The sequence below is a fragment of the Lepeophtheirus salmonis genome, chromosome 1, assembly GCF_016086655.4.
Source record: "Lepeophtheirus salmonis chromosome 1, UVic_Lsal_1.4, whole genome shotgun sequence".
Lineage (NCBI taxonomy): Eukaryota > Metazoa > Arthropoda > Copepoda > Siphonostomatoida > Caligidae > Lepeophtheirus > Lepeophtheirus salmonis.
In genome coordinates, this window is record NC_052131.2 from 27,358,737 (window position 1) to 27,430,825 (window position 72,089).

Here is a 72,089-nt window from a genome sequence, read left to right on the forward strand (position 1 = left end):
AGAAAAAAAAGTGGTTGTTCCAACGATTCTGTTCGGTAATATGGATGTCGTAGATAACGTACGATCTGGTAGGTCAATTACCCAATTGTGATTGTTCATATTCTATATATGTCATATAAGTAAATTAATTAGTATTATTTTCCAGAAAATATTTTTTTATTAATTCATTATTGATCATTATGTATATGAACACAACACAGTAGCATGTAGTTCGACTCTTTTACCGTTCTAGTACTTTAAATAATAAACAAACACGAGTGATTCAATCGAATGGACGAAGTGCTAATAAGTAATATCCGTTATCAATTATCGTTCGACATGAGGGATTTACCTTTGGATTAAAGAGAAATACGATCTTTTATTTTTATCATGTGTGGGTTTTAGTTTAAAATTTGTCTCTCCTTTTACTCAATGTTTTCGTGTGTAACGTTTAATATGTTAATATTGGTAAGCTAGATAGATTTCACAGAACAATTTCATAAATGCATGGGCAAGGAAAACTAGCATTTAAAGTATAATACCGATGAGAGAAATATAAGCCACGTGAAATCATCAAAAGCATCAATAATGAATATACCTAATTAATAAAAAAATATTTTCTGGAAAATAACCCTTAATAATTTACTTATATGACATATATAGAATATGAACAATAACAATTTGGCTATTTATCATACAATCTTAATTAATTGAATTATAATATGCTATCCCATATATCATTATAGTATTTATTAAATATTATGTTTCGGCAAAATCTCCCAAATAATCCGTGGAGGAGAACAAAAAAAAAGAAGGACATTACCAATAATTATTTGGATGGCAATCCCAAATTCTACTCTGGGTCCAACAAGTACTTACAATTATAACTCTGCAACGAATCCTCAAAATTATTCTCCTTCTTTTATGAGTACAAACGAATGTTCAATAAGGTTTTGAATATAATTGAATTTATTTAGGAAAGGAAGATCCCTACTTAGGAAATAAATAATAATGACAAATTCTAAGGAAAAGAAAATTCATTCTTCAGATTACCAATTCAAAAAAAAAAACTGGGTCACCTAAAAATTACAGAGGTTTTACATCACTGTCCATATCAGATCGTCCTACAAATTAGATATTATATAACGTTTATTCCAAGAATATATGTTAATAATCCGTAGTCAACAATCCTAAATATATAAGATAATGCAATCAAACTACTGTCAACATAAATAGTAATTCATACTTTCAAACAATAAAAACAGAAATTTACCGTTGATTTCACAAAATCAATCTTCTCCATATAATTTTCTCTTCGTGATTCAACAATTCCTTCTAGTTGTTCTTAAGTGATTTTTACATTGAGGAATATTTAGTTTTACTATCCAATTCATTTAATTCTAGACCATTACTTGCTGCAATTGCAATCAGTGTTCTGATTTTTTTCAAATTATTCTACCAAACTAAAAGTTTCGTCATAACCTAGTCTAAGCTGCTGAGTAAAACCTTGAACCACTTATGCTCCCTTGTCTCTCATTAGTTGAATGATCTTCTTAATTTTGAAAAACCATATTTTTTATAATACTTTTTTATTGAGTGTTCTCAACCAGATTCTAAACTATGTTATCATTCAAGGCGTTCATCTCTTCAATCAGAGTGTTCCTCTAGTTTTACCAATCTATATTTTACCTGGCCTTCTTAAGGGTTTGAGATTATCTTCTACTGTCATTTGCAACTGTAGCAATATTTCCATAGTGATCAGGAAACAGTATTGTACGTATATCAATAAAAAAGTTTTTCACTTAAGTACAGCTATGTTAATTCACTAAATTATTTTTGCTAGTATGAGCATCACAGATTGTTAAGACGATGAAGAATTCACTTATGGTTAATATTTTTTTGCAATAACTAGAATCATTTTATTATTTTAGAGGCAGATATCTTCAATTGATATATGCACTATGAAAACTATTTCTTGGTAACTAAAAGCCATTGTTGTTATCGTAAATCATACAACCATTTTAGAAGTTTGACTTTTCCTTCCGTATAATTTTCTGTTGGGGTATTATCAATGATTGTGATATACATTAGCAAATATAAAATACTATTCCTTGCTGCTGTTGAAAATCCTAGAAAAAGGTTCTATAATAGTTTGAAATGACCTACAATTTGCATTTCATATTGATCTACTTTTACAAATAAGAATTTATGTATCATTTTTTCGTCTTTGTATAGATGTACTTGAACGAGGTGTCAAATAATAAAACAATTTAGGTTTAAGTAGAAGCCTTTGGACACTTGTTAAATACAAAGTTTTTCATTCCTCTACAACGTAGTGAGACTTAATTCTTATTGTTAGTATAGGCAGCACAGATTGGTAGGACAAGAAGAATTCACTTTTAGTTTATTCGTTTTTGCACTAGCTAGGCAGATATCTTAAATTGATTTATGTACCGTGCAAACTATTTATTGGTAACTACAGGCCATTCTTGTTATCGCAAATCATACAACCATTTCAGAAGTTTCATTTTGTGAACTAATATTGTGTCATATCAAAGGAACGGGAAGGAGCACAAAATAATATATTTTACTTTTAAGATGTTAGAAGAGACGAGACATTTTCTCTATTATGAATGAGAAGTTGGAAGATTGAACCTGGTCAATTACTCCTGAGTTAAAGAAATTATGAAGTTGTTCACAAATGTGAAATGTTTCTTTTCTGTCCTTGCATCCCAGAAAAGCTGCAATGCCGATAGCTTCTGTGACAAGAGTTAATTTTAGTGTCTGAATTTATGCAGTGTGATAGGAAGCTTTTATTTAGTTCGATGTTGTTAAAGAAGAGCCTGAAGGATATGTCTTCTTCCACCTCCAGGCAAGCTGCAATGTCTAGCCCTTTCAAATTTGAATGTATAATTTTGACACATGCATCTTTTGGAGTTTTTAGCGACAAGAACCCCGAGGGTAATGATTCCGAAGAGAGTTTGTCATAGAGATCTTGTGCTGACAGAATAGTCTCTTCCATAAACATTGCATACCCTAGAGCTTCTTGTCTCTCATTCTCCAAATGCTCCAAACTCCGTTTGTCTTGGAGGTGGTGACGGTGATGAAATGTATGGGAGATTTGACCATTTTGATGGGATGGCATTTCAACCGCCTGTGAATGTATATCATTTATAAGTATTATTGATTACTAAAATTACAAGAGAAGAAATTGCAATATTAAAGTGCATAATTTAAAATTTGAAGGGGATGCTTCTGAACTATGCTACAATTTCATTGTCCAGATATTGGACATGCATTAAACAATGCTCCTAAAAATCTTCTAAAGAAAATTAAGCAAAAAAACAACGATATTTATATTATTGGGGAGTATTGCTTAACTAAAAATTTAGCGACAAAATCAGTTACTTAAAATACAGACTGCATAGCCTTGAATCCGTTGCTGGTGTCTAGTCAATCGTATCTCTTGGCATGGCCCTAAGCCATTTAGTTAGGTTTTGGAGTCTTTCATGGGGAATTTATAAAAGCTCACATCCTGATCCTTAGTAATTTCAATGGCAAAACTGCTTTAGCTTTGGTCATAACACAATCAACTGTGGGAACTTAAAATTTAAAGCTCAAGAGTATGATAAGTCTTTGAAAGCTATTTGGGCTTCCAATATCAGATAATATTAGATTAAAGAACACTTCTAATCTGATCGATAAGTCATACCAAAATTCTTCAGATAGAACACTAGAATCGATCATTTCTGGATTTTTCAATATAGAGAGTAGCTTGGCTGAATGAGGTGGTAAAGAAGTTGAAGAGAGTGAGAATGATAATATATCAGTCAATGTACGAGAGAACTTGTTGAAAAAAAATGAAAATGTAAAGACAAAAGAGCCTATAACGGAAATTAATGACGCCAATGATATTGAAAAATCTAACATAGCTTGTTCTAGTGAAGATTTATGTGATACTGCTCTTGATAGAGAAGATTACTCAAACAAAGGTCAGAATGGTGATGAGGATGGAAGAAAAAATGAAAATAACTAGGTAAATAGCGAAGAAGGATATATGTTTATTCATATAAACTCTTTGGATACAGAAGTGGAAAAAGAAGGGGAGGAACATGTTAAAAGAAAGCCTGATAGGGTTTCTAAATCACATTTAGATACCAAGCAAATTATGAAATATCGTACTAGTTCGGCTTCACTAGGAAAGAATAATAAATTGGACAATGATTACTCCTCTGGAAGGAAGGAAAGGTAGTTCGAAAGAGTTTAATTCAATGATTATAAATGCTGATGATCCCAGAAAACAGATCCTACATCTATGATACTTATTGGTGATTTAAATATAGATTTGAATAAAGAACACAATTTTCCTTTAAACAAGCCTATGTTAAAAAGACTTATTTTTCGACTAAAATTTGCTAAAGGTTTATCTTTTGAATGAAGGCATTGTAAATAATGAAAATTTGGGCAACTTTAATCAAGTATTAATGTAGTTCTTGTTTCGTTGTCGGTATTATCCAGAATAAAGAAGGCTGGCTTTTTTGTCATCCAGTACCATAATCTGACGATAAGAAAATTGAGCTTCAATAACATCCCCAAGATCATCCAATAAATTTCAATTACCAAAATGAGTTCTTGGAAACAACGTTTATATTAATCCTATATTAATTTATGAAAAAGAGCAAATTCAATTTTAGACCTACTTTTCTAGTTCTATCTTGGTAGTATTTTTGTGAGAAAAAAAAAAAAAAATTGGCCGCCAAACAAATAAACCTATTTTTATTAAATAAAAAGATGTCCAGATAGGGGGAAACCTTCATACTTAATTATAATTCTAAGTCATACGTAATAATTCCATGGTTTATAGTTCAAATTCATATTAATTGATAAATTTTAACTTTAATTGAACTAAACGTATAGTAATTATAACATACATAATCTTAATTTTAAATAATACACACAATAATTTTGACCCATAAATAAATTTGTTTCAAATAGTTTATTCTAATATTTTTGTTCCAATAAAAGTAGTCTACAAATATTTTATGTATTTATGGTTTGTATTTAGCAGAAATTTTTTACAAATACCTCATGTTCATTTCTAAATATTTTTTTTAAATATAACATACTTAGTTCATTTTAATAAAGCAAATATAAAAAAAAATCTATTTAAAACATGGTTCAAGATTTGACCCCTGGTTTCTTGCCAAAAGCGTGATAAAATAAATATTGAGAATTCTTTAAAAAGCCTTTTCTAGGCTAAAAATGTCAGTAAATTATTATTTTTTAAGTTTCAATTATGTATTTTTTGTTGTTTAACCAAGAAATTTTGAATTTGTGACCAATGTGTCAAATCTCAGCCATGTCTAAGAAACAAAATTTATTAAAAGCTTTAGAAAAAAATAACCTAAAAGTAGTAGATATAAGTAAAAATAAAGTAATTTATAAAAAAAATTTATTATTTTAGATGAATAAATTAGATTTAAAAAGTTTTTTTAAATCTTTTCCCAAAAATGGTTATTTTTTATATACAAAAATGAGGAACAAATTATTGTTGTACCACTTATAGCGTGCACTTTTTTGTCATTCGCGTTTAAAATAAGTAGAATTGGCATTTTTTAAAGGAAAAAGCAAATATGTCAACTATAAACACGAGATATAAGCTTCTTTTTTTTTTAAAGAGAAAAAGTACATATAATTACACAATGTAACACTATTCAGGTTTTGGAACATTAAAATCGATCTATGCGATCTTTATCAATATTAGTTTTCTGCTCTTCCCATTTATTCCGAGAGACTTCCACGGAAATTTCACCCGATGAAGTACAGAAGGTTTGACCCCTTAAATTACTTATGTCTTCTAGAACATTATTTTTTTTTTGTTGTCAACCTGGCCCCCCTGCTGGGCCTGGCCTGTGGATGCCCTTGTTTCTACTTTGATAAATTTGAGGGTTCTCAAGTTTTCAAATAAGTTCAACTTGATATTTTTAATCTTACTATGTGACCTTATTTATGTTATGTTATCCATGAAGTAAATAATTTAACAGCACATATGGCTTGTTTTGAGGTATCTATGATGGGGATATGTGTCTTCGATTTGAAGCATTGTGGTTATACTAAGATATTTAAAAGTGTTTTGATTCATGATGTGTGAAGAAATGTAATGTGTGGCGTGAGATTGAGTAGAAATTACAATGTATTAAATATAATAATTATACGTGTTTCTATCATGATAAATTTTATTTTAATCAATTTAATTACAGAAAATATAAATATTTAAATATGCTTGTAGGAATATAATTCACTAAATAAATTTTACAATATATTCGAAATAAATAATTATAAAAAATGTGTCAATTTTATCATGGAAATCTCGTACAAATGTAGTATTTCTAAAAAGCAGTTTTCCAATTAATACTTCAATTTAATTTTTTTTCCTTACATAATTTTTATAAGCATTTATTAAAATATTTGAACTTTGGTAGGTATGTAAAAAAAATCTTCTAATATGAATGTCAGTTTAAAAGTTATGCTCTTTTAACAAAACCCACAATATTTGAATGATTAATAAACATACAAGGATTTAAATAAACTACCTTTTTATATTTATACTAAGATAGATAATTATCCATTATATTAAATAATTTCCGATACAGAAGACGACCTTTATGTAATCAAATTATAAGATTCAAAATAAAAAATATCTGCAACGTAGCTGTCATAAATAATGACAACGGAACTTTTTTAATAAACACGCAACCTTGCGTTGCCAGATTGCTTCAATATCAAATGCATTTCAAATCCCCAAGAACAATTTTTTTGAATAAGTTGAATTTTTAATAATTAGAATGCTGGCATTAAATTTTAATTTCATTTTTTAGTATAAAATGTTGTATCTTCATTTTGATTTTATTCTTCTCCTAACATGTGAAAGCGGTTGGTGGCCCTGCATGTTTGTTTTATTTTTCTTTCTTGTCAACAGATAGTTATTATTTATTCTGTTATATTTTTATTTATTTCATTTCAATTTGTTGAATACCTTGTAATGTCCAATGAATTTGTCATTCCGGAGTTGAATTTTGACTCCCATAATAATGAAGGAGAGTTTGTCGTCCCGGAACTAGATTTTGGTGCTCAAGGTAAAGAATTTGAAATCCCGGAGTTAAACTTTGGATCTATAAGTAACAGTCGAAATAATCAAAAGTCACAACTTGTAAAAACGGAAGAGTTTGTTATCCCTGAAGACATCGATCTTTCCAAAATAAATCATGCGCATTTTAAGAAAACCCCTACTTTTCTTCCATCCAAGAACTCAAATGATGATCGAATTCCAATTCAGCTCAATGGTAACATTTGTTATAAGTTATTATTTTTTTTCTTCCTCTAATCGAGTTCTGCACATTGTTTGATATATTTTTAGCCTTCTCTATGATTTGTTCTATATATTCACACCATCTCCATAGCTGTATCGTTCCTACAGTTTATCACATTTGGTCATTTCATTTATGTATATTTATCAAATACGTTGTACAAAGTAATATATGATAGAAAAGAAGTAGTGTATTCTTGACGTTTTGGTTTTTGAACACAGAGTATATTAATTTAGATACAAAGATAAACATTTGGATACATAAAATATCATTTTCATTACACAAAAATCACAAGGTGTATTGGAGACTATAAGTGCCATAACTTATTTGGGCATCCTTTGCTCCAATAAGATTTGAATGCTATAAACATTATCTACCTATTTTCTGATAATGAATTCCGTATCATTTCTTTTTTCATCATTAGAAATTGCACCATGATGCTGTCAAATCTAACTTATCTTTCCACTTAAGAAACTATTTAGTTGGCCTTCAGAAAAATATTATTATTTTAAGATATTGGCGATTCAAGTTAATCAAGTCAATATATTTATTACGATGTTACTTTTTTGCAACGGATATTTTTGACAAGATCATAATATACTTATCAAATATGGAGAATTATACTAGTATATAGATGATAACCGAAAATATTATGTTTGACAAAAATGTGAATTGTTAAGCTACTTACGAAATTATTTATATAAAATATTATGGTTATTACAAATAATATAATTTTTCTATTTTATGGTAAAGAATGGATAATTTTGAACCATTTTGTTCCAATATTCTAAATCATAAAAGGACCACTTTTATATAGATATTTACTATGAAATATCTGGGGATGAAAACGTCTGACAGGTCATTTGAAATGTTGTTAAATTAACAAAAAGGTCTAAACTAAATATTATAGAATTATGTAACGTTGGGATGGACTCATTTTTTAGATGAAATAAGGATCCTGGAGTAAGTCGATCTCTTATAAATTATTTTTTGCTGTATATGATATTGATGGTCGAATAAAAATATATAGAAAGATATGTGTTAAAATATAATTTATGAATCAATATTTTATGTCCTCATAATTGGTAATAAATATTATTAAATTAAATTTCAGATATATTCATTAGTAAAAATCCAAATTGTGTCCCTAAAATCGACCTCAGCTCGGTATTTATCAATGAACGTTCCGCTGAAATTGAGAAAAAAATACGTCATAAGGAAGACATAGGCACTCGAAACCCATTTACAACTGTTCTTCTTGTCAAACCTATCGAGTTATCGTCAGATCGAAGAAAAACAAAACCCTCAGCTTTTGGATCAGTCTTACGAAGAAAGTTTTTTGATCTAAAAAAAGTGAAAACATTGAAGGCTGTTGTTCCAAATGTGTCTGATTCTATTTTAATATTTAATTTTGATTCTCCTTCTCCTGATGATGATGTCCTTAAGGCTCAACGTAAATTCAAAGAGATAGTTTAAGGACGTTTTGACGATTTAGTCGTTTTTTTTTTTTTTGAAAAATATTTATTATACCATAGACAACTTTATTTCATACTATTTCAAAGTTCTGTACTTATAATTATTCAGACTATTTTCAATGATAGAATAACAATAATTTTGTTTTCTTAATATACAATTATATGCGTTATTTTTATAAATATTTTTATTTGTCTCATCGATAAAATTTAATAATGGAAAATAATTTTCCTATAATTTTATGACGTTTTGTCATCATACATTACGAAATAATGACTGTTGTGAAGTATTTCATAATGTTGATGTATTTTATCAGTAATTAATCTGATCTATACCTACAAAAAAAAAAGGAGTTTCAACTAAATAAAAAATTTGTTCAAGCAATTGTCTTAAATACATTTAGGAAATTTCCTAACAATATGAAGACATCGATTTAACTATAACTATTTGCATTTTATTTCCTAATTTTTTTCGCTCTTATACATATAATTTTTAATATTTAATTCTTAGGAAGTTGAGCTTTTAACATATTTTCGTTTGACTATCTCATATTAACTAAAGCATCGACATTTTTGTTAGAAAATTAAATATTGTGGCTATATTGAACCATAATGCCAAATCCATTTCCAAGTTGATGTTTTTCTTCTGAATAAAAATGTATATTTATGTTTGATAGAAAAATTATTGTTGGATTAGGATTCGAACGATAAATTAAAAAAGTTATATTTTTCGATTAAGAGTTTTTTTAAAGAGGATTTTTAGACAGCATGGTACTGATATAAAAAATGTTTTTTTAAAAAAACTAAGGACCTGTATTAACCAGGGATGGATACTTGAGTTATAAATTAAAAATTGGAAGTAGTCCATGTCCTCTCAAGTTGAACTAACAGTTCCCGTATGATATATATTTGAGTTACAAACTTCAGAGTAGTGATTTTTTTTTTTACTCGAGTTCCTATCCCTGATATTAATGTCATTCTATAAAGCCTTTAGACTCACAATAGATCAATCAAGAAGTATCTTTTCCGTTCATAATTAAAATTTAATATATAATCACTCAATCATTTTTTATATGAGTAATTATCCACAATGTTATATGCCCTTCATGAACTTAATTTTGAGCACATCGATACAAAAGATCATTTGTTTTTTGTCATACCCTGAAAAATTCAAGTACATATATGTAGTCAAGTCTATTAATCAGTTCTTATACATCTAATGATAAATAATATTTGAAAATAATTGCATTTTATATAGAAACTTTTGTAATGCTCTGATTAAATCTTTACAATGGAAAATAAATTCTTTCTTTGAAATGATGTATTGTTGGAGAAAATATATAGAGATATTGTTTATATAGGACTACAAAGTCGATGATTATAGTATATACATCTACATTAGTTAAATTTTTTACTAAAGTAATATCAACTCCATATTATATTTTTTCAATGCTTCAAAAACTTTAAGGGATCATTGACAACTATGCTTAAATAAATAAACATTTCTTTGTTTGTACTGCACATAATATATTGTTGTCTCTGTTCTTTCATTTCTTGAATGTCTGACAAAAATCTTTTTCAAAAATTAATATCTACCTGTAAAGACAGAAAGCGAGTTTAAGGATAAGGAAAGCCGATTATTCGAGACAAACGTTTGTGTTGTAAAAAACATCTTTATGAATGACATAATATGACATTAGGCCAGGGGTCGGCAACCTTATGTAGAGTAGATGTCAAACAGCTATCGCCGCAGTCATAGTGGAAAACCATGTTATTATAATTGATTTTCGGGGTGTTTAGAGAAAACAAGGATTTGATATAATTTTATTTTAACAATACCCTTATTTTTTACTACAGGAATTATAAATGAAATATAAACACAATTTAAAAGAAATATCTATATTTTACTTTTTTTTTTAAAGGAAAGTAATAAAAGTACTAATTATTTAATGAGACACTTGTTTCTGCTTATTTTGTGTTCTATATCAGGTGAAATATTTGTCAATGACAGGAGCAAAACTTTTAAAATGGTTATGTCGAGTTTCTTATTGCCATCTAATGGAAGTAACTTTCATTTTAGCTTATTATGCCCATATTTAGATGATTGTCCATGATAAGATGGCGGAACGGTCAAAACTCATTTGTGGGCTAATATGGGCCGCGGGACAGGGGTTGCCGACCTCAGCATTAGGCAGTTAACACTTTAGAATGTAACAAATAAGTTTCTTTAAAGAGTAGGTATAAGCATCTTATTTTTTTATGCAACATATTTTGCTATCTGGGTTATACGAAGGTCGTTTGAAAGGTCCGTGCAAAGTCCGAGAGATGGCACTACTGGTGCGTATCGAGGTTATGTCTAGTAGTATCTCTTGTAAAAACAAACATCAACTTTTAGTTAGGTCGGTCTATTTCTTTATGTTTGGCATTCGTTTGAAGTCAAGTGATTTTCCAAAAATGGAGGAAAAAGAATTTCATGTCTTAATTAAGCATTACTTTATGAAAGGCAAAATGCCTCAGGAGAATAAAAATAAGCTTGATAAACATTATGGGGACTCTGCACCATTGACTAGAACAGTTTGTACGTGGTTTAAAATTGTTCGGAGTGGCCATATGGGAACAAGTGACGCTCAACGTTCTGTTGAGCGCACTGTTGAGGTTACCACTCCAGAATTCATTGATAACATCCATTACATCGTAATGTATGACAGAAGAGTGAAGGTGCATGAGATAGTGCTAAGACCATCTCGAGTTGGAATCCTATTTCCATTAATTTTCCGACCACAACTGCTGAGGTATGAACTGGTGCATTGTCGTGATCGAAAAGGACTTTTTTGTGGACTAATCGTCGGCGTTTTTCTTATAGCTCGGTTTTCAAACGGTCCAATAACGATGAATAATATGCACATCTTCCAAGAAATCCGGGGTTCGAAGGTTTATATACACAAAAAATACACTTGTAAATTTTAATGTAATATATAATTATTTAGAGAATACTTTTCCATGAATTATGAAAATAAACCTTCCTTCTAAATAACATTATCAGAGATAGGAATCACGAGATGAAGAAATATTTGATGAAAAACATAAAATAACAACAAGATTGAAATAATAAATGCTTGGCTGAGTGACGAAATCCTTGAATATATATTCAAAAAAATATTGTTGATAAGAAAATATTTTGAAAAATAAATAAATATCTAGATACATTATTAAGTCCCCTCATGGTTTCATATATTACGAGTATGAACAATACATTTTAATACCTGTATTAATTTGATTTTAATAAGGACGAAGTATTAAACTATTTATTTTTACTTTAAAAGGATCACGAATGATTTCTTTTCATCTATTTATAATATGAATCATATTTGTATAAATATATATTATTTGAAATCATCGTTTTCAATTTATAAGAAAATCATAGTAGGCATACGAAGGTTTTCTCTATTCCAGGAAAACCAAATTTCAAAATCCCAGGATAAGATAAAATTCGGTGGTGGGGACTTGGTATCGAGACTGGCAACTCGACTTGGACTGAATTCCACATAACCAAGACTTGTGGCTTGACTTGATCATACATTCAAAGACTTGAGACTTAACTTGGACTTCAAAGATAATACTTTCTACTCGACTGGAATCGAAAGTATCTTCTATTTTTCACTAGAAATAAAGTGCTCTCTAAAGTATCTCTTAATTTTTGAAAAATTGAAATGGTCTCGGATGAGAACATTCAAGAACTTTGACTTCAGGGTAAGAAACTAGAATCAACTTGATTTTGCAGTATAACGACTTTTTTCCACCTATGATAGTAAATAAAAATTTAAATAGTTTATTTTAAGCTAGTTTTACCCATACTTTCCTGAAAGTTCCAAAATTAATCTATGCTTCCTACAGTAGAAGGTAAAGTTATAATTAAATATTTATTTAATGGTTTGTTAAAGCTGTTTTATCGTTAAACATAATTTTTTTCGTGATTGTATTTACATAGTCTCACATTTGCACTGTATGGAAAAAATAATTAAATACTTAATCTGCAGTGAATCTTGAGCGTTTTATTTCATGGATCACATAAAATAATTAATTAATTTTACCGGGGAAAAAAAAAAAAAAGGCTTGGAAAAATAGTATCCCAAGATCCTGGGAGAAAAACCCTGATGTGCATCTACATTAGTATAATATAATATGCACAGATTTATCTAGTACTATGTAGTTACAACTACTAACGAAATATATTGAATATTTTAATGAGACGAAAAAAGATAAGGACATAAGTATTTTATGCAATTTTGATTTTCTAAAGATCAAATAGGCAATGAATAATATGTTTGTCCGATGTGCAATATATTTTTTTAAACAAAAAATGTCTCAAAAAAAATAATTGTAGAATATTTTAATCCTTTATTAATTACTCATTAAAGTTATCTATTGTTAAACGAAATAGCTACTATAAAATTTATTTTTTCGTCCATCAATAAATTCTTTACAATTATATGCATAAGATCCTGGACAAAATATCTGTCCAGTTTAAAGACATTATAATATATACTTACAACACATATGCTGAAAAGTCCCAGCCCCCCCCCCAAAAAAAAAAAAAAAAAAACACAGTTTTTTCCCCGTTCATAATAGTTTATTTTTATTATTATTTTTTTTTAAATGCACTTAATAGAGTGGAGTCCTTATAACACTTTTCAAGTCATTGCTTAGCTTAAACGGTATTTATTCCCCATGAAGAAGCAATGTAAAATTAAAACACGAAATTGTTTTGGAAATGACAAAAGACACGTTACACTCAGAACGATATCTCACTAACTAAAGAACAAATTATTGCAAAATTTTGTCAGCTGTTTTTGAAGGTTAATACTAACTATTGTTGTATCGGTCCTAGTGACTTCAAGGAGTCGAAGATTTTTTTTTTCTGATACTATTATTCATAAAATTTCTAGTATTATGTGTTGTTAATATAGCTAATGATGAAAATCTTATGTACAATGGGCATGTTTTAAAAAAAAACATAAATCAAAATGGTCCACAGGGGGTGGGGTAGGAGGACAGTAACCCCCCTCCAATTTAAGGATATTTTGCTTTTTACAAGAAAATTTTATCGTCATTCGGGCAAATTATGCAGCAGAGGAAAAAATTTAATAATAAATTTTTTTTCCCCAAGAAATTTAATTTTTGTGTATAGCTATGGATATTTGAAATTTTTCCTAAAAAAATTGATTTTCTGTGAATAGTTTTGGATTTTTGAAATTTATTTCCAAAAAATTACAATATTTATGAATTACTATGGATTTTTGAGATTTAAAAAAAAATGGATTTTAGATTTTGTTCAAAAAAATTAAAAAAACCAATCCCACCTGCCAAAAAAATAATATATAAATATATATAATGCAGCGGACGCCCTGTATAAACTAGGATATTTGCAAGAATGACTCCAATTACGATCCCCAATTCTACGTTGAGTGCAACAAGGACTTATAACTCCTCAGGATCTATTATGAGCACACACTAATGTTCAATCAGGTTTTGAATATAATTGTATCTATTTAGGAACGAATGTTCACTGCTCAGCAATTAAATAATAATTAACTGCTAAGGAAACGAAAATTCATTCTTAAGATTACCAATTCCAAAAAACGTGGCAGCTAAAAAATTCACCAGATTTACATCACTGAATATAGCGTTTTTATACTCCATGCCGTCAAAATCTGTTTGTCTTGCCCAGCAGTCTGTACAGTAAATCAAAGTGAAAATTCTGGCAAGCACGATTACATGATGGTATAAACTTGTATTTCTATTCAGCATGGGGTATACAATCATGTAATTGGGCTTGACAGAATTTTCAATTTGATTTACAGTACGGACTGCTGGGACAGATTTAACAGCATGGAGTGTTACAACGGTATCACTATGAATGTATAATGCTAGAAATGATATTATTAACAGTGACAGTATATTATACTCGTTGACGTCACTATTATAATGTGTGGTGGAAGTCAAACATAAATCGGAAAAGCGTTATGGTATAACCTTTTATTTATATTAACCTTGGTAGTAACTACTAAAGAGACTGTCTCTTTAGTAGTTACTACGTAATTTCAACTCTTTTCATAAAAGACCGATAAGTACCGGTCCCAGGACTGACAAATTTTAATAGGCCCGGACTGATATGACTGCAGTCTTTTAAGTTCTGTTTGACTGGTCCAACACAAGCACTAACTGAAAATGAGTTGATTTATTTAAATCTATGTGTAAAGCCCAGGACTTTTCAGCCCACTTCAGTGAGGTAACTGCTTCTTACCCCTTTTTTGAGAGTTTATTCCTTCGACCGCTTGATTATCCATATTCACCCCTCCCTTATAATAAATATTTTGGAATTGTTATAAATATTATTTACAGTGTTGTAGGAATGCATAAGGACCACGAGGGGTAGCCGCCACAATAATAAATAACAGTGTCTTTATTTAATTAATTTAAATTATCATTTAAGCTCCATTTGATAAAGCACAGTCTAATATTGTATAGATGAATAGGTAAAACTGCTGGATATAATCGATTTTGAAGTAGTGTTAACAATGAAATGCTGTTCGGAATGGTTGTTATTTTTAACTATATGTTGTTGTTTTTTGTGTCTTTTTTTTTTTTTTTTTTGTCATTTTTACTTTTGAAGTGACAGCTATGATTTTATTATTAATCGATCAATATCTTAATATAAAGAACTATTTTTATGTAATTACTGGGCATTATTTGCAAAAATGATGCTCTACAATTGAAATTTTTTGGGTGATTTTGACAAATGTAATAATAAAAAAAACATTTAGCTGTGGAAGAAAAAAAAAATTAGAAGAAACGAAAATTATTTTTCTTAGATTTTATAGGAAATTTTCAATAACTTATATTTTAGAATAATAATTTCATTCTTTAGAGAGTTATCACATAATGGTTACAGGATTTGAGTTATTCTACAGGGTGAAAAATAAAATAAATATGTCTATACCTTGACCTAGCCCCAATATAACAACTACAACACTGATTAAAAAATATTTTAACCAAAATTTACAACTAATAAAACAAAGTTGACTCTGACTTAAGAAAAGCCTGATTTTTGATTCAGTTTTTCATATGGAAACTAAAAAAATCGATACTAACAAAGGTAATGTTGTGCATAGAAAGACGTAATTGTCAAAATTTTATGTATTGTAATTTTTCGTTAGTAAAGAGTGGCCCACAAAACTTTTTCCTTTTGATATTGCTACAAAAAAAAGACAGATGGATATTTTTCAATAATTTTTATTTTATTTGAAAGCCTAAACATTCCGGTTAATGATAAAACGCCACTCATTCATATGGTTGCCGAAGCTGACCTTACAGTAGCCCATTCTGTCGACCCAATTTTCAAACATTTTCGATTGTGTGAGCTTCAATAGCTGCAATGGATACTCCAATTTCGTGTTTTAAATCGTCAATCGTCTCTGGATGGTTGGCGTAACATTTATCCTTGACGGTTTCCGACAAAAAATAGTCCAACGGAGTCAAATCGTAGCTACGAGGTGGCCAGTTGACGTTTCCGTTCCGGCTTATGATGCGATTGTCGAAGACAGTGCTCAAAAGATCCACTGTAACGTTGGCTGTGTGGCACGTAGCGCCATCTTTTTGGAACCAAATGTCGTCGATGCCTTCCTTTTCCATTTGGGGAAACAAAAAATCTTCCAACATGGCCCCATAGCGCTCACCATTGACCGATGGGTTTTCACTTACACTTTCGGCACCAGCAGCAATGTTTTCGATTGAGCGCACTGGACAAACACGGGAACGCATTGTTTTATCCATTAACGAACCAGTTTCGCGCACACGCTCCACAAATTTATCCACAAACTGCCTGGAAGGCGCTTTATTTCGACTGACGTAATTTTCTTGTAGTTTCGTTTGAAGACTCTCCATTTTGGAAGTAAGTCTTCAGTATTTCCCAATTTTCTTCGAGCGTAAACTTAACCATTTCGTAAACCGGAAACCTTTTTACAAAATATTAAACACAATAAAAATGTTACTACAGCTGTTAAACGTCAAAAAAGTGGTAGTTCAAAATGCAACCGATAGATGGACCACCCTGTACAATAAATGCTAATCCACTAATTTTATGGGCAGTTCTGCTATCACTAATTCATCTGATTTTGTTGGTTCATGGGTTAGCTAACGCAAATACGCTAACGTTAATCGTCTGGTTAAATCATTTTAATACAAAGCTCTGCCAAATGACCTTCCCATTCGTTTGACCTGGACCAAATAAGTTTTGATTTGGCAAACGATCGGAGAGACATTGTCTTGGTGGGTTGGGCTGTCTCCCTGGCTAAGAGTTTAAGTCCATGAGTTTGAGTGCCCGTCAAAAATAGGCAAAAACAAAAGAAAATAAGCTATATTTTACAGTTTTTTTTTTACAAAAGGCAAAAACGCCAGCAAGGGGGCTGAAAATGTGAATAGTGTCTACGGTCTTGATACTTTAACAGTCACTTGAACGACGACTGTTTGTTTTTGACCTAGAATTGTCCTAGTTTATAAGAAAGTTTCCATGGGTGTTGTCACTCTAAAATTTCTTAAGTTTTTTTTATCTCCATTACCCAATTTTCAGAAGTGCAATAAAGCTATCTTGCCTTAGATTTTTTTAGCTCAGAATTTTTGTGATTTATTTAAAGACTAGAAATAGCTATGTAAACATAATATAAAAATGATAAATTTTCCTTTAATATGTGTTATTATTGATGGTAGACTTGTTCAGAAATATAATTTTGCATCTGTAACACTCAATCTAATACTGAGGTCTTGAAAATAAAATAAAAAAAGCATTTTTATGAATATTTGATTAGTGATATATTGTAAACCAAGCAATAATAACCAAGTATAATACAATCTTAAAAAACTACCACTTAGCTGAACAACAGTTATGTCATAACTTTTTTTGATTTTTGTTAAGAAAAAAATAAGTAAACAATGACTTTCTTTTTTTATTTATTGTTCATTTATTGGTCAGATGGAGTTGAAAGGATTAAGTATAAGTAAACACTATAGTATAACATTTGATCCATCTGACGTAGACATCTTCTTTGGAGTACATCATGTATATTTCCTTCTCTAGTAACGACCGAGACACGATTCACGAACCTACACAAATTGAGTTCAAGAGAATAATTTCTACAGAGTGCGTTGTCCGTTAAGCTACGTTGCTCCATCATTTAATCATGAACTTAGTTTTTGACCTTAAATTTTCCAGGGTCTCCTGATTTTTTTTAACTTTGAACAATATAAAAATAATTCATTTTTATTGTTTTTATACACATTTATTATATTTTCACATAAAAGGGCATGTTCGAAGTAACTTTTTTCTTGTTACTATATAAAATAAGTTATGAAATTTTTGAAATTTGCCACGCCCCCTCTTTACTACACTCCAGTACTAGAATACCATTGTGCTGCCCTCAACATAAAAATCCATTCTTACAATTTTATTTATTCAAAATTATCGTCACTCTACTTACTAGTTGCCAAACACTTTCCAGCAATTTGATTGAGGTTTTGTAGAGTTAAAGTGTATAATATCTTCAACTTTAAATTCATTCGCTTACTTCTTGTGTCATTAAAGACAAATGGGTATGATAATACTCACTGACAGTTATTTGAAAAAACATTGTACCCTTTCATCTGTAGATCAAATGCTCACATCAGTATTTATTGTTTATTTTAGAAAGTATAATGAACATTGAAAATGTTATAAAAGATTCAAAGACCTATGACTTAATTTTATTTTATTTTTGATTTTTTCTACTCATTATCTTAAAGTGTTTTTGTTTTTTTGTTTATCTGAAAGTAGATCTATAATTTTATTTTTCTTAAATTGACTCAAATGTCTTTATTGTCCACCTTTATGGACATTTTAAAACAAGTCTTGAGTATATGTTATCATTTAAAAGTCGTTTCAAGAATAAAAACTTTTAATTATTTTTTCAATTTTAAGTAAGAAGCATAACTTGGAATTGTTCCAAATATAGCCGAACACTATCTAAATAATGTCTACTTGAAAATGTCCCTTCAGTGGTCACTCATTATTTATTGCACATAATCAGAGATGGGCTTTTGTACTCAAAACTTGCAACTCGACTTGGACTTGTGTCCATATTTTGAAGACTTGTGATCTCACAATTAAAGACTCGAGACTTGACTTGGACTTCATAGCTAAGACTCATGACTTGACTTGAAAGCTAATTTATGCTGAACTCAAGAAAAATCTGAACGTCTTAATCCTTAGGAGTAATACTGAGAATTATCCGTTTATTGTCCAGGACGAAATCCAAGGATTGCATTGGAGTAAGATTTACTGCAATCTTCATCATGTTGTCATCTACGTACTCGACGATGAGGGAAATCTGAAGCATGATTCTTTGTGCTTCGTCTCCAACGACAATATACACGAAACGGCATTTGTATACGAAGTACAGACGATGATGACACAGTACATTAAAGACACATACCCCCACATCAACAAGTTTCACTACTTTTCCAAGGGTTGTGCAGGGCAGTACAAAAATTACAAAAACTTCATCAACCTTTGTGATCACAAACATTACTTCGGGATTGAAGCTCTGTGGACCTTCTTCGCTACCAGTCATGGTAAACCCCCTTGTGGCGGAATTGGTGAATTTGTGACGAGACATTAAGCTGAGAGGAGTCTTCAGAGGCCATTCAGGAATCAGATTATGGATTACAAGTCTGTGATTTAGGTTTGTAGGGAGGAACTCACCAACATCCGTTTCTTTGACATCGGTGAAGACCGAATGACCCTTGACCGTAAAGTCTCATTGAACGTTTTAACCTTGGTAGAAATGTCCCAGGAATACGAAGCAGTCATCATTTTGTACCAACATCAACTTACACCATCGCTCACTATCTGGCCAGTGAAGATACAAAGGCTGTTGCAGTGTTCAGTTTCAACAACAGCACCCCCGAAGCAAGCGTGGTCGACCCAACTGTTGCATCATACCTCCCATGCATATACGACACTCACTAGTGGGTTGGATTGGTAGAGAGTGCTAGTGAGGAACAGGGTGATTTTGAAGTGAAACTCATCGATCCACATGGTCCGAGAAGATTGTTTCACTGGCCAACAAGTGACGACAAATGCTTTGTTCCATGTACCAATATTCTATGCTCCATTTCCCCTCCTACCATGTCTACTTTCACTTCCCGTTACTACAAGATCTCTCACAAAGAATATGAAAATACTATTTTTACATTTGAAAGATTCTATCAATAAACGATCCTTGGACCAAATAAGTCTTCCATGCATTTTCCTTATTACTATAGCTATATGGGACTTTCTTTTATCTTGCCACTTGTTTAATTTAAAAAATCAAATAACGTAGCTTTTTACACTCATTATTATTATGCTACATTTCATATTTCTGGTTTTGTATACCTTCTACATCGCATTTTGATGTCCAAACTGTTGAACTGTTTTCGTGAGCATTGTCGTTTATTGATTCCCAGTCCAAGTATACTAAGAGGTGGTTACTCGGTTGGTTGGTGGTAGGTGGTCATAAGAGGGCTTAATAGTTCCCTTCCACTTTGGTACTTTCATTTTATATCTAAAGATTGGTAGTGAATTTACGAATTTTGTACCAAATTGAAGGTATTAACTTTGTAAGAAGGATTTGTTTCCCAAAACAAATATTTGGTGAAAATTAAACTTAGGAAGGTTTGTTAACAATAGGTTTTGGTCAGATATTTATTTCAACGTCAATTTTTTTGATGAAATATGGATTGAACGAAAAAAATCTTTAAGTCGGTACGTCAACTGGACGTCATAAATGTATGACCCTTTATTTATAGTTATGAATTTAAAATGAGCTTGAAAGAAAATGTATAATTAATAAAAATGTTTATTGACTCAAAGTGGACTCGATGAAAATATAAAAGGATTAGAGTTTGACTGCAAGCAAACATTTGTGGATTTGGACTTTTTGAACTTTTTCTAGCCCTTGCACACAACAATGATATATCTCAACTTTTCCTCCAAAAAGAGAAAAAAAGGACTACAATCAGTTGGTAACATGGTGTTAACTCACTTAAATAAATATTTTTATTTGCTAGCTATTGATTTTTTTACTCCCCCTCCCTCCCCCCCTTGAACGGTGTCTTGAATGTTGATTGGTTGAAATTGAATTAGATCATGTTAAGTTGTGAGCAAGTTCCAATGATAGTTCCACGGTTTAAAAGATTTTGTCAAAAACCACCTGATTTTGGGCCTTTGTTCTGTTTCTTTTCAAGGGAAAGATTGTCAGATATTTATAAAAGGAATAAAGTCATAAGTAGCCAATTACGATATTTCCTCCAAATGTGGTACTATTGTCAATTTAATAGTAAGTCTATTAATAGCTTGACGAGAATTAACAAACTCATGTTCAGAAAAACAATATGGGGTGTATCGACGTCACTCATTGTTTATTAATCTGTTGATACTTGATTTCCTTTTCTTACTTTTCAAATATATAAAATCATGAGTGTACTTAGTAAAAGAGGAGATGTGACTCCGCTAAAAGTTTCAAACAAATTTAACAAAATAGATATATATATATATATAATGAATGTTTGTTTTATTATACCACTTAACTAAGGAGTCAAATGGGATGAGTCCTAAAGATCAAGAACCGTTCATCCCTAACTAAAAACTTTTAATACTACGTGTTTGGTTACTCTGTTCAAGAAATTCTGCATCGAGGAGGACAACAGGTGTTTTATTAGAAACGAGATGTCGGAGAAAGAAGTTGAAGAGGTATGGAGTGAAATAAAACTGCTAGAGGACGAAAAAGAGAAGCAGAGAAACAGATTGGAAATAGGTTTAGAGAACCGATTCCCGAGTAAAGATTTGAAAAATTATTGGGCAAATTTGAAGAAACAGTGATGAGAGTCTCAACACTTTGAAGACAAAGCTGGTCAAGTACAGGAAGAAAATTGAGATATTGACTGTAGAAGAGCTAACCAAAGCACGAAACTTGCAGTAACAGAAGTAGAAGATTTGGATGAGAGGCTTATGATGGAAAATGTAAAAAATATTGATTTGGAGTCTCAGACAAGTCGTGATCATAACTTAAAAGAGCTAAAATTTAAGCTTGAAATTGAAAAGATGAAGTTGGCAAATGAGAAATTTGTGGAAGACAAAGTGAGTGAGTCTAGTAATGATAAAGAAACTCCAAGAGAATATACAAGTTTGGAAATGGGATCTACACTAACAGATGAAGAAACGCCTATTGATGGAAATAATATAGAACTAATCGAAGAGAGAATGAGAACCAAAGATTTACTACTGCTTTAAGAAAGTTATGACGATTATATTAGAGCTAACGATAGTGATGGGTTTATCTTTTTTGCCAGAATTGTTCGTTTCGTTCCAGGAAAGCAAAACCCGGTGAATACTCTCAAAAAACATATAAACGTTAATGACTTTAAAATTTGGCATCAAGGTCTGTCGTTCCTCTACAGTGAAGAATGGCCAGAAGATCCTCAAGATATCTCTATGAATGTTCGTAAAGATCCGAAAATCAATGAGACGAAACGTCAAGGAAGAACATGTAGGGGAAAGATAGGAACAATTTATATAGATTTTGAAGAAGATGATAGCCCTAAGACTTTGGGAGTAAAGTTAAAAGACACTCTTGTGTGGAAAAATGTTCTTAATAAACTAAATAAAGAGGATAATATAGAAGCAAAATTGAAGGTCGTTAGAGCCCTTCAAGGGAATGTGGATTTTAAGAATAAAGAACTTAGAAGGCTATGTCCGGTCAACGATGCAATAGACCAAGTTTCTAGAGTGGGTTCGCGTCTGGAGAAAATAGATTGGATTACAAAAGAACAAAAATTGCCTATGATTATTCCTGGAGGCATAGTTGCAAAATGCATCGTAAATCACCATGAGAAGGTTTATCACGGGGGATCAAGACGAACCCTTGCATCTATTTTACTTGATGGGTTGTGGATAATTGGAGTATCACGTGTAGTATGGAAAGTTATAAATACTTTTATCGATTGTAGAATTTCAAATCGGCCTACTATGTTTCAACAGATGGGGCAATTACCTGGTATTCTTATGGCGAAACAACAAAGCCCGTTTGAATGTACATCTGTGGATATTTATTGACCTTTGTCGGTGAAAGTCTCTAGAAATAAAAGTGTAGAAGAACAGGTAGTCATTATCTCCTGTTTAACCTCTAGGGCTATTGATTTAGAATTGACTTATGTGGTGGAGGAAAAGGATTGTCATCAGAAAAGTTCCTTTCAGCGTTCCGGAGGTTTGTGACTTTGAGGGGAGTACGAGCAGGAGTAATGTATTTCGATCAGGGAAAGAATTTAGTTGGAGCTCACAAAGAAATTAAGAAAATATGTGATCATTGGAGTGAGTTTATGAAAAACGAAACAGTACGAACTAACGATTTGGAGTGGAAGTGGAACTCGCTCGTCACATGAATGAAGCTGTTGAAAGTTTAATAAAAAGTGTAAGGAAGGCTTTAAACGGAATTATGGTTTATAAAAACGTAATGTTAATCCCAGATGAATGGTCTACAATATTGTACGAAATAACTTATATGGTAAATTCGAGGCCATTATTTCCTATTAATTCAGCCAATCCTTTGGACGAAGAAGATTTCGTTACACCGAACAGCCTCTTAATCGTGGAAGGAATAATAGTGGGTCAACTAGATAAAGTCGAATCTAATTATTTTTGTAAGAGGTTCCAACTTATTAAAAGAAAAACTGATATCTTCTGGACATTATGGATAAGATCAGCCTCATCAATTAATGTTGAGGACAAAAGGGTTCAAAACGAGAGAAAATATTAACAAAGGTTATTATGTGTTAGAAAAAAGTCAAAAACCTGGTGGAATCATGCCTAAAGGTGTCTGGAAAGCGGGCATTGTCACAAAAACATATCCTGGAGAAGACGGCTTAGTTAGAAAAGTGAGGATCAGGACATCAACGGGAGAATATGATCCCTCTATTTCAAAACTATGTTTGTTAGCTACAAGGAGGGAATTGGAAGAAGATAGTGTTCTTAAGGAAAAACTTGAAGAAAGACTCTTTGTTTAATTGTTATTTCTTTGTGTGAATGTTTTTTTTTTGGTATCGGTTTGGTTTTCAGTATTAATTTATATCAAGTTTATGACGTCATCTTGCACTTATAAATCAAATGCAGAGGATTTATCTGAAGAGGACTTGATCGACGTCACTCATTGTTTATTAACCTGTTGATACTTTTTTTTTTTCCCCTTACTTTTCAAATATATAAAATCATCAGTGTACTTAGTAAAGGAGGAGATGTGACTCCACTAAAAGTTTTGAACAAATTTAATATAATAGATATCAAATTAAGCCGGCTTCTCAAAAAATTATGGTAGCATAAGTTGAGCACGCCAGGCGTGTCATTATCCATGGTGATATGATGTAGTGAATAGAGAGGAAAGGTGAGTAACAGGCTTTAAAATGAAATAATTATTGTTTAATTTTTTGTTTCCGGATATTTTAACGACAAAGGAGGAGGATGATGAAGTTATAAAAAGTCCACAAAATATATCAATAGGAATTGGCAAGCCCTTCTTTTTAGAATAAAGAATTGTAAAAAAAGTCATCTCCATTTGGGCTCTTTTCTATTTACATGGATGATTTAACTAACGTTGATTCTTGTGTACAGTTAATAGTGTATGCACAATATATGCACATTGAATCAATTAAAGAGGAATTCTTGCTTGGTACATCTCTGGAAGCCACAACCAAAGCAAAATATATTTTTAATGTTATCTTCACATTTTTTGATGAATTTGATCTTTAATGGGAAAATGGCATAGACCATTGTACCAATGGGACATTAGCTATGCTGGGTTCAAGATCAGGTTTTTAAGCACGTGTAAACAAAGGACTACTTTATGATAAGAGCTCTCACTGTATGCTGCACCGGTATTCACTTACGGTTAAAACCCGTCCGTCATTCCTCATCATTGTATTAGAAGATATAAACGAATTATTTAGCTACATGAATAGCAGTGCAATGCATTGTACACACAAGACTATTAAACACTTTTGTATCACACAAATAATCGTTGGTTATCAAAAAGTAATGTTGCAGCTCGTGTTTTCAGTCTCTGAGATGAAATGATATCATTTACCGAGCTACAAGAGTTTTCCATAAAACTTGAGAAAACTCTATTAGCATCTTTAGTTGATAATTTTGAAAAAGTTTATTCAACAAATTCTGAAGACATGGAGCGAACAACGAGTGCACAACGAGCTCGAGATAAATAAACCCCAATATTTATTTATCAGTTAAATGCTAACTCAAAAAAAATAAAAATATGATCCACTGGAAGAGGAATTCCAACTTCGGAAAAATTTCAATGTTTCAAAGGGAAGACACCTTTCTGGACAGTGGCAACTTGGCACTTCCTGCTGAAATCTAGGATGATATTTCAAAACAGCTGGAACTCCTTCAGACAGAGCTCAAAGTATATATCCCTAAATATCAAATAAATATTTGGATCTGATCATTAATCTACTTTTGTGTGAAGTCGACATGGTATCATGACTTTTTGGAACTTTAATTGAGTTTTGTTGCAAGGCTTTCATTTGAAAAATATCAGTAGCTACTAGTTATCTCCAACAATGGTCAAATCCTATACCAAGGTAGAGAAAATTGATCTCCTCGAGCTATTGCCATATGTGAATACTTATCTGTGTGAGTCCGACTTCTCAACATTATTTTCCATGAAGTCTGAAGCTCGTAGTCAACTGACGGTAAAAATGATCTGTGCAAAACAAAGTCTCGCATTATAGAACATTGAATGAATAGCAAAATAAATATAATTAATTATAGTTACATGTTATATAATAATATTTTGAGAATATAAATTAAAAGTGTATGTTGGATAGGGGAGGGGGATTCAAATTTCTGTCAGATCTCAAGTAGAAACTGAGTAATAAAGGTTTGGGAAGCCCTGCTCTGATCTAAGAAGACATGATGGAACTAACAAACAATTGATAGCAGTAAGATGATGCTTACTCGTGTGAACAAACAATCAAATAACTATTATACTCTATTATGTAAGAAACAAAAGTAAATAGCTGACAAACATAACAAAAATACTTTATAAATTAGAAAGATAAAAAAATGTTTAATAATGTTTAACAGAAATGAATCATCATCAGATATACAGGGTGGACAAGGTAAATCCGGAATAACTTTAACGGCTAATTATGAGACTTGTATAGGTTACATGATAAAAAATTTAGAACTTACGAATAGCTAAATGTGTTAGCTATCGAATTAAATAACAAGATTTTTTGAGTATCTCGTATTTCAAGCATGGAAAACGTCTGAAGAATTTCCATCATCGCCGCTCGGGACACTCTGCTCAGGAGATAATTGCCTTCTTCAAATATCCCAAATCAACAGTTTATGACGTGATTAAGGCCTTTGATGAGGAGTAAAACACTGAGAGAGTAGCTCATCCAACAAGATCTGATAAAATCCGGACTAAAAGGTTCATAGATGGCTTGAAACGATAAATTGACACTCATCCAGACACACCAATTGCTAAGCTGGCCAAGGACTGTAACATGAGCAAAGGGACAATCAAAAATGTCATCAGGATTTACTTGGGTTATTTGTCGAGGGACAGAGCCTCAAAACATCTGCTAACAGAAAGGCAGAATCGGCAAAGGTAAAATTCTTATTAAAACAAATGAAGTGCAAAGATGATTACTTGCGTTTTTTTCGGGCGAGAAAATCTTCACCATAGATGACAACCATAACCGTAGAAATAATAGAAGGATCTGTTTGGCCCCATATAGGTTCAACCAGTCATAAAAACAAAGAATCCTGCTTCGGTTATGATCCTGGCTGTCATCAGCACGGAAGGACAAGTTATGCCCCCCCCCCTCCACTTCTACCAAAAGGGCCAGAAGGTGACCATGGAGGTCTACAAGGACGTGATCATCCCATGGATGAATGGTTACTGATAGGAAGCCATATACATTCCAGCAAGACTCAGCACCATTCTATTGGCCATCCAACAGCCGGACCTCAATCCATGTGATTTTTATTTGTGGAACAGGGTGGAGAGGATTGCTTGCATGCATAATCATGCCTCAATTGCGACCTTGAAGGCCTCCATCGTCAATACATTGAAGGACCTGGATCCAGACGAGGTAGCAAGGGTATGCAAGGTATTCAGGCGCCGTGTAGAGATCGAGATCAAGAAGGAAGGCTTGCATTATAAATAATCATTTTACATTTAATATGACTTTTAAATGAACAAAAAAATGTTATCTCCATCTCTTATACAAGTCTCAAATTAGCCGTTAAAGTTATTCCAGATTTACCTTGTCCACCCTGTATATATTTTTTGGCAAAGTGTTCTGGAACCAAAAAAAAACAATAGAAGTAGATGTTGTTATGAGCGGAAGTACCATTGAGATAGATGATTATAGTCTCTGTAGAAAAATACTTTACTTTTATGTACTTATGGACACTAAATATTTTGCAAGACTTGAACTTATTCAGCAATTTGTTTTTACAACTAAATGAAAACAAAAAGTAAATTAAAGCTACATTACAAGACATATTTTCGACAAAATTGAGCACTCAAAGTCATGACATTTACAGGCATTCAAATGCCACGAACAATCGTTTGATAATAATTGTTCATAAAATACAAATATCAATTCTATCCAATAGAACCACACCAAATGTAACAAAGCTATAATTGCAAAACTATACAAAATTATTTTATACAACACAACTGAACATTCATTATTAAAAAATATATCCCATATGCTATGCATCTCACAAACCCAATATTTGCTAATATATTTGCATAAATACACACATTTAAAAAAGGAAATAAATCGTGCAAAAAAAATTCTTTCATTCAATGAAAATTTGAATACAAGGAGTTGCAAATATATATATATATTTATGTATAGAGAGAAATGCATTCAAATGATGCTTCTAACCAACTTTTTCAAAAAAAAAAAAAGTCATAAATTAAAACACTTTCATTACACCTTTATAAAAAAATGTATTAGGAAAAAAGGTCGACCCTACAAATTCAATATAAAAAATAATTGAGCACTCATTAGGCTCAATTTCGTGCCAAGAGTGTTATATACCTATGTTATTTTTGCATCAGATATAACATACATACTTAGAATTGTAGCAAATATTTTAGGATTGGAAAAACTTGACTTAACTAAATTTGACAATTTAATGAAAATTACTCGAAATATTATTTGAAAAACTCAAATAAACTATTATAATCAAAACTCAAGTTTACACTAATCTCCTCTAAAATTATTTCTATATTTTGGTTTCTTAAGTCTCATTAGCTCCTAGTTTTTGAAGTCTAGTCAAACTGACTTAATTGTTGATCTAAAATCTTATCGGGTGGTCCATTGAAATCTGAACACTTACTAACTCAATAATTAATGAAGGTTGAGTAATTCAAATTAATTCATTTTTCGCTAAATAAAAGCATACCAATCAATTACAAAACAACCCTGAGCTCTCTAGCTTATATACAAGTCCAAAAAATGACACTTGCACGTGATCTACAAATTTCCAGTCGGGTACTCCAAGAAGTTGAGTGTCTCCAGTACCACCGTCTACGCCGTTAGGAAGTCCAAAACTCTGGAGAGGAAAAAGAGCTCCGTCAAGAAAGGCCAAACTGGACCCGGAAAGAGTTAAAGAAAAGCGCCTGGTCATTCCTCTTAAGTCTATGTAAGAGATCTCGGGGTTTCACACCACTGTCCAGAGATTTTAAAAAAGGAGTTGGAACGTACCTTGTGAGGGCAGAGAGGCCACTTTTGACACCAACAATAAAAGAAGCCCATTTCCTTCCTTGCAAGACTATTTTGAATGAGTATTTTGAACTCTCTTTTTACACTATTGTTCCCCCTGCAGCCTTGATGCCAACCCTCTCGACTACAAATATTACACTTTTGGCACCAGCAATAAAAGAAGCCCATCTCCTCCGATGCAAGACTTTTTTAAACTCTTTTTGGCCCCCTTATACCACTAATGCTAATCCCCTCGACTACACCTTCTGGATACATGTCGAAAGAATGCATGCAGTGTCAGTCATCCAAACACCAAGGCTCTTAACGCCACTGCTAGCCAACACTTGGACGTCAAGAGCGGCAGGTGCCATGTCTTCCACCGCCCCTGGAAGCCATCATTATCGCTAATGGCGGCAAGATTAATGATTAAGAGAGCTCTGACACATCTGTTTATGGGGGGGGTAATTAATTTTGTTGAAATTATATTGTTAATTAATAAATTACGTCTTGTTGAAGTTTAATATTCAAAGTGTTCAGATTTTAATTGACTATTGATATCTATCCAATTTATTTTCTTTTATTTGATTGTTGCCTTTTATCGAACTCGACTTGAGTCAATACTGAAAAACTTTATGTAGTCCTCTCTCCGAAAATTCCAATAATAAAGTACAATTCTTGAACTATAGGGATTGTTCGATATGAAGAATAACTACTAGGGTGCCCTCTATCCAGTCGAAACCTGAAGGGATCTCAAATTTTAAACACTAAAAGGAAGTCAAATTCCTGTAAAAAATTCAAATTACTCCCTGGCATTATTTTCTTGTTGATAAACTTTGCTTTGAGCTTAGATTTTTCACGTTTCACATTGTTTTCAGATCTAATTTAAAATCCTATTGAATTTTACGGCAAAAATTGCGCCGTATATCTGCTGACAAGTCGTGCCAGAAGTTGAACCGTCCCTATGGCAGTAAAATAAATTACATATCTTCCGGTAAAACCCTTTAGTTTTAGACAGATTTTAAGCAGTTAAAAATAAAACAACAAATGTATTATCGCATTGTTTTTTTTTTTGTATTTATTATATTTTAATTTGAATGACTAACAAAAATTATACGCTGGAGTAATAAATTTTAACTAAAATGTTTATTATGTAGTTTTTCACAATTTCTCCGGTTTTTCATATTGTTGTATGCTCTGTATAGTACAAATAAAGAATGTTATTTTAAAAAAAATATGCTCGATGGTGATTATACCTTGATTTTATGTTTCTTTTGAACTTAAAAAAAAATTAAAACCCTAGTTGTATGTATACATACATTATTCCCTTATTATTATAAATCGAAAATTCAATTGTAAATATACCTGATTCATCATTATGAAGAACTGGACATATATACTTTATATTTATATACGTTATCTCATTAGTTTAATTTAATATATGACAAATGACAAATTTCATCATTAAAAAAAATGCTATTTCAAGGCCGTTTTATGAATGATAGAATGGTACAAGACAGATGTAAATAAATATTCTCCGTCTTATCTTTTTAGTAAATCAGAATTTAATACCACGTACATATGTATATATATATATATATATACATATAATTTTATGGCAAAAAAAGTCAAAATTTTTAATTAAATTAATTATGAGTGACGTGTAAGGAAATTAGATTCCCAACAACAGAAATACAATTTGGACATTGAAAGGAACATCAACGTCGTTCATAATTTCCATTCTTTTTTGAACGCCTGAGCAACTGAGCCGGAAAATCTATAAATGACGTTCACTTAGACCAGGGTTTCCCAAAATTTCTCAGACTGGTGCCCCTTTTGCTTCAATATAAACTTCTAGCGTGCCCCTGCAGAAACACATATGAGTTTTCCTTCCAAAATGAGAATAATGGGATGGGTGTATTTGATTTAGGGATATAATATTAGTTCCTCAATATCAGTTTTAAACTAAAAAGAAGACATATATACCCACGTTCCGTAATTCTAAGCATGTTCATTTAATTGAAAAAAAAAGTAAGCCAATTACACTGAAGGCCCTTTCTATCAAATATGATGATGAAAAAGCAATCAAATACATTCTCACCTTACTTCATAATACTGGATAAAGGTCAAATACTTTTTTGTTGTAGCCAAAAATCTTGGTATGATATCTTCAACTTTGGGCGTAGCTCAATGTAGTTTTTGGGTGCAATGTATAAGTTTGCCTGCACATCATACTTTATCTTTCTTTCTCGAAATTGGAGACAAAGACAGCAGATAGTCTAAGATCAATTATTGCGGCCTTCAATCATACTGAAATAACTGTGAAATGAAGAATACACTATTTGAGTAGAAGGAGAGGAATATATCTCGACTCAAGCGATCATAATTGCTCGAATAAGTTTCCATGTAGGATTAGAGAAGGATAGAGTTTGTAATGTATATTTCTATTTATGTATGTTTATATGAATTTTCTGTTACATGTCATATTTGATGACATAGAAATTCCTCATCATGATACCAATTACACTCATCCTGTAATTATGCTGTAATGGTTCATTGTATATACAAGAAAAAGTTGTAGTGTTTTACTTAATTAGATGTGATCTCCTGCAGTCGTATCCCTTAGTCCAGAGATAACCTCCTCCACATTATATTCCATTTACTTTCATGATCCTCCTAAGTGCTAATTGTCCAAATATCTCGAAAAAGTTGAGACCCCTCTCCTCGTAATCCAATAATATATTCTTCGCTTTCCGAGGTTATTTCCTTAAATAAAAGGTTGCAATAATTGAATTTAAATTATCCATTGTCATTGTCTCCAATTTCAAGATAGAAAGATAAAGTATGTCGTGTTGGAAACTTATACAATGTACCCATCGTTCTTGATAAAAAATAATTCTTCTCTACCTCTCTTGTTTCCTCACTCCTGACTTCTAAGAATGGATTGACAACCGAATCTGGTACTATTACCTATGAAAGATCCTAATATCCTTCAGACATGTATATTTGCAACTCTTCCAAGAGAGCACAACAATACATTTGAAGCAATGTTTTTTTTCTTTATCCTATTCTCAGTGGCTGAAAAACTGGTAAAGTTCATGGCAGGCTAAATTTAGTTTGAATAAATTACACTTAGATAGGAAGGTTAGGATAAATGATCTAACTTAGAAATGATTGGTATAATTTCCTTACAACTGTAAATTAATTTCATTCAATTTTGTAAATATATTTGACAATAAGCAATGTCATCCTTGATGTTTTTTATATCATCACAAGGCCTAGTGTTAGAGTCGAAAAAAGAATAAAAAGTTTCAGGAAGTTTCCCTTTGATAACCATGTGACTTCTGTAAGTAGTAATAAACGTTAAAACTCTTCTTCATTACCAATGCCAAGCTGTTGAAACAGTCTGGAATTGAGGGAATGTGCCTGGATCTTATTTACTGCTTTGATAACACTATTAATTGATTTGTGAGGTCGACCACTAAGATTTTAATGTAACCAGATGCTGCTTGTGAATTGCACAAAGCACTTCAAGTACACCAGGTACAACTTTTCAAGAAACTGATGAAGCATGTTTTCTCTTGGAAAAATTATGATAATATGATATCAAATACCAACTCTCCTTTAGTATTTATTTTAAGATTTCTTAGAAATATCATTTCTTGAACCAACTATTCATCTTTGACAAAAACAAACATAAACTAGAAGCACATATTCTAGTAAAATAGACTCTTCTAACTACAATCTAAATTATGTTCCACTAAGAATGCTACAATCTATCTTCTATGTTTTCAGACATTTAATCCTTGAGTTAATTCTTTGAACGGAGCTATTAGTGAGAGGTATAAACTTCATAATTTGGCATATGACTTATGTATAACTGTGCACATAATCTTTTTTACTTCCCAATGGTGTAAGCCTTTCCAGATCTAGCAATCAGCGAAGATAATTTGTAGGAAGCAGGCAAACTGTTAATAAATTGTAGAGAACTGATTAAAAACATATTTCAAATAGTTTTTCGTACCCTGAACTTTTCTCGAAGCAGCAAACAAATAGGTTTCATGACTCACAGAGACTTTTAGTTTAAATAGTTAAAGAAGTAAAAGATTATTGATGCTAAAAATATTTTGATACAGTTTTATAACTATTGGACATCTTGTAAGTGTTTGCTTGATGTTTTAGGGTACATAATTTGATTTGTAGCCTATAGATCTTACTTTATTGTAATTCCACGTATTTAACTTAAGTTTAAATATTTATCCTAAGTAGTTAGCTTGCATTTGAAAATAATAGTATACTGAGTATAGGATCAAATATAAAGGCATCAATAATGAAGTACAATAATACGATCTCAATATTACGTACTTCTATCCTAGTAACTGGAACATTTTCAAATTATTCATTGCTCCTACCTTGTAATCACATTTTTTTAATATTGTAAATCAATTTTTTTGTAATCACAGCTTTTTTGCTCTACCGCCATCAATAACCCCTCTTCGCATTAACATCCCCCTACATCAAAATACATGGAAAATAAAGATTCAGAGGTTCATGCTATGCAAGTTTATCTAATTATTTTCCTAAACATATTTGACCCCTAGACCAAAACGAAAACCAAGTTACGAACCGAAAACCACATTATCATTTTTTGACAAATTTAATCAGATACAATAATACTTTTTTGTTGAGTATAATTAAATTTTACTCCATAGTATACAACTTGTATTGATTCACAAGGCGAAATATTTGCAAGAAGAAAAATATGCAGAGTGAGGACTCAAAATTAAAATCCTGTTCCAGGCCGTCTAACCTCAGTTCTAAAAGCATGAAAATTTTGTAATTGGCGCCATTCTAAAGAACTGACATATAGCTACAATTTGATGTTTGTTTTATTGTTACGGAATCACAAATGTCCGAGCAACAAGCAAAACAGCAGAGGGTGAACGTTCTCCTCTGTGCACAAGTTGACAAGTGAACGCTGTTCTGAACTATTGCTTCAAAAGTTAGACAAAAAAATGACACAAAATAAAATTATGCAGAAGTGAAAACGGGTTTGAAGATTTTATAAATTTTGAGTTTCGCACTGAACATGCACGAAATGATGTAAGTGAGGTTATTTGTGTGACGGAAAATGTTTTTTACGTTGCTCAATTTATTTTGATAAACACTGATTATATTTTCGTCCTTTCGCTTATAAAAAAAAGAGACGGAAAGGAATGAGCACTTGAATGATTCGAAAAAGTAAGAACTTTTCCAAGGCTGGTAGTAATATATACATTGAAATCAAGTAAGTATTTTTTTGATATTTCTTCAACAACGATGAATTTGCCACAATTATTTACAGATATTGAATTACTTAATTCAATAAAATTTATTATATTTACGCTTCGTTTATTCAAATACAAAATTAGAATAATGATTTGTTATTATTATCTGTTCTTTATTTATAAGAGGAATAAAATGATTTGAAACAGATTCCATCAACTTAATGTATTCGAGAGAATAAAGATTATTTATACTCAAAAGCTAAAATATACAAAATGTCAATCAAAGAGCATTTAATAAAAGCTCATTGCTTAAATAGAGTCATAGAAGATCGGGCAGTCGAGTAGTAATATTTTCAGACCGACTGTTGAGATTTGGCCGAGAATCGAATCCCAATATTTTGGATCTGTATTAAGTAATTTTTTCAGACCGATTGGGATAGATATATCGTACCAAACAGCTAGCTCAACCGTAGACTGAGATTAAATCTTTTCAATCCGAGTAACGATTTTTATGTCTCAAAATATAGAACATTTTTTTATTTTTTTTCGGTTTCAATATATGAATCGATTTTTCCAATCCAATCTTCTAGGAAATAGAACGGCAGGATTGGTAAAGAGAAAGAAGAATAAACAGCTTAGGGCCTCTTACAATATGGTCGAATACCTTTCCTCCTCAGGATTGGTTCGAGGGAATTGTGGGATTGATAAAAACCACCACCAATTCATCCAATAAATCCAAACAACCCCTTTAATACGAAAAAATAGTTCCAAGCAAAAAAGAAAATTATTTTTTGGATGAATTGGCGGTGATTTTAAGGATCCAGGGGTACCCCTAAGTACCCCGCATAAACTGAGGGCTAAGAAATATTTTGAAGTTTGAACAAAATACGGGAAATTTTCCTAACTGGAAAATTATCTCCAGGGCAATCTTCCAAGGGTAGTTTTCCGTGCACGATATTGTGATAAAAGAATGTAGTCAGATTAATCAAATATTGCAGGCGAGTCCATATATAGTTGAAAGTTTTTACAGGGTGCACTAAATATAGTACTCAGATTTAAGTCATCTAAATATTTCTGATCTAAAAATTAATAATGAATGAAATATTGCAGGTGTGTACTTGTATAACAAAAGCGTTTTTTCATTGGTCTCTTATGTATGTCCAATGAATATTTAAACAACAAGGAAGGGAAGGCTGCTGTGGGTTAAGCTTTAAACCAAGAGCGAAAAGAGCACGAAATAATAAACAGGTGAAAAATTTATTGGTCATAATTTACTTTTTTTCTACGCCAGGGGCATTATTTGGCTATTATTTCTATAATAACAACTCTAGCTATAAACTATAATGTATTCGTGTATTAATAAAAATAGATAGATTTGAGTCACAAGTATAGAAAGAAGAATACTGAATATATTCTAATTCTAGTATTAATAAATAACTATTAACTATAGTTTAGTTATTTTAGTAATAAATTATTTGAAATCATAATTTCTTGGTTTTTCAGGATATGTTATATGCTAAATTTAATTTTGTTTGTTTTTATTAGTAAGCCTTCTTGAGACTAAAGTACTCATCAGTCATCCCAACATATTAATTTACTTTTCCCAAAATCTAATTATTCTTATTCTCGAGGACATAACACGTTATAAGGAAGTGATATAAGTATTGACTAATTACGTGTGAGTATGCTCATGAACGAAGGAGAGTAAGACTGAAGATTTCTTTGCGAGGTATTTTCTATATTGTTAAATCAAAAATTGTCTTTAGCCCACCCCTAATTAGTATGGGCAATGAAGGACACACCCCTATTTAAATAAGGTTGAAATGTATACAAGAAAAAGGTCATTACATATAACTGATCGTACATTAATAAACAATTTCTTTATACAAATACTTTCTACAGTTTTTGGCTCATTTTTTTAGCATGAATTAATAGTAAATATTAATAATCTACCATAGTTTCCAAATCTCGACGGGTAAGTAAAAATGACTTTTATACCTATTTTTACATACATCCTACATATTATGTAGGTACAGTTACACTAGACCCTAACTAAACTATCAAATTTCACGCAATCCAATTTATATGTATCGTACATAAAATGCATACCTACACAACTATGAAGAAATTGCACCTAATATATTATCTCTTCACAGGAAAGAAATATCATCATAAAAGTGTACATAAGTAGGTATCTCTTCCACTCACCCATTCAACTCCATTAATTAAAACAGAAGATATATTGAATGTCCAAATGCATTTCTCATAAAAGATCTGCATAATTTTGAAGTATATTATGTGTAGTGACTCAACACACAAGCAATCTTATCATAAGTCAAGAAAATGAGAAATTCCCTATATATTGTTATACAGGATCGTTCAGGTAAATGTGTACCATCTTTAACTGCATCCTGATCAATAACTAATTAAGGTTGATAATTTTGGTAAGAATACAAAAGCATGCGAGGAGAAGGGAAGAAATACTTATGGCATCATTGATTAAATAACATACATCTTGTATCAAGAACGTTATCATTCCCCCCTTTATTATTCAATATTAATATAATATTATATGCTCACAGTCGATAGAGAACTGAATAAAATGCCTGAAATAACGTCGGTTTCGATCTGAATTTCTGAAAATGGAGGCCCAGGAATTTGGAAAATACTGACCGCATGAGAAACGGCTTGTCCGATTTGTCGATATAAATGTCGCTTTAGTCCCCAGTCTAGAATTACACGCCACTCATTATCCTCATCTCATATCAAGAGTTTGGATATTCATTTATAAAATCAAGTTAGATGAATACATCAAGTCACACATAAACTTTGATCTCACAAATATGCTTCTTGCATGTAATATAACCTTATCCATTGCTAATCACGTTCAAAAATTTATGGAGAAATACACGGGTAAATTCTTCCCTTCCCGAGGAACCATCATTAAATTAATGGAGGATGTTGGTAATGATGTCATTTATAGAAATACCCCCATTGTAAATTGTGAAGTCAAGATAATTTTCATCATAATTAGAGGCATCCACACCAAATTACGAAATGGAACTCTGAATTTTGTACCATCTACAGTAAGTATTCATTTTTTTTTTAAATTAAATCATAAAATATGATTATATTTTGGCTAAAATTATCAAGAATTATGATACACAACTCATTAAATGGCAAAAACAAGTGCTTAAATGGTCACAACAACGGGGGTAGTAGCTTTGGATGGTTTGCAACTAGTTTTTCTGGCATTAATTTCTTCACTTAAAGACTTGGGTATGACCATTAGGTTTTCCAATATTACATAGTCAATAAATATTACTTTTTTATCACTTAAGGATTAACTATGGTTGATAAGCTCCAAGAAAAGAAAGGTGTTCCAAAAACTTATAAAAGGCAAAAAAACTGCTTAAATGGTCACATTATGTATATGGTGTAGCATTATAATTAGCAATTGTGCGTATCCTTCATGATAATAGTATACTGTTATACAAGCATAAATAACGGGGGGTCCTTCTTGATGCCCTTAATAAGGAGTTATATCGCCGGGCATTACTACATAATTATTTTTTGCACTAAATCTTTACGATGGATTTAATTCTAACATTTTTTTTATTAGTATATTTATTGTCTAATTTTATAATTTTACAATTTCCTTTCTTATTAATAGTTATTTAGATCTCATAGATATCTATCCTGTGCACAATTGTATTTCCATATTAGGAAAAAAGGGTGATGATCGTTTTGATTAAACTTCACGTCTGGCTTGTGTTTAGCAACTTATGCAAGTTATGACATATTTAACTGAATTCATGCCAGATCAAGAAAATATTATTTGGATCAATCTATTATCTCAATATACTGTAAATTTATTGTTATTAGTTATATGATTCCAATTGTTTAATTTTGCATATTTAACATAAATGTATGATGGTATACTTTTTATTAAGTAGATTATATTTAATTAAAGCCTTCTTTTTTAAACTTGGAATTTCAAATATATTTCGAAATACTATACTTTGTCGTTCCATTAGTTATTATTCTGAGAATATGGTTCATAATGAATTACAATTTCATGGAGCGTGACGTTTTCAAATCTACTGTAACGGATAAAAAACGTCTCAGTCAATTATACCTAGTATATCTTTATTAAACATTTGGCTAATAAATACTTTCGTTATACCCTCAAAAATCATAAAAAGTAGGCAGTTGATACTCACATCTGTATTTTAAACAATGATACCATAAGTCATTATCCTCCTCCCCTTCTCCTTGCACGCGTTTTTCTCTACAGGATTATTAACTTTGTCAATAAGGGAACCAAAGGCACTAAAATTTTTATTAATACAAAAGAACAAAATCATTAAATGTTTTTTTCTCGATACGATGTTATAAATGATTTGCAGGGCTTGACCACATCCGCAGAGGATACTTTTTTGTCCCAGTTATACAGGGTGTCCACGATAAATTGGAACTACTTTAAACTTCATCCAGATCCATAATGTGGATATTCGGGGTTAAATCATACTAATATAAAAGGTTGCGTGAACAATACACTATAACTTCCACCACAATTGTTTTGACAACAAACAATAGTCATCATGGAACAAGCAAGGAGAGACGCCATCCTCGAATTGGCTCGCGAAGGACACAAACCCTTTGCTATCTACAAGCTTCTTAACTACCCCAAGACCACAGTGTACCGGGTCTTCAATGCCTGGGAGGTTGAGGGGAAGGTCTGCCACAAGGCCCACAACATGAGAAGTGACCGAACCCGCACTCCCCACTTCCTTGAAGGCCTCCGGAAGTCCATCAAGGCTTCGCCGGGGACTTCCTTGTCCAGGTTGCCCAAAAACCGTGGAGTGAGCAAGCAGCTGGTCTCCAAGGCTGTGAATGAGGACCTCGGGTACAGGTCATACAGAATGACCAAACAACACATCATCACGGCATCCATGAAGGCCACCAGGCTCACCAACGGTAAGCGTCTCCTCAATAACCTCAAGAGCCATGGAGGAAGAATCATCTTCTTCTCCGACGAGAAGAACTGGACTGTCGACAGAAGCGCTACAACGTACAGAATGACAAGTGGCTTACCAAGGAGCGCGAAGAGGTCCCTGCGGTCTTCAACACAAAGTTCCCGGCCTCCGTGATTACCCTGGGTGTCATCTGCAGCACCGGTGATGTGATGCCTCTTTTCTTCTTCAATCCCAAGGAAAGGGTTAACGCGATAAGGTGCTGCGAAGTTATGGAGGAGTTCATTATCCCCTGGATAAAGGATACGGCCGCTGGGAGGGAGTTCATATTCCATCAAGACTCAGCGCCCGTACACATCGCCATGAGGACCACTAACCTCTTCAACTCCCACGACATCACTTTCTGGGATCGCAACACCTGGCCCTCCAACTCACCCGACCTCAATCCTTGTGATTACTACTGGTAGGGGAAGTTGGAGAGGGAGGTGTGAAATGTTAGCCACAAGAGCATCGCGGCCCTGAAGGGCTCCATTACGAGGGAGTGGAATGCTGTTGATTCCACGGAAGTCATCAAGGCATGCAAATCCTTTAGGGGCAGGATGGAGAAGATGGTGGCTGCTGAGGGAGGACAGGTTGAATAAATGTATTGTTTAATATCATGTCTAACTTTTTCATATTAACAAATACATTCCAAATTCCATTTTTATCAGGCAGGTTGAATTTTAAGATAGTTCCAATTTATTGTGGACACCCTGTAGATGATGAAGATCTTCACAGAGTTGATGATGTTGTGTAAATTGGCAGATACCTTCATCTCTAACTTTATCAGAAAGAAGTAATCCATCGCGTAAGTTAGAAAACCAGGTTTTGAGTCCCAAAATGGTACTGTAGCACTGGATGCTGTAGAATCTGTTGACAGTCCATTGTTTCTCATGTCAATAAAAGATGATTCGGTTACCATGAAACTTCAAATCGTTCAACAATTTTCTTCCGTGGGCAGCCGGAGTGGCCTTCATTTCGTCTGTAAGGATTTGTCTTTTGTAGAAGCGGTATGATTTCATTCTCAGGTGAGTACTTATGGCTCTCGAGACTGTTCCACGGCTTACGTAGCACTTGTTTGTAAGAACTTTAATGGGAGTCTCAGTAAATGCACTCACAAACCGTTTCAGGCCTACGAGGAATCTGGGACTGTGTTTTTTATTACTCCAGGAATGTTGAACTTTTATCTTATATACTGCAGCCCCTCCTCCTTCCAGCGGTTGTAGATGTTGTGGATTGTGCTCTTTGGATACTGAAGCATCTCCTTAATGTACGCTGGAATGTTCCCGCGGAAGTCAGTTTGATGATGGTGTTCCTCCGGGTCTCCTCCATCGTAAATACTTGTTTTGAATTAAAAGTTGAGCAACTACTCTAAGGCTTAGAATTAATGTTCAGACTTTCAGCTATCAAATGAGATAGTTTTAAACTTTTTAATTTATTCGTCTTGAAGCTATGAGCCTCTGAATAAAAAGCGCCTATTTTCAAATTAAACAATCATAACTCGAGTTATAAGCATGATACCGACATTTTAAAAATAGTTTTGAATTTTTCAACATTAGGCTTTAAAATATTTTTGCATAATTAATCTCTATCTTTAATAAAGCTTTGAACCTAAAAAATAACCAGATTAGAAAAAAATGTATGGCCTTTTTCTGAAGGCCACGAGGCTAGCAGAAGAATAATAATGCGAAGCTTGGAATTAGGAGATCAAACTCTACCAAGTTGAGGATATACTGGTCTGGTACTTTAAAAAAAAGTATGATTTTGTTGAACAGTGTTATTAGTGATTCCCAACCGGTAATTAATAAATGTATTTTCCTAAATAAAAATATGAAAAAAATGCTGTTATAAAACTTTAGATCCGTCGGGGGAAAAATCGTTATGGGGACTCTGCACCATAAATTTTCAAACAACCCTCGTATTTCTCAATAGACGAAATCTCACAAACATGAGGATATATTATGCATTTATTTATGAACTGTTGATTTTTATAGCCCCTTCATCCCTTATCACTGTTCTAAATGTTGATTGCCTCAAGTCAAATAAGCTCCTCTTCTACTGTGAACAATTAACTACTCTGTAAATGAAGAATAATTGTTCACTTGGGAAGACATGCCTAACTACTACATGATTTGGTCTTATTTTATAATCGAGTCTTCAGCAATCATCTGAGATGCTTATTATGACTAAATGTAGGAATATTCAAGAAGCATATATTTTTAATGGACGGTATTATGATAATTTTTGATAGGTAATGGTAATTGAGTATTCACCTTTGATAAATAAAAATATCACAGGTATGTTCTGTATTAAAGACGTAGACGTTTTCCTTTATTTTGTGAAAAATACATACTATTTAAACGATAGAAAACAGATGATGACTAAATAATAAGACAATTTGTCGATCATTGAAGTACTTTAAAAGAGTTGTTAAAATATCTTCACCTGTCGGAAGAGGATATATGGAAAATGTCATTCACTGCACCTGGAGCGTAGGTTTATTTAAGTAAACGAATGAGTCAATGATAGGCCAAGGTATGTACAATTTAGTTAGACCACTATTTCATTCATTTTGACTCCTTTTTGCCACGTCATTGATACATATATCACGCTGTCAAACTACGTGTGTCATTATAATCTTTGTATTTTATACTTTCATATTATCAATGCTGATTTGTTGTTCCTAAAAGGATTGAGACCGAATAACATGATGTATGTATATTGTATATAAATAATACACAAAAAGATGCAGAGTCACGGATTTTAATTGTGTCAAGCATGTATGGGTTATGCATGCAGGAAGTCGCCACTCATGGCTCGGATGATATTCATTGATATAAAAGTCAGTCATGCATTTTGTTTCAAAAGGCCTAAAACTATTGTTATTAAGGAGGGGCGGGGGGAGAGGATCATAATTAAACTTAAAAATTATAATAAGAAACAATAGGAAGGAACTTACACACTACAGAATAGGTATCAAAGGATAGGTCAAAGCTTTGTTGAGATATAACTACTTGTAGAATTATGTTGAAAAATAAGTAGTTAGCAAATCAAGTCTCTACGTATGTCATAAATTAAAGATTAGTATTACACTCCAGGACTTAGATAGCATATGTCACTAGCAAAAAAGATAGAATTTAAGAGTAAAATAGATAATAGCAGTAAAATCAATCAAAAATGACCGTTAGAACAGAAAATGTGGAAAATGCCCAGACAGTCTATAAAATTTCCAATTGACTGGTCATTTTACGTTCATTTACATCGTGAAGAAAGAAGATTGTAGGTAATTTGATTGTTAAACAATTCATTTTTAATTTCCCCGATTTTCCACATAATCCGTAATAAATATATAAACTTAGACGTGTATACGCACGATTGATGGGGTAACCCGCCTTATAATGAAAAGTTGTATGATTATGTTGCCATCAATATTATAAAAGTCATTTTCTTATTTGGGGGGGGTTTAAAATTCGCTAAAAGCAATAATTTTTTTTAAAATGAAATCCTTAAAAAGATTTTTTTACACAAGAATCATTTTTCAAAAAATTCCTTTTTTTTGGCAGGGATACAAACCTTTCGCCCCCTGCCTACTCCCCAGTAAACTCCTCCTCCCTTGGATTGGTTTAGAATTCCATAGGTAAAAATACCATGGTGATGAATGAAAATACGAATAGGAAACAATTTGTAGCGTTATCGTAAGCATATCTTGTCACAAAAACTGCAAACTACTTTTTTTGCTTCATTCATACATTTTGTACCGAAGTATTTATTCAAAAGGGGAAAGATTCCAAATTAACAGTCAATTGTGATCGATATAGAAAAAATACCCTAGTAAAAACGGGTACTCGCCAATAAATAAGGATCCAATTGTGTTTTTAAATATTTTAAAATTATTTTGATTCTTAAACTTTTTGGAAGTTATAATTTACTAGCAATTTGGAACTTACAAGGTTAAATACATTTATACTAAATAATTAATGACACTGAGTCTCTATCCCAATTCACCAAGACTGTTCCAAATGTTATTATGTATGTATAGACTGTGCAAAATTGAAAAACAGAGGAAAATATTAAGGAAAAATATATAGATCTGTAAGTATAGCATAAATCTCCTAGCAACTGCTTACACGATATTGTGAAATAAATTATCCTCAAGAAAATTGTAGTCATTTTATATATTCTTTATAGTACAGATATACTATAAAAATGTTCAATTTTGAAGCATTTAACTAACTAATTGAATATTTTTTGTTTTTATATACAGATTAAGTGATTTTATTGAATGCACTTTAAAATATGAGGAGTCGATTTTGTTTTCCAACGTAATCATAACCTTTTGTGATAAATATAATGGATCTTAAAATGTAATGTCTGACATTAATTTATTTCTCTATTAAACAAATGTCCTCTTTTTTTTAAACCTGATAATGTAAATAAATTGTCATTGATCATTAATACTATGCTCAAGATAAAAAAATATATACTCATAACATTATCTTAATTTTGGGGAATGAGCCTCTCATTAGTGTACTTAACATTGATCTACCCAACTTGAATTATTACATACTATGCTGTGAGTATTACTAAATAAAAATAGCTTAATAGTTTGTACGAATACCGAGTGGTCCATTAAATTCTTAACACTTAGAATTATAATCATTAACAGGATATTATTTATTAATTAACGATAGAATTTCAACAAAATTAATACTATAAATGTGTTTCTGAGCTCTCTTAATCATTAATGTAACCCCCCTTAGAGGGAATGATGGCTTCGATGTGGAAGGCCTGGCACCATCTGCAGATGTAGTCCTCTGTCTTAGTGCAGGCTGAAAATGGCTTTGAGAGCCTCAGTTTTTGAATGAAGAACAATGCAGGCCAGATGCAAGCAAAAGGTGCAGTAGAAAAGTTGGGATAAGGGCTGTAGAAGGATCAAAAGTGTTTGGGCCAGAAAGGAATGTTGTTGGCCAAGCATTATTGTGCTTTTTTTAGGTGTGTGTTGGCGCACCATCCTACTGGAAAACTAGATCTCCATCAGAATAGCTTGCTTACACCAACGATAAAAAGTTATCTCCAAGGCAGTAGTCGGATCCCGTCTCCCTGTACCCAGCCGGGAACCAAGCCAGATGGGCTGTTTTCCTGTCAGAGGACGGAAAGCCCAAGGACATGGAGTAGGCAGGTTGCTTTGTGGTATTAACTTCCTATTTGTCTCAATGTCTCCAATGTTAAGTACCTATCATTCTGTCTGTTCCTCACGGGGTCGACGGTTCAGATCTTTTCAGCACTGAAGATGATGACCTGTTTACCCTTCCCCTTCTTGAGGTCATTCAAAATAGTCTTGCGACAGAAGAGATGGATTTCTTTCATTGTTGGTATCACAAGTGGTCTCTTCGCCCTTACAAAGCTCTTTCCACCCATTTCTCTGGACAGTTTGGTGTGAAACCAGTTTTCTGTGAAACTGTTTTCCTTACTCCTCCAGATAGTTTGGCCTTTTTGACAGAGCCCTTTTTTCATTTCGGACTTGCTGACGGCGTAGAGGTCCTGTAGACACCAACTGCTCGGAGTGAGCGAATTGAATTTCGTCCATCACGTACAAGTGTCATTATCTCGACTTGTACATAACTAATTGTTCATGCTTTTAAGTATCGAAATATGAATTGATATCAATCACTCAACCTTCATGAATTATTGAATTAGTTAGTGTTCAGATTTCTATTGACCACCCTGTAGTTTAATATAATCTGTTTTTCAATTCTTCTCATCGTCGTTTCGTCACATTTTGTGTTATCTATGTAAATTTTGCCAAAAAGATTATTTTTTTGCTTTAGTCAGACGACACAGGATTTTTTCTGTTTTGTCTATTCTTCGTCTGGAAAAAAATATATGTTTACAAATACATTTAATCAAGTCTTTTCTCACTAAATAAACACTGTTTGAACCTTTTTGTTCATGAAAGAAGGTTGAGATATGCCTTGAAGATTTTCTTATACAAACACTTCTCACCGGATCTCTATACTCTAATTGCTATAAAGTCATACACAACAACTCAACAATACTCACTTAAAGATTGAATGATAATAATTATTATACTCAAAACAAAAGCAACATTTACCGCAAGAAAGATAATTATACACTTCCTACAATGAACCATGGAATCTAGGTTTTATTTAATAGCTTCTTATATCATTGAAAGAGTCTGAATTTAAAAATATTTGTATTTACCATTCCTTTATCAGTGTTCCATTAATATATTAAGTGTTTTTATATAGTTAACTATTATAGATCAAATAAGTGACCCTGTTGAGTTACACCCTCCTTCCTTGCTTCCTTCAATTCTTTCTTACAAAGGAATAAATGATTAATACACAGAAAAAAATGAATTACTTTCAAAAATATACTGGTAAATATTCACTTTGTATTTCTACGATAAGGAGGAAAAGTTAATTTTTTTTTTTTCCCTTTATTTTTTTTTTTACACAATTCTCATGAAACTTTCAAGTCCATGTTATTAATTTATATATATCTGTATTTACTTTATTTTTAACTGTGGAGTCCCTCTTTTTTCACTTTACTTATGTACATAGTATATGTGTATCTATTTTCATGTGTGTGGTAAATGGATATTCAACTTACTTTTCCGTTACTTTCTGGGGTGTTTATCCACCAGGGTAACTGAAATATCCTTGTAATATTAGGTTGGTGAAAAAACAATTTCATATTCCCCGCTTCCTTTTCTTTATCTAAGTATACCATGTTAATTAAGCATCATATCGGATATAATAACAGATTGTAAATGTGTAAAAATACAAACTTTTTTTAACAGAATTGCGCTTGGCTGGTTCAGTTGTGAATTATCGTTTGTCGAGTATGGATTTGTTATCTTTTGAAAAAAAAATATAGAAAATTAAATTTCAAAAATTATATTTTTCGGACAAAAAATAGGAAAAATTATTTTTTTTTTGTAAAAATTCAATTTCAAATATTCAGTTTTTTGAAAAAGAAATTTCAAAATTGCATTGCCATTCACAAAAAATTTTTGGAAAAAAATTTCAAATACAAATATTTTGGAAAAAAAAATTTCATATAAATATTATTATTATTTACAAAAAAATTAAATTTTCGGCAAAAACAATGTATATTTAATATTTGGGGAGAAAAGAATTTTGATAGTTATATTTTAGAAATTTTTTTAGTCAGTCACAAAAAGAATAATTTTTTGTACTACAATTTCAAATAATATTTTGCTCTGGTGCATAGTTTGCCGGATGCCTCTGAATATGTCCTTTAAAGTTTAAAAAAACTTCCTATTCTTTTCTACAACTTAGATTTCTGATTATGAATTCACGGGGGAAAAATACTCAAAAAGTATTTTATTTGTCCAATGATGCCTATAATAATATATGTTAAGATAAATCAAAATGAGAACAGGAGTTATTTCTTGTACGCCCTAAAAACGAACCCCTACTTTTAACTTCTACAAGGAAATTGTACATTTAAAATTGTACACCTTAAAAACCGCGCATTTTTACTTATCTGCATAATGAATAATAACTACTATAGGCAAATAAAGTTTTATACTACTGAAATATCAATTTGAACGTTGTTAAGGTATAGAATTAGCTCTCTCGAGCTTTAGAAGTAGGATAGGAGAGAGGCTGACAGAAGACGACTCTATCGGAAATGAAGAATTTAGAGCTATTCTTATTTGGACAACTCCGAGATACTCTGTCTTTGCCATAAAAATTATGGATTATTTTAATCTAACGTGGAAGTACACAGGAGATTTGATACGGTACTACCGATATGGTTCGAAAGATAATATGACATTTCTTCACCGTCTAATACGCATCCAGACAGTTAGTGAGTTTTGTGCATCCAATGCTTAAATGTTGTGATTTTTGTATACATCCTACTTTTTTGAGTCATTTAATTTATTTTGATAATTTTTATTCATTTGTTTTCTACTAGATTATTTTACTAATTTTATTGAAGATTTTTATGAAATGTGATAAATTCTTAGAGTATTTTTATTATCTTTTGACTCACCGTGCTAATTAATTGTTGTTTGACTCTTGTTTAGGGATTTCATTACAAACTAAAATGTTTATTTTTATATGTAACTTCTCCAAACGAATAAAGTCTTTATGTGAAAAAAAAACACGTTATGAAGTACTCATGTTAGGATTTGAAGGGAAGTTACGAAGGATTAAGGATTTACAAATAATTATTTATATAAAATTATAATATTGTTATTTTCAGTGTTCATTCATTAGAACAACATTAATTTCAGCAAGTGTTATCTTAGCAGCATTCATTTGAGCTAGTATTTATTCTAAGAGCTTCTTTTGAGTGACATTTTCATATAGTAAACCAAGGGTAGCCATAGACTACAGGGACTATTAATATTTTATTTTTTCCTTTAGGAATGCTGAATATTCTTAAATCAATGAACAGACTTATAAAGGAGTGCCCAAAACTATCCGTACCAACTCCCTTGAAGTCGTTTCTTAAATGGATCATGAATCAAAGGTTTACTATCGCAATATTTGTTAACAAAATGATGGGAGAATAATAAAAAATAATAATAAAATTTTATGAAGATCCTACTCCACAAGTACCTATCTTTCGAAGTTTTTGAATGACATCCCACTCAATAAGTTTGGTAAATGAATCACTCCACAGAAGCATACGGAGTTGAGACAAAATCCGATAAGAGCCTCAGTTGCTTGGACTCCTAGATTTCTTTCATTTGATTCGAAAGACCACTCTGGGAGTTATGACTTTTAAGAATGAAGTTATCCATCTTATATTGTTAACTATATGAAAATGTCGCTGAAATGAATGACGCTGAAAATAAGCTGGCCCAAATAAATAATTACTCAAATGTAAGTTGCTAGTATAACACTCGCTGATATTAACGAAGCTCAAATAAATGGACAAATTTATTTTCCTATAAACTTTATATTAAAAGATAGGGTATCTTTATTTTTTGGCCATGATTTGAATTGTTTTTTTGTTTTTTTAAAGATCCATTGAATATTTACTATGCACATTTCTTATATATCTTCGGACAGAATTAGGGTTTGATATAAATAATCTACATACATAAATATAATTTCAATTCCTTTGTAATCGTATAGAGCCTTTCTTCTTGATCATACTCTTTTTTATTCATAAATTGAAATTTGCATTAATTATTAAAGAAAAGTACAAAAAGAAACCGCAAATTGAAAAATAGTATACGATAAATAAACAAGAGTGTAATGGTTTTAAAATGAAATAAACTGCATTTTAGTCAACTATGCCCATTGTATCAGTTGTGTATTGTATACCGAACATATACCTATATAGATTATAAATCACCCTGGATTGCAACATGTTTCTCTCTTGAATTTAAAACTAATGAACTCTGGAGTTATTTCATTAAACGTTGCTCGTTGCTATTTCTTCCCCTAATTAAAGAATTAGTGTATTTACCATGAGTATAACTTTCAAATCTTATTGGTGGAGTAAGTAAACGTATTGTGGTTCGATACTATTGGGGTATTGGGTTGCTCGCCTATATAAACCCAAGTAGTACTAAATTAGTATTGTAGTTGATGGTGCCTGTGTCATTAAGTCATAAAAAATAATGGACCACCGATGACAAAAAAAAAAGATTAATAAATTTACAATCTTCAAGTACTTGCATATTGCAATTTTTTGGGAGGTTGATAAAGTCCCTTAGCTTTACTTTTTTAACTGACACAAACAAAACGTCGTAAAATTTATGAAACTTCCACTACCTATCCCTCCAAACAAAAATGTGTATTTGGATTGTCCTTAATGATAATCAGTGATCTGGCTGGCTGATCCCAGTTGGGTCTGCTAGTTGTTTTTTCCCTTCCCTCTTGTATTGTTTTATCTACCATAATTTTTATTCAATTTTAAAGATTAATTCACAGTTAAGTGATTGAAATAAATAATAATTTAGATAGATTATAAAATTAAAAATGATAGAATAATTTAATATAGTTTATAAATGATTAATCAATAAATATATATATATTTCGTAGAAGAGAAAGTATCAAAAACCGATACGTGTCCCAAAGCTGCCTTTCTTGACTTGAAAAATCATAGGTGAAAGATTAGAAAATAGTTGCCAAATATCACTTTAGTTATTGGAAACTATTTTCTTATAGTTGAGGCCACTATTATAGCAATGGTTACCGAAAATGAAATAATGTTTTGAGGTTAGAAAAAAAAAAAATCAAAAAAAACATTAGATCCCACTACAAGCTGATTAGTAGGTCAAAAAATGAATTTTGTGTCAACAAGGCTACATAAAGCGTATATATCGGGTGGTTCATCAAATTCTGAACACTTAAAAATGCAATAATTCATGAAAAATCAGCATTCAAAATTCATTCATATTTCGATAATGAAAGTGTCAACAATTAATTACAAAAGAAAACAAATCCGAGCTCTCTAGCCTATGTAAAAATAGAGAAAATAACACTTGAACGTGGTTAACGAATTTCTATTCGCTGACTCCTAGAAGTTGAGTGTTTCCAGGACCACCGCCTACGCCGTCAACAAGTTCAAAACGTTGGAGATGAAGAAGGGTTCTGTAAAGAGGCAAACTGGGCCCTGAGGAGTAAAAGAAAATAGGACAGGCCAATTCTTTCATGTCCATGAGGGTCCATGCAAGAGATATAGAGATTTCTAATCAAACTGTCCAGAGAGCTATAAAAAAATGAATAAAAAAAGCCTTATGATGGTGGAGAGGCTACTTTTGACACCAAAATGAATGAAACTTAACTCCTTCGTTGTAGGATTCTTTCAAATGAGTCTTTTGAGTTCTTTTTTGAAACTTTTATACCCCCTACAGCCCTGATGCTAACCCCCTCGACTATACCTTTTGGATGGATGTCGAGGGGAAGGCCTGCAGTGTCCGTCATAGAAATAACGAGGCCCTCAAGGCCGCTGTCAACCAGCACTAGCACGCCATGATAGAGGACTACATCCGCAGTGGGTGGCAGGACTCCTGCTACCGCCTGGAAGTCATTATTGCTGCTAAAGGCGGCTACATTAATTATTAAGAGAGCTAATTATAGTATTAATTTTGTTGAAATTCTATTGTTAATTAATAAATTATATATTGTTTAAGTTTAGAATTCAGTGTTCAGATTTGAATGGACCACTCAGTATAGGTAAATAAAAAATCTACATCAAATACAATATTAGGAATCATATACGTTGTTGTCAAATTCTATTTTAGGCAATTTATTGCATCAAATTTAATTACAAGATAGTAATGAAAATCCCATTTCTGTGGAAGAATTTAGCTCTAATATAAAAATACTATTTAAAAAAATAAAAGTCCCCTTAAATATCAGGCTAGCCGTTTGAATTTTGTAAGAAATTTATTAGGAAGCTTGCTCCGCTTCAAGAATTAGTGTGTAAAGAAATCATCAAAAACATGGAAGTACCAAATTTTAATAATACAGAATTTCTTACCTTATATTCTTAAAAAAAGGAAAAGATATTCCTAATATATCAAACTAAAGGGCCATTACGTTGCTCAACACGACATACAAAATTCTCACGGTCTCCTGAACAACCGACTGGAGGAAACGTTGGAATTCAACAAACCAATTGAGTAAAAAGGGCTTATGAAAGGAAAATACGCGGAAGACATTCCTCGTTCTATCCAAGACGCCATAGATACCATAACACAAAAGGGAGATGATTTCGCTATCTTACAGTTTAATTTCGAAAAATCCTTCGACTCCATATCTCACGAGTTCCTTATAAAACAACTCCAACAGTACAAAGCTCCTACGGATTTGATAAAAAAAATTACATAAGGAAATTCCAAGTCCAAATTAAATGTACCTGGTCTACATGGAGAATTTGATATCTCAAGGGGCTGTAAACAAGGAAACGTGACTTTACCATCCTTGTTTAACATGGGAATAAATCCGTTATGGAATCGGGCACGCAAGATATGTGTTAAGAGACACTACAATCGTTTGGGACAAGGTTCTGTTGTCTCTCTTATACGCTGACGACCTTTCCATTATATACTCAGGTAATTAACAGGAATATTGACCATATTAAAAGAATTTGAGGTCGAATATGGACTCCAAATAAATATAGAAAAGACTCAGGTTATAACTTCATTGGACTCCATGGTTAAAAACAAAATTCCAAGATATGATTATAAAACCTCATACAACTCTTCTAGGCATGTATATTTCGAAAAATGGTGAAGTATCCACTATAAATCTAAATAGAAAAATAATACTGAAGATTTACTGAATAAAATAGTCACTACTTCGACAATTTCCAACTAATCATACCTTTAAGAATCATTGCGTGGAACCAAAATATACTTCCTAAAACTAACCATCTAATAAGGTATACTCCATTCTCGTGTTTACTGCTTCAGAGGTATACAAGATACATGAGGAATTCCTTGAATATTGAAAGGGTATGGGAAAGCTTGAATCTCACGTGACTGAAAAGAATTAGAGTTAGTAACGATTTCTGGGCAATACGAAAAAAACACGAATTCAATCGGTTGAATGCATACCTCTTTGAAAATAGAATAGCTATGGGACCAAACGAACTATTAAAATATGTGAGAACGCTGAACATTTATGGGGGACAAATTTCAAGCTCATGGGCTTCCACTCGAAAAGTAGGACCAAAATGAAGCAATAAATTTTAACTCCAGGATATGTTCAGGGATGTCCTATTTAAAAAACATTATCTGACTACCATTGGACAAGCCCAGATTGCTAGGACATCAACCAACCTCAAAATTTCATTTTCTGAAAATATAATAGCGTCAGTAAAAATAGGAACACTTCATATATAGAATGGACCCCCAGCTCCATTTTACATGCTTTTAGAAGCGTTAAAATCCCAATTTCCCGTCGCAATTTGATGAAAAGGAAGTCTCATCTCCAAATATTTTGGTCTAGAACCGCTATCAAAGGCTGGAGCTCCCAATCAACGAAGACTTGATAAATAGTCACAGAGTCTTTAAGCGAAGCCCTTCATGAATCTGAAGGAGAAGTGGTTTCGGTACCGAATGGCAACATCGTCCCTATTTGTGAATAAATCAGGAAAAAAAACGCCGGTGGAAAGACGGATGCTCCTTCTGTAAAAATGAGAGGGAAAATTCAGGGCATCTATTCTATTACTAAAAATACGTTACTCAAGTAATGACTGTGATTTATTGGAATGAACCGGGATGCGTACGGGATTGAGCCAAAAAAATCCGATTGTCCGGTGGCCACCAATCCAAGGGCCAAGAATGGATTTAAGATTGAAACAATCATATCGAAGGTGATCTTAATAACGTATGGTGCAAGGTCTTTCGGGTCAGATATGCCTAGGGTTTGGAAGATTCACATAAGAATTTTTCGTGTTTTTGATGAGATCGTTTGGGAATAGTAAAGGAATAATAATGTATATAAGCATCTTCTTTTTTATAACTGGCTCGAGATCCTCTTTGGATCTACCAGTTCTTCTTCTTTTTTTCCTCTCATTTTTTTGTTTTGTTCTTTTTTCTATTATCTTATTCTTATTCATTCATGACTCATGAGTATTGGTAATGATTAGATTATTGTGACTAATATATTAATAATAATTTAATGAGGGTTTAAGATAGGTCGTAGTGGAGTATATCATGAATTTCTGTAGTTGAGAAATCCATGAGTATTTATGTAAGTTGATGATTATTGTTGTAAAATAAATGATATTATTATTTTAAAAAAATACAAGATAGTACACATAATGATAACATGTTAATGTATATTTTGTCAGTCGTAAATTGAGGGGTGATGACTAATAATATTTCAATATAACTTTTAATTATATTAAAATAAATATTGTCTTATTTCTTACTTCCTTAGCTTCACAAATTTATTTAAGAGCAATATAATATTTTTATTGTCATATAGGTTAGTTAATTAATGTTCTTTTGTAGTTTAATAATTTATATTCATTTATGAACATTATAATAGTTTGGAAAAATAGTAATTTTTCATTTTTCGCTTTATAAGAAGTATTATAATCGCCCGTTCTAAGCCAAGTATGCCCCGTTCTGTTTAATAACTTGTTGCCAACGCAAACTCAACTTCATAATGCCTTTCTCTTAGAAGCCTTTGTCCCTATTGGCAAAAAACTCGGACAACCAATTTCTATAGACCTCTATTGAGGCCAAATTTGTACCCCCAATGGTTGTTGGCCATAGATAGTAACATGTAGTAGTCACTTTTTGCCAGGTCCGGACTGTAAGCGGAAGCATAAGAACTTCCAATCCGAGCTCCCGGAGCTTCATGCGATGTCTGCACCCTGGCGTTGCCTTGATGATGTCTTATTATCTCCTATTCACCAATGATGGCCGCTTCTGTTCGATCACCAGCTTCAAACGATCGATTTATTCACAATAGAGGGTAGAATTGAGGGGGGAGGGAAACGGTCGAACCATTATTTCCCAACAAGAATCGAAAGTGTACTGCCCCGTATACATTGTAAATTTTCTTGATTGGTTTCGAAAATGTATAATATGGCAAATTTCTTCCTTTGAGACCTCTGTGCTCGACGCACGATAATTCACGACCGAACAAACAAGGTAAGGCGACTTTTGAGGTTATTCTTTTTAATTTTTATTTTTTTTAGTTAATTTTCAATATGTGCATATATTTTATATATAATCTCAAACCTACAATATCCAATAATGAGAAAATACCATTTAAAGGTTACCAAATTATTTTATAATAAGGATTTTTTTTTAAATATATAATACATTGGGGTTTGAACTGTTATTACGCTTAAGGATTTTGTTTGAAGTCTAAATAAAAAAATTATCATTTGCAAAAAAGTATTAGAACAAATAAATGTCTCGTTCAGCTGTAATATTGATTTGCCCTCTATATTTCAGAAGCAGAAAATTTCATAAGGTTAACTGATGATATCTTTAACATTAGGTAATAATTATTGATTTTTTACAAAAAAGAATAAATATAATTAGTGAGCCGATGCAGTTCTTAAATTTGACATTAACTTTTTATTGATTATTCATAAATATAAAAAAAAATGAACAAAAAAAGCGAAATTAAGTCGGTTGTAGAAGCGGTCAATTATTATTATTAATTTAAATGTTAGATATCTACAGACAAAAAGAGAATAATGTCGGCCTAAACGTAATCAATATTTTATTTTATACAAACGAAACACCAATAAAATTAATTGATATATTATACATACTTAAAGATAATTTCAAACTATCTGTACATGGTTGACTCATTAACTATAAGGTAAGGTTTTTCTTATTTTTCATTTTGTTGAAATGTCGGGGTCGCAGGGTAAAAATCTGTTCCAATTGATAAAAATTACAATTACCAAAGTTTCAGCGAAATTGAAAAATATTAGTGGTAGCTTAAGGGTCTCGAAGATTTGAAAATTGCCAATTTTTACAAAAAAAATTACTTTTTCTTCAATTATCATAAAAAAAGTTTAAGATACAGCTTTTTATATTTCATAACTTTTTGAAGATGACTAAATTTAATCTAAGATATTTTAATGCTTTATATAGAGAAAAATATTTTTAATGTGAATTATAATGAAAATAGTTGAAGATAAAAATAATACATACAAAACGTATTGCACGCCATATTTTTATATTTTTTCTTTTACTACTCTATAAAAACATCCAAATTTCATTACATATTTTCATTCGCTTGAATTGTTTTAGAGTGGCAATATATATATTTTTTTTATATGTATGTTTAGAGCGGTTTTTTATATTGATAATTTAAAAAAAGATACTTAATTATCCTTAATAGTTTTATTTTACTTTAAGTGTTACATAGGTATTTTATTAGTATATAACTTTAGTTACATAAGATAATTTATATAACAAAATAATAGTTTCTACTCAATCAAACATTATTATACAATATGGATTTTAATAAAGGGTTATCCTTTTTTCTGAGTAATATGTCTAAAATACTAAGGTATCCTAGATACATTTTTTTTTCTCGAGCCTGGATACATCTGTTGATGCTCTTCAACAACTTGTAATAAGAATTGAAGCAGCAATTCGTCAGTTGTTAACGAGCCACTGTAATCTTTAATAAGTACTACTCCTCGTTCTTCTTGGTCATGGACAACTTGAAGAGCTTCAATTATTTCAAGGGATTTCTTATAATTGCAAACAGTAATAACTTTTTATCAAGCATTTTCTCTAATAAAACACAAGTTCCATCGTTTTTACGCGTATTTGAGCTGGTTGTATGCAAACACATAGTCTTCTACGTCCCAATCTTGAACGCTTCAAAGATGGCAGTAGCTTGCACATCACCTGTACCAGATGGAAGCTTCAGAACACAAAGTTATTTGGAAATCCCTCTTCCAGAAAATATTATTGGGAGACGATCGACCATATCTTTTCCAATTAGATAGGATATTCTTTGACGATCCCAATGGATTATCAGAGGAATGTTACATTGTCAATTTTTCTTAATATTTTTTCTATTTTTATATCTATATTCAATTCTCTTAATTATGAATAGTACTTTGGTTAAGAGAAAACTCATTAATATTTTTTCCCATACTCTTGACTATTTCTGCTAATATAAAAAATTCGATTAGACACTTTTATGCAATCAATAGCTGATGCTACTTCTGCAGTTATTAAAGTTTTTCTTCCTCTTTTAAAATTTGATTAATTAGACCTAAATTATTTTACCTCTTACAAATTTCGCTGCCTTCCGAATTGGAAGAAATTACAAATAATAATTATAATACGAGTATAGTTCCATACGAAATGGATTTAAATTGTAAAAAAAAGTAATTGAGATGTGCATATCAGAAATTATGCTCACAGAGGGTGCTTTGAAATTTAGGACACAATTTTTCCTCAGAATAGCATTAGTATATCTTAAAGTAAATTACGTTACCTTTAAAAAATATATATCATAAAAGCTATATTGTGAACTATTTTCTCGATAATCGCGTCTTTTCATTTTTTTTTTTTTTTTTTTTTGTTGGAAATTTTCAAAGTTTTTTGACCGTTGAGCAACCTCTAAACGTAAGTCAATATTGCTCAAACTTTGCAAATCGTATTTTTTAATCAATAAAAACGGATTTTGACCCGACGAATTGGACAAAATAAAAAATAAAAAACACCCTATTATATACATATACAGGGTCGCCATTGATATCTAAAACCTTACTAATTTAATCATTAATAAAGGTTGAATGATTAAAATTAATTCATATTTGAATATATTAAAGCAAAAACAATTAATTACAAAAGAAAACAAACTTGAGCTCTCTAGCTTACGTACAAATAGAGAAAATGAAACTTGAACTTGATTAACGAATTTACATTCGCGCACTGCAATCAGTTAGGCTTCACTAGGACCAACGTCTACACATTGAGCATGTCCGAAAAGTCGGAAAAGAAGAAGGCCTCTGTCAAAAAGGCCAAATTGGACTAGGATGAGTTAAAGGTAACACCTTGGGCCAATCTCCTGAACTCAATGAGGGCCCAATGCAAAATATCTTAGAGTTTCACACCAGACTGTCCAGAGAGTTATTAAAAAAGCGGGTGATAAGAGCATGTAAATGTGGAGAGGCCACTTTTGACACCAGCAATGAAATAAACCCATCTTTAAGAGCAAAAATCTTTTCAATGAGTATTTTAAGTTCTTTTGAACTATTTTTTTAAACCTTTTGGCCCCTACGGCCCTGATGCCAACCCCTCGACTACACCTTTTGGGTCCAATGTGAAGGTCTGCAGTGTACGTTATCCAAACACCGAGGCCCTCAAAGCCATTGGCAGCCGGTATAGATACGCCAAGACAGAAGACTACTTTTGCAGCGGATTACAGTCCTTCCACCGTCGCCTGGAAGCCATCATTGCCGTTAAGGGCGGCTACATTAATGATTAAGAGAGCTCAGACACTATTTGGAGTATTACTTTTGTTGAAATTCTAATGTTAATTATTAAATTGTATCTTGTGAAAGTTTAAAATTTAAAGTGCTCAGATTTTAATGGACCAATCTGTATTTGGCACTTCAACTCAAAGGTAAGTTGGAATTATTTTTCTCAAAATGGAGTATTATCATCAATTTCTATGAATAAACTATTTTGATTAATCCTTTGGGGGTGCCATAAATGACAATTAAAATAGGCAAAATTGATCGTGACCTTAAAGGAACAAGAAATTTATAGATTTTATTTGAGAGGCCATATAGGGTCGCTGAAATCAAATAACGGCTGCTAACTATAGTTCAAACTCGGGGGAGGGGGGTAATTTTGTTGAAATTCTATTGTTAATGAATAAATTATATCTTGTTGAAGTTTAAAATTCAAATTATTCATATTTTAATGGACCACTCGATATATGTCAATTTACACAATATCTAATAAAATCAGGAATTGTTCTATAATAAGTTTGATTGGTATATGATGAAGTAATCACACAGACAATCTCCATACTTATTATTTTGTGACTCTATCACGATAAGTTTTTATTTTAACCACAAATTTATAATAAATAGATATTGTTTAACCTTCAATAGTTTCGATGTTTATATATTATGTATTCGTATATAGTTTATAAATAACATTTTACAAAACCATATCTGGCTAGGTAGTACTTTTTCTACCAAACCACTATTACAATTGATTTCGAAACAACTTTTAACAATATTTTTTTTTATTTAACAAAGTTTAGTAGGTGAAATTGGGTACAGTTGCAACATGCCGTTATTCTCAAACATGAAATAAGCTAAATCCAAAAAAATTACATCATAATTGTAAAATATAATGAAAAATATTGTAAAAAAAACACAATAATTTATGTCCTCTTTTCTTCGAGATATAGTATAAAAAGTTATTTTAAGAGGTAAACGCAATATTTAAAAGGAGTAATGTTCTTTGAAATAATGAAGTCAGTTGATTTTTAGCTATACAATAATATAATTTTATCAAAATTCAAAGCTCAAACTGTGAAGAGAAATTTGCGATACTCCAACGCTTTGTATAAAGGAGTCCGAATCTACACGTTCTCTAATTTTTATTTTAGTTTTATTCTTTCTTTAAATTATTCTATATATTCACGTTTCACATCAATCATGTTTAATAGTCAAGGCTGGGATCAGAGTAGGCTTGTGAGAGTGAATTTCTCCGATCTGAAAAAAAAAAATGGCGAGTGATCTATTATATAAACTTTTTTAAATTGTTATAGGCGTTTGCGAAATCAGCAACATTAATGTATCGCATTCGAATACAATTAGTAGAAAAACAATATATTATAAATATTTTTAAATATATTTGAAAGATAGCAAATACATGTATATGTGTGTAAGTTGTGTCATATTTTAGTATGTCTTAGACAATTCAACTTCATGTAATTCCGAAAAAAAACAAAAAGGAAATTAACAAAAAAAAAAGAAGCACTTTTTAGTCACCAAAATAATTATTATATTATAACATCAAAAAGGTTTCCTAAATATGGAATAAATTACAAATTAATATTCAAGGAAAATTGAAGTTGTCAATTTTGCAAAAATGTTAAATCCTTCATTTATGTTTGCTGTTTCGTCACATTTCGTTTTATAACATTTTGTCCCTTTTTCGTCACATATGTACAGTATGTCATGAAATGGATGTCATTTTTTGTGAAACTCACATAAATGACAGTTAATTTAGCATTGTGGCATAATTTTATTTCTTAATATTTTTTTTAGTTTTTCCTCTTTTCATTTTGGAAATTCTTTTAAGTGAAGCGCCAAATTACAAAAGAAGACATCAATTTCAGGATATATAGTATATAGTCTCCTCTTTTTTGTGATGAAAAGAATTGATATGTTTAGGTCAGAAAAAATATTCAAAATTATTGTTTAATCTTGTATTTAATTCGCAATTGTCATGCAAAAAACGTTCCGAGATTTACTTTGCTAAATAATATACCGGGTGATGCATTGAAATCTGAACACTTAGTAATTCAATAATTAAGGAAGGCTGAGTGATTGAAATTAATTCATATTTCTATATATTTATTCATAAACTATTAGTTACAAAAAAAAAAAACATACCTGAGCTCTCTAGCTTACGAACAAGTCGAGAAAATGAAACTTGAACTTGATTGACGAATTTCCATTCTTGTACTACAATCAATTAGTACTTCAAGACCACCATCTATGCCGTGAGCAACTCCGAAACGTCGAAGAGGCAGAAGGGATCTGTCAAAATGGTAAACTGAACCAGGAAAAGTTAAAAAAAACAGCCAAGCCCAATTTCCTCAAGTCAATGAAGACCCATTCAAGCGATATCGTAGTTTCACACCAGATTGTCCTCAGAGCTATCAAAAAAGTAGATGGAATGAGCCTTGTGAGGGCCAAGAGGCCACTTTTAACACCAGCAATGAAAGAAACTTATCTTCTCCGCTGTAAGACTCTTTTAATGACTCTTTTGAGCTCTTTTCTTACACTTTTGGCCTCATTATAGCCATGTTGCCTACCCCCTTGACTATATCTTTTGGATGCATGTCGAGGGGGAAGGCCTGTTGTATCCAACATCCAAACACAGAGGACCTCAAAGCCACTGTCAGCCAAAAACGGGACAGATGATTACATTTGTAGTGGGTACCAGGCTAATCGCCGCCACCTAGAATCCATAATTGCCTCTAAGGACGGCTTCATTAATAATTAAGATAGCTCAGGCATACATCTATTTATAATATTGATTTGGTTGCTATTCTATTGTTAATTAATAAGTTATATCTTGTTGAAGTTTAAAATTCAAAGTGGTTAGATTTTAACAGACCACTTGGTATATATGTATTTACCTTTTGTTTTTGTTTATTAGACACGCTAAGCTTTGCTACCGAGTTTCTTTTTTGAACATAAAATAAAATAAAACAATAAAATGACCCGCTGAGCATTAGCTTCACATACTACTTGCTACATTCTTATTACTTCATATCAAAATGGCTTTATGGGAAACATCCAGACATGTTTAATTTTTAATCAGACCAGGGCTTTGAAGATGTCCTTGATATCAAAAATAATAAAGTTTTTCAATTGTTTCCATGTGTTCTCTTGCTTATAGAATGAATGGTGGTGTCTACAGGGGGTGGGGTGGAGAGGCTATAGATCCCCTTCCCCCCAGATCAATGATTTTTTTTAATTACTAAAAAAATTAATATGTGAAATTTTGCTATGGTCTTTTGAAATTTCCCGCCAAAAAAGAATGATTTTTTTTGGGGGGTTTTTGAATTTTTTGTGAACAGCTGTGGGTTTTTGAAATTTTTCCATGATTAATTTAATTTCTTGTGAATAGTTGTGGGTTTTTGAAATCTTTTTTCAAAATAATATAATCTTTGAAATTAAAAAAAAAAATTTTAGATTTGAAATTTTTTTTTCAAATTAATTTTTAGATTTTTTTCTTTGATATATTCAAAAAACCAAGCCCCCCTCCCAAAAAAAAAAAATAAATAATAATATTTATAATCCTGGGAATGAACTATTTTGAATATTTGTCATGTAATGACAATTATAACAAATATTTACAGACTAAGACTTTCTATATGTGATGTGTACAATATAAAATCACGTAGAAGAAATGCTTGTTTTCATTCATTTGAACTTTCATTACAAAGAAATCATAAATAAATAAATATGTACACATATTAGAGAAAAAAGAAACTAATTCAGAAGAATCCCACGCAATTTCATTTCTAAAAATAACACGCGTGTGTTATTAATGGTCACCTCGAGGAATACTAAAACCGTGAGTGAGATAGACATACTCTTTTTCTATTTTTTTTTTATAATCACATTCTCATAATATTTATTCATTTAAAAAAAAGTTAATTGAATGATGATATAATAAATATTTATATTCTTTTGTCACGATAAAACAATAAAGGAAACAAAAAATCATAATTTTACACAATCGTTTTTATCTTTTGGTTCCTGTGTAGATATTAGAAAACGTGGAATAGTCAAGGACTTAAAAGATTTGTTTACAGATGGACAAACACTTTATGGCACGACCCGGACATATCATCGAGACAAATATAATATATGACACACGTACATGCCGGTGGAAGGTTTTTTTTTTTTTTGAAAAGTCGATGTTTTTTAATGCACTCCATGTTATTTATAATATTTAACGTTACATATAATATGCGTGTATTATGTGTATTACTGTTTGAACATTTTGGGGCGTTTGCAGGATTATATATTAGAAGGAACTTCGTTTTTGGAATTTTTTTTTGCAAAAAGGTAGATAAAATTTCACACAGCTGTTTACAAAAAAATTAAATTTCTAGGATATAATTTCAAAAATCCAAGTCTGTTTACAAAAAACAATTTCAACTACAAAAATTTTTGAAAAAAGATTTCAAACATTAAATTTTTTTGAGAAAAATTTCAAAAATTCATGGCTATTCACAGAAAATTAATGTTTTTTTAAAAAAAAAAGGAAAAATTATACTTTTTTTTTTCTTGAAAAATTAACATAAATTTCAAATATAAAATTTTCCAGTAAAAAGAAAAAAAATCTTCATTTGGGAGGGGAGCCTACAGCCCTCCAGCCCACTTCCTGTTACCTTATTAGTATATAGTTGTGTGTACAAGTTGCAATATTGTACAGGTAAATGTTATACATTATAAATTTTATAAACAAATTGTGGAAGTTGCAGCCAAAAAATGAGATGAAGAATTTTCAGCTGAATTGTGATGAGGATAATGCAATAACTGAATATTCAATATATGGTTTAAGATTAAAGGAGTAACAAAATTTTAATAAAAATTACGAATTGATATGTATTTATTCTCTGGCACAATAACTGGTGGTCTAATCTAAAAACTTACTAATTCAATAATTAATTAAGGTTAAGTGATTTAAATTAATTCATACTTTATTTGAAAGTATAAAAACTATATTAAAGTTACAAAACAAAACAAACTTGAGCTCTCTAGCTTACGAACAAATCGAGAAAATGACACTTGAACGTAATTTACGAATTTCTATTCGTGCACTCCAATCAGTGGGGCATCCCTAGGACCACCTTCTACACCGTGAGCATGTCTAAAACGTCGGAGAGGACGGAGGGATCTGTCAAAATGACCAAACTGAACAAGGATGATTTAAAGAAACCGTCCCAGGGCAATCCCCTCAAGTCTTTAAGGGCCCAAGCAAGAGATCTCGGGATTTATCACCAGACTGTCCAGAGAGCAATCAATAAAGTGTGTGGAAAGAGACTTGTGAAGGTAGAGACGCCACTTTTGACGCCAACAATAAAAATAACTTATCTCCTCAGTTGCAAGACTCTTTTGAATGATTCTTTTAAGTTCTTTTTAACTCTTTTCTTACACTTTTGTCCGCCTTACCGCCCCTATGCCAACCCTACCTTTTGGGTACATGTCATGGGGAAAGCCTGTAATGACTGTCATCCAAGCACCAAGGCCCTCAATGTCAGTGTCAGCCAGAACTAAGACGGATGATTACATTCGCAGCGGATGCCAGGACTTCGGTCCCAGCTTGGAAGCCATTATTGCCACTAAGGACAGCTACGATAACTATTAATAGAGCTCTCAGGCACACAGGTTCAGTTTCTGACTTAATGGAACAATTGGTATATATGTAGTTACCCAATTACCCAAAATGATATTACTCGCAAATACATAATAACCAAGTAACTTTAATAAATCAAAATGTAACGGAAATATCAAATAGATAGTTCTTAATTATCTACTTTTACGAAATCATAAGATGTAGACAATACGAATAACAAATTATATGAATTAATGAAGCAAATAAACCGCAATTAAATAAAAAAAAATATTGATTAGCTTATTCGTATAGAAAACACCTATATATATATATTTCAACTTTCAACATTTCCCTCATATGTAGACATAAAGATCAACTGGTAAAATGGCTAGTTTGACATTATCCAATATCATTTTTGGAAAAAAATAAAGCCCAAAATGTAAATAGTTTTACCATTATTTTTCTTCCTTTTTCAAAAAAATAAACTAGTAAAATTTTGTAGGCCATAACTTAATTACTTTTGAACCAAAATATACAGGGTAGTCCGAATAAATTGGGAAAAACTTTAAAGGTTTATTACGAATGAACTAGATGGGGTAGAACCATATACTTTTAATTATTTGAAAGCTACATGATATTCAATTATTCATAATGAGATCTGCCTCTCTTGATAACCTCGGTCACACGGCACCGGAAGCTTTGGCAACCCCGGGCGAAATTGTGCACTTTTTTGGCCTAGTGGGCTGGTGTACTATCTTGTTGGAAGAGATAAATTTTTCTTGGGCTACTCCATTCATCCAAAACCAGAACTAGTGCAATGGCTTCGGTTTACTTTTTGAACATATGTATTGTAAACTAAAATACCTTTTTAAAATCTTTACACTACTTTGAGGTTTCTTCATGCTATTATCAATCACCTTTTCAATATTTGTTATCATAACCTCAGTGCTGGGGCGCTCATCCTTCATCTTTACAATTGTCACCCTCCCACTCTTCTTTACACGTTTAGGAATGTTGTTCTCAAGACAATGTTGGAAATTAGGGGATTTAGCTATGACTCAAGTGCACTTAACTGAGTCATACCGTACTCCATTTTGTTGGAATACTCCGGGAGAATTGCTAAAAATTGATTTTATTAATGGGAGAACAATGGGATCCAGAATTTTCACGTACTCATCAGCTTTCATCTTGTAATCTAAAGGGAACCATACGGGATGAATGTCTAGTGTGATGCAACTAGTCCTAATATCATCACTGAAGCGGGGTGTTTGATGGTGGAGACATTTGGGTGCTCCTTTGCTACATCCCTAAAAGTCACTACCGATCATTCTACCTGTTGAAGACCGAGCCAAAAGTATAGTTCTTCTCATTGGAAAAAATCACAATGAGTCCATGGTTCCCTTGAAGTGGTTGAGGATCTTTTTTGAGTACGCTCCACACGAACTTTTCCAAGATTTTCTGACAATAGAGGTGGCAGAATACTGCCTTGTAGTCCTGCCTTTTTTAGAGCCCAGGACATTGCTGATGGGGGACTTGTTCATCTTCCTGGCCATGTCAGCAATTGATGAAGTTGGCTATCTATTGAAGGCCGACTACAGATGGTTGACGGGCACAGAGGGTTTCTTGCCTCTCCTGGAGAGTGACTGAGGTTCTCTCCAACATTCAACCATATTGAAATAATTTAAATCGTCTTCTTCGAGGCCCAAGTCTGCTCCCAGATGACATTCTGGTGAAATACTATACGGAAGAGTGCTGTGATCTCAATCTTCTTCTAGTACTGTTTGTTCATGTTAGGGATAAGACCTTTTATTTTCTTAGTAATCAATAGTGTTTTTCGTAATATTATTTTTAAAAAAATAACTTTTAAGCTCTCAAAATTTATATTATAGAGATAAGTAAAGAATAAACGTTGATCTGGTAATAGGTATGATAACTATTTTGGTCCCTCCAAGTTAGCATAGGGTCTGTTGTTGATGCCATTCTTTTTGCTGTTTAGAGAGTAAAAAATGAGTACATTTAGTAAATTACATTACTCGTATATTTTAGGCTTAATATTAATTAAAAAAGCTTCATTTCTTAAGTATATAAATATTGTATCCCAGTAGGCGATAGCCATGATCAAATGAGTCAAAAATGGTCAGTGTTTTTATCCTGGCATCCGTTTTCTAATTTCATCAAAAAAAAAAAAATTGGATTAATCAATTTAAAAAGTAGTTTTATACAGTCTTAATTAGCAAATTTTATATTTTAATATTAACTTTGTTTATTTATTTATTGCATAAACTGATTCAAGTTACATACATATTCCGTTTATAATATTTAATAGCTGACTTTTATTTATTATTTTGCTTGTGTAGGATTTTTGGCAATAATAATATGGAAAAAATAGATCAAAATATGATTGCAGGTGAGGTTAGTGCAATCAGTTATAAATGCATGCGGCCGATCGTATATGTATCGATAATGATGGTTTTTGAAGGGAATACTTTTGGAAAACTAGACACATGATAAACATCTTTAGTTTCTAATTGATGAGTATTCATTATTTTTGAAGTGGAGTATGTTCATATTATTATGTGTATGTGTGTGTATAGACTTACTTCCATGAATCATCCATAATACATTTTACCAATTCATGCAACACATTGTAAATGTCAAAAACCAGCCCAATGGGTTATGTTCATAATAGGTTGAAGAAAAAGTAACTTTGTATTTTCCACTTTTTTTGAATGTTTTATAAGTGTTAATATCACCCGGTCACTCGGTTCTGTTCGATAACTTTTTACAGACGAGAATTCAACTTCATAATACCCTTTTCGTAGAAAACCTGTCCCTATTGACCAAAAAAGTCGGACCACCAATTTTCACAGAACTCTGTTGAGACCAAATTTGTATACCTGTGTACAAGAACAGGTTGTTGTCACTTGGTTTGATGTCTGGAATGAAGGAAGGAGGCATAAGAACTTCCCATCCGTTCTCCCGGAGCTTTATGCGCGTCATCAAAGATGATGCAGCCGCATGTTGTCTAGATGAAATATTGTTGTCTCCTATTCAACAATGCTGGCCGCTTCTGTTGGATCACCTGCTTCAAACAGTCGATTTGCTCGCAATAGAAGGCAAAATTGAGTGAAAAAAAAATTGGTTAGAACCACTGTTGTGCAACACTAACTAAACGAGTATCGACCCGTAACATTGCAATTCTTTTTTTGTTGCCTATACGTTTTTTTCCCTTTCAGGTAATAAAAATGTAAAATGTGACGAATTTCTTCCCTTGAAACCTCCATACTCGATACACGATAATTCACGTCTAACCCTGCAAATACAATACTGTATCATTTGTAGTATATACTAACACCTTTACAACGCTTCATCGTATCATCCGATGTGACTAAAAATGAATACATAGTTAAAAAAACGGATGGGAATACGAAATTACTTATTCCCAACCTGATATGTACATCCTTGAATATACAAAAAAAGAAGTGTAGTATTGATACGTGTTTGTGGGACTTGCAATGATTTGCATATACATATGTCATGATTAGAGTTGTAAACTATAAGCACTTTTGTTATGAAATAGAAATAAAAAAATGGCATGGTAACCATGGCTATGGAGTCGCCAGATAAAATGCGGACTCCGACTTCAACACCAGTATTTTGAATGTCACTGACTCCAAACCAATCACATAATTTTTTAATAATATTTTTTTACAGCCTTTTTACGTTATTTGAGTCTAGAGACTATAAATATAGATTTAATTTATAGTTATACGTAGTTATTAGTTATAACTAGTAAATCATTGTTCCAGGTATAAAAAAATATTTGGAATATAAGATATTTGACAAGATGAACAACAAATTAAATGGATAAAAAATCTATCCATTCATAAGTTTCTGAGCATAATTTATGCACCTTTAACTAAGGAAAGACAATACACACAACCTCTCACTACAACGTTATGGATTGTTGAAAAAAAAAAATTATATAAAATTTAACTTTTCAAATTAAATTGAAAAGAAAATTCAAAAACTAAGACTCTCGTTTAATCTATTCTACGAATGTAAAAAAATTACTCCAACCTTTAAGATGGTGGAGGAAGAAATCTGGATGAAATTTGAGGTGAGATTGAGTCACTCGGATTGGCTAATTGAAACGTCCTCACTAAATGAGTGTTGGTGGACGATTGAGTGGCTCATTTCCTTAGTAAAATACATAATATACGCAGTGAAGCACAAGAACCTTCGCGGCTCTATAGGTTGCCTCCCACGCAATAATAATCCTCAATTCCTTCTCCATCGATGGGAAATACTAATACACAATATTCTTAGAATATTTACTAATAATTATTTGTCAGAACTAGCTCAAGATCCTCTTTTCATGATATTTATCAGATCTCTTGATTTGCCGGTTTTTCTTTTTTGTGATTATCCTTGTGTTGTTGACTTAATATTAATTAAACACTAGTACGAACATGCTTATTTAAAGATAGCCAATGAAAAATTAAAAGAATTTGTTTATATTTCGTTTGTTTATATTAAAGTTATAAACTAAAACGATTTACTATAAATTATAAATATATAATAGGCAAATTTCTATTGTAAAACATCCTTGTATACAACTTTTTGTTTGTTTTCTGTCCAGTCGATGTAAATATATTTAAACCTGCCCCCTTTTCTGGTCTGATCAGAATGAAACATAGCTCCCGGTACGTAATCCATAATTTCGAACCACTTTTATTTTATGTTTAAATTCTGTATCTGTCTCTGTTTTTGAAATAAAGGGTTGTTTTATTAAGGGGGACGCACATCACGCACACATATAAATTATTTTTATACTATCATCTATGTAAGTGTCCTTTCCTTATTGTTTTTTTTTTGTTTTTAAACCAGAACATGATAATAATGTTTTCATTGTTTTATATAAATGTATTGTTTAGGAAGAATAAATATGTTTTTTTTTTAATCTGTTCAAAACAAGGATAATTGTAATTAAATGAATATTTTGCTCGTTCTATATGCTGCATTAAATTGAAACAATCATATTGATACATGAAAAAATTTGCAAGTACGCATATTTTTTACAAAAGTAGAGCAAAAAGGGGGAATTTGGATTACCTTGACATTCTTTTCCCGACCTTTATTTCACAAAAAATAAATATATAATCAAATTTGATAAAGGATAACAAAAATTAGTAGAAGTAGTTTTTATAAAGAAATGACCTCCAAAGTCGTTGGAGGCCCAGGTTAACAAAGGACTAAACATAGGTCAACAAACATGTATATATCTATATTTGTTGTTAGCTTTTGATTTTTTTTTCTCTTATAAGTATTATAAACTTTGTTTAGTTGAATTCGAATTAGCTAGATTGTTGTAACTCTGAATAATCTCCTACAATTATCAAATAATAATCCCATAATTGGAAAGATTTGATTAACGACAGACTGATCATTTTTGCCTGCGGCCTGAAATTTACATTCATTATTGCTATTTAAGTCGTAAAATACGGAAATATTCAATTTTTTTTAAAGCTGTGAACAATTCCCAATAATTATTAACTGATAATTCCATAGCTGTGAAAAATTGGTAAATTACTAGTGATGGGACGATTTAAAAATCATTCCCGATTCTTTAATCTTTTAAATAATAGTTAAAACTACTATTTTACTGTAACTTTGTAATAATTAGGATTGATAAAATAAATCACAATTCCTCTATCCGGCGAGCTTTTCCCAGGGTGAGTAATCCCACGGCAAACATTCCCACGGCAAATTTACCAAAGGCAAGCTTTCCTAGATCCTATAAGATAACATACATTAAATTATCAAAACTTATTCCCCTAAAATAAAAAATCGCTGCACCGTCTGTATTTGTTTAGAACACGTTTGTTCACGGTTTTCGAGCATTTTTTATAATAAATTATTTTATTACGATATTTTTAAGATTATAAGACTCAATTCATATATTTACAATTTTTTTGTATCTTGATGGATATATTTCATAACTTAGAAGGGTAATCAATAGTTAAATACTATTAATGCATAATAGTAAATTTTTTTTATGAAAAACTGTAGATCTTTGAAATTTTTTCCCAATAACTTTAATATTTGAAATTTAATTTATGAAATTTTTTCTATAAAATTTAATTAATGTGAATAGCCTTGGAGTTATGTAATTATTTTTCAATAAGTTTAATATTTAAAATTTCATTTTTGACATTTAAAATTTTTTGTGAATAACTGTAGATTTTTGAAATTTTTTTCCAAAATTAAATATATTAAATTTCAATTTTTAAAATTTCCTCCAAAAAATTTATTTTTGTGTGCATGGCCATAGATTTTTGATTTTATTTCAAAAAATTTTAATTTTTTGATTAGTTTTCAAAAAAAAATCAAAATTTAATTCCTCTATATAATCTTACAGATGACTCTGATAATTCGCAGACATTTATTCCATCCTTAAAAAACAATTAATTAGCACCAAATCCTGTAACCATTTATGTAAATAGCAAATGAAGCTTAAAATAATTCTTCTAAAAGATTTTATTTTCGAAAAATAAATTTGACGAATAATTATTATTCAGTCATTTGAAAACTTTTTATTATATATGCCTTTCTATGAAGAAAAAAAAGACGTTTGGAGCCTTTTTTAACAAGGTCAACAACTATTTTTTTATAAAAATCGTACAAATGACATTCTAATTGACGCTATATAACATAGATAAGATATTTTGTTTCATACAAATGGGTGGCACTAACTGCTCAGAAATAAAATATATTTCCTTAACTCACAACTAATGTATGTCGTAAAATCAAAGAATGTGCCATTTTACAATGTCTCTTTACCTTGTCCATTTCTGCCCCTTTTTCATGTCCCTAGTAGGGTGTAAAAGTTTTGAATAATTCACACACAACATTTTATAAAGTATGTTTAAACGTATATTATGTATTTTATATTTCGTTTAAATAGATTTAATTATGGACAATGATGATTCTTTTAAAAGACCACATAAATTAAATCAATGTTTACTCAGAGTTTTTTTTTCTTTTTTGACATTCCATTCTAAATTAATTTTTTTACCTAGCTATTAGGTACATTATTATTTACATTGAGTAAAATGATATTCAACTTTTGTTGGAAGACTTCCACATAATATTATATGTACATACATATGTATTCATGATGTTTTATATTCCAACCTTTAAGAAGAATTAATTTGAATATTCATTGTGATAAATTTACACAAATGAAGGTTTGGCCGTCCAACTTCCTTGAGCAGAAAAGAATAATCCATCATCACTGTAATTAAAGTATATAATTTTTAACATTATCAAAAATTCCCTCATCCGTGATAATCCTGACTATAAAAAAAAGTATGATGCATAATACTATGTTGTATAATGTCCCGTATTTTTTGTTACCTCTCTAAATATATAAGAAACTGAATACATATTTGAAAAATATGGAATTGCTTTTTCGAAATTGGCCTTTTGTAGGCACTTAAATTGTTCCAAGTATATTGCACCCGAGTGGTCCTTTAAAAGCTGAACAATTGGAATTTTAAATTTCAACAGGCTATAATTTATAAATTAATTATATAATTTAAATAGAACTAATACTGTAAATAGATCTGTGTCTGAGCTCTTATAATCATTAATATAGCCGGCCAAAGTGGTAACGATGGCTTCTAGGTGGCGGTCGAATGCCAAGCACCCAAGGGTGTAGTCCTTCTTAAAGACGTCCCAGTGCTGGTCAACAGTGGCTTTGAGGGCCTCAGTGTGGCCCTCGTGGACTTGAGGGGTTTGGCCTGGCCAGTTTTCTTTCGTTCCTTCGGATGCAATTTGTCCTTTTTGACAGAGCCCTTCTTCCTCTCTAATGTTTCGGACTTGATGACGGGGTCGGCAGTGGTCGTAGTTACGCCAACTGCTTGAAGTACGTGAATGGGAATTCGTCGATCATGTTAAAGTTTCATTTTCTCGATTTGTACATATGTTAGACAGCTCATTTTTGCTTTTGTTTTGTAACTAATTGGATATGCTTTAATATATTCATTTTAATCACTTTACCTTAGTTAATTATTGAATTAGTAAGTGTTTGGGTTTAAATGGACAACCCAATATGGGTCCAAAACTGTAATTTTTATATTGTCCAGTATTTATATATTAGTAAAACATATTTCCCACCAATTTTGTAAAAATTTATAGTGTCTAAAATGTGCTCAATGGCTTGCAGTGTCCCTCTTTTTTTCAAAGATGAGTTCATTTTTTTTTTTGCAAAAGCAATAATTTCACAAGACTAAGATTTTGCTATGTTATCTATTAATATGGCAAAGTTTATCTCTATGTATGAAAAGCAGTTACAAGGTGCACTGCATATAGTGTTCCCTGGTATATGTCATATACCAATGCGGTATAAAAAAAGGAGTATAGTATACAGTGAGCACTGTATAAAACGAATTCAATCTTGCAACAGTTTAGATCAAATCATATTAAAAAATAAAAAAGTAGTACTTTAATAGGAAAATAAGACAGTTTTACCTTAAAAGGCAAAAAGTTTTAATTTTACACAAACAATGAATTACAGAGTGTAAAAATGAATGCTTTCCTTTTTATAGCAGTAGTTGTAAGATAAAGTCATATAAATATAACTAAATAAGAGTTTACTTGGAGCTTTTGTTTAATAGGAAAAAAATAGTCGAACAAAAAACTAATGTGTTAATTAAAATCTTTTTAATTTACCTGAAGGCATTTTTTTAAAATGTCCATAAACTTTTAATTAAGTTAGTATATGGCATTAAAACGAATAAGAAAAAAATCTATTTTACTTTAGCCAACTAATTGCATTTAGTCATTGAGTCGTGACTCATTTTCTGAATTTACAACCTGGGAGTTATTTCTTTAATGTTTTTCTGAAACTCAAATATTCGTTTTAAGTTTTTAATTATTTTTATTTTATAGAGGGAGTTAGAAGACCAGGTCTGGTGTCCCAAAAGGGCCACTTCTCTTCTTTCAACAAGTTTTGGATCTTTCAGGCCTCAGACAGGCAGAAAGGAGTTCACAGTACCTGTCGGCACTAACTCTCTTTTGATTCTAAGAAGATGTAAGAAATACAACTGCCGTTACTCCCAATGACTCCAGGATTCATATTTTTGACAATAATTTTAACCGGAGTCCCAGGATATGCACTCACAAACCGTTTTAGGCCTACGAGGAATCTGGGAGTGTGTTTTTTATCACTCCAGGACTTGTTGACTTTTACCTTATATTCTCCAACCTTCTTCCGGTGGCTGTAGACGTTGCAGACTGTGCTCTTTGGATAACAAAGCATCTTCTTTATGTGCGATGAGGTTGTTCCTCCGGGTCTCCTACAGCGTAAATACTTGTTTTGAGTTGTGTAACTAACTCAAAGCCAAGGATCAACTTCTCACATTAAAATTGAAATAACCGAGTAAAATGCTTTCCTTATTGTTCAAGATGTAGTTAAAGACGATCCTGATTATCCAGATCGACCCTGTAGATAATGTCAAATTTTTGTAGACCTATTTTCTGCC

At 31.6% G+C, this 72,089-nt stretch overlaps 1 protein-coding gene and 1 long non-coding RNA gene across 3 annotated transcripts; one reads left to right on the plus strand and one right to left on the minus strand.

Moving 5' to 3' along the window:
- Positions 1–6,955: 6,955 nt before the first annotated feature.
- On the plus strand, positions 6,956–9,262 carry LOC121121939 (uncharacterized). The gene is made up of 2 exons (XM_040716931.2): positions 6,956–7,322; positions 8,461–9,262. The coding sequence occupies exons 1-2, from the start codon at positions 7,022–7,024 to the stop codon at positions 8,820–8,822; spliced, it is 663 nt and encodes a 220-aa protein (XP_040572865.1). The 5' UTR covers positions 6,956–7,021; the 3' UTR covers positions 8,823–9,262.
- A 2,758-nt stretch (positions 9,263–12,020) lies between these two features.
- On the minus strand, positions 12,021–52,458 carry LOC121121950 (uncharacterized). 2 transcript variants are annotated; one of them, XR_011781394.1, is made up of 7 exons: positions 52,177–52,458; positions 51,859–52,119; positions 51,547–51,787; positions 51,314–51,471; positions 50,847–51,239; positions 50,431–50,789; positions 12,021–12,618 (listed from the first exon to the last, which is right to left on the minus strand). It is a non-coding gene; the product is annotated as an uncharacterized lncRNA (long non-coding RNA). The 2 variants fall into 2 exon arrangements; XR_011781393.1 differs by having other exon boundaries at positions 51,842–52,119.
- Between the last annotated feature and the right edge of the window lie 19,631 nt (positions 52,459–72,089).

Coding starts and splice junctions, on each gene's coding strand:
- LOC121121939 (XM_040716931.2), top strand. CDS start 7,022: ATGTCCAATGAATTTGTCATTCCGGAGTTGAATTTTGACTCCCATAAT. Junction 7,323..8,460: donor AATTCCAATTCAGCTCAATG/GTAACATTTGTT, acceptor ATTAAATTTCAG/ATATATTCATTAGTAAAAAT.